A 72,089-nucleotide genomic window follows, 5' to 3' on the forward strand; every position below is an offset into this window, starting at 1 on the left:
TTCTTCTGTTTACTTTCCTAGAGGAGGGTTTTTCTTTTTCCCCCTTTGTAACTTCAACTAGTGGTTTAGCCATTACAGTGAGAAATTGGACTCCAGATACAGCAGAATTTTGCTGCCTTTAACTTTTAGTGTGACAATGGGTTCCTGGAAGCCTAATGAGAAGGTGCCTGGTCTGTCCTAGTTCTTATAGCTTTCAGCTGCTGCCAGCCCAATCAGATTAGTATTTGGTTTTCCCAAGGTTAGGCAGCTCTTGGCTGATGGCCTCTTTGTCTTGCGGCCGTGGCCATTTTCCTCATTGCCTTTTGAACATTTATTCTTTTTCTTTGCTCTTCTCCCAGCGCTGGTCCTTGGCCCCCTTTTTTTCTAGATAGAGCTGGGCTGGGGAGAGGGACTTAACCCTTGGCATGCCTAGCTGCCACACTTGTTGCTTTCGTTCTTTCCTGTTTTGTTCCCTGGTTACAGTTTAACATACCCCTGGGTGGCCACTTTTATAGACTGGGTGGTATTCATGCCTACAGCTTCCACTTGATGTTATCCTGGGCTTGCCTTACAAATAAGTATTCACCATAAGCTGATTTTCAGCAGCCTCAGAGTTAAATGGGGTGTAAAGCCAGAACACTTCACAGAGTCTCTTGTAAAACTGACTTAAGCTCTCGTCAGCTCCCTGAAGCACTTCTGAAATCTTCCTTATGTTAGTTGCTTTCCTTCTACCAGCGCTTAGCCTCTCAGAAGTGCCTCTTGGTACCTCTGCAAATGCTGAAGCTGGATTACATCTTCCGGGTCCCAGTTGGGATCTTGGTCTGGGAACTGACCCTGAGTGGATGCCTGAGCATTTACTGTTTGGGTGAGGGAGAAAGGACAAGATGGAGGAAGGTGAATAAGAAGGCACAATCCATGTTGCTTCCGGGTTCTTCCTCACCAACTTTCCCACCGCGGGGGAAAATGCAGCCGGTGCCCAGGAAGATGCAGATCAACCGAGCATGCGCCAGGTGACGTCAATCCGAAGAGATCGAAACTTACCTGGCCACGCCTATGGAGACGCCCCTATCATGACCTTATCCCGCCCACTGCCCTCCCCCTTCCAGTACCAATGCATAAAAGTCCGCTGCCGGCAGGAGCTGGTGTGACTTCCCTGGCCCCATACTTGAGGACCGGAGAACCTCGCCCATGAGTGTGTGCATATTTGCAATAAAAGACTGCCGCTTTCTTATGTACTTTGGCCTCATGTTTAATTATTTAGCTCTCCTAAATTAAGTATTAAATTAAGTATTAAATTAAGACTATTATTAAATTAAATTAAGACATTTACTACATCTGTTGGTACATGGGCTTCTAGCCAGTGGAGAGCTGCCTGTGTTATCCTCTGGCACTCCTCAGTGTTAAACAACATTAGGAAAAGCTGCCTGCAATCTGGTCAGGTTGGATCATGTGTCAGAAAGATGGATGGCATCAGATCTATAAGAGCTTGGGGCTTCTCTGTGTAGGAGGGCGTGTGGTGTTTCCAGTTTAGTAGATCAGGGGTTGAAAAGGGCTGATAGATGAAAGTCCGTAGCCCACCCTGGATGTGGCCCTGGCCATGATAATAGATAGGTCCTGGCATCTCCCTGAGAGGCATTTGCATAGCCTGAGCACGACCAGATCTGAGACTGCCTGCTTGATTATCTTGGCTTGCTTCCCTGGCCTCTCGAGGCTCCAATCCTCACCTTCGAGGTGAGACCTGGGGCATGTTACCTCTTGAATCTGGTTCCTGGGGGACTGTTTGCCTCAGTAAAGGGAGTAGGCTGGGACATATGAAGGAAGAATTTCTATTACCTCTGGCAGCTCCTGCAAAACTGGCTTCTCTTGCTCTCTTTGGGATTTGTTTTTTTAAACTCTGTACTTGCTGGCGAAGCTGCTCTTACTTTCACTTTTGGATTTTTGCAATAAGCCATTAAACAGGCTGGATTTACGCCGGTCTTGTTTGTGCTATGTTTAACTATGAGTTAATATAAAGGAATTTGATCTGGGTACACTGGCTGTCCTCCAACCTTGTCACCACCTTAAATACATGGCCAATTTCTCCCTGTCTATAGTTCCTTTGGTGGGCCATCCAACACCAAAAGAGAGCCATTCTAATTCACAGAGAGTTTTTACCTTCTGGGGCGGGTGGGCAGGGGGAGGGGGGCGGTTAACTTAACTTTATAATCCTTTGCAAAACTTTTCTTAAGGTTCTGTAACATGCACTCCAATAGAGTCAGTTGTGTTGTTTTGATGACTTTTCTCCTATTCCTCCCTTTACAACGCAGCACATTTACTCTTGCACACTCATTTTTCCTCTAGTTTCAGCCAACTACAACACCTCCTATTACGGGAGTTTTCAGACCTGCTTGGCTTTGGAGAGGTCCTTATTCCCCCTACAACTCTGAGCTGTAGGGCAACTCCTGTTAGCCATATGCAGATCGCCACTAGTCTTATCCCCACACTTTCTCGGAGCACACAGTCCACGCTAAGAGATCTGTAACTCCCCACTTCCCAGCTGATAAGCCTAATTAGACCCCTCCATTCACACACTTTCACACTCTTTCAGTTTCTGTGTTGGTAATTGGGATGGCACAGCACTCTCGCCACAAGAAGGGAAAGAAAAAGGGCAAAGGGTAAAAGGTCACTCACTCATCAAGCAATTCATATCAAACCAGAATCAAAACCAAAACCAACGTGTCAATAAAGGCACGCTCGTTTGTCAAGCAATTTAAACCAAGTCAAAATCAAAACCAAAACCAAAGTGCCAATAAAGGCATGCCACAGGTGATCACGCCACACTTCCACTCAAATGTAGTGGGAAAGTTCCCAAGACTGGTCTTACCGTGTTCCAGATGTCCGGACTCCAAGTTCCAGTTCCTTCCCGGTGTTCAGCCACTGCATTGATCCTCCATGGGGGCCTGCCATGCACTGCTCTGGTGAGGGGTTTTACCCAGGCAATTGCCTACCCTGGAGCACTCTCAGTATCCACGTCGCTAAAGCTGGCCGGAATTCCCCACAGGGATGCTCCACAGGGCAGGCCTAAGCCGCCTAAGGGACTACCTTGACCATTCGCTAATCACCTTGCTTTCCTAATCACCTGCTTCCTGGTCAGGAAATCAAGAAATGTAGCAGGACGAGCTGCAGACAATACTCCTCAGACACTGGGTTAAAGAAGGAAAGAGCTTTATTCAGCCAGGAGCTTCGGCAGACTTACATCTCAAAAGCTGAGCTTTCCAAGAGAGAAATTCCTGCCCCTTTTAAGGGCTTACAACCCTAAGGGGGAGTCCACGTGAAAGGGTCATGATTGATTGATTTAGCAAGCATGTGGATATGTAACTGGGGCTGCATGCATCGGTAATCAGGACAGAACAGAACAGTAAGTTTTACAATGCTTTCTTATACAATGTGTGGAATCTATAGATAATACAAGCGGTTAGGTAAGGGGTTGATTTTTAACTACCAGGCCTGGAATGTGGCACTGGGCTATTTGACTATCGATTTCATTTCTGCCTTTTCTTTAACTTCTACTTCCTGTTTCTTTTCTTGAGGCAGAAGACAATAAGAGAGGTGGTCTCCTACCTTACAGGCATTAGCCACCACACCTGGCCCCTTGTTTTTAATTTACAAATGTAGTTAATTTAGCTTTGTAAACCAAAAAGTAACTGAGGCAGATCTCAATCAATTCGGTGTTCATTTTGGCAAGGTTGAAAATATGCTGGGGGAAAAGAAACATAAGCTGCAATAGGACCTGTGACCTGTGCTTTTTCCAAGGAGGATTTTGGGACCTTCAACATTGAAAGGAGAGAGGGCAAGCAGGAAAGGAAAGGGAAAAAAAGGAAGGACAGGTAGGCAATGATACAAATGGTTCCATACTTGTGAGGCTGTGATTGGTCCTCAGCAAATCTACATTTTACATGTGAAAAGAAGGGAGGGGAGGAAGAAGTCAGTTATGTATTCACATCATGTTCAGTAAATCTATATTTTACATAAGCTAAAGTAAGCGTGTAAAATTACAGTTACATGTTTGGGAACAAAAGGAAGGCAAATTTTGCATGACTCAGTTTCCAAGCTTAATTTTCTTGCATAGCAGTTTGGGGTCCTGAGATTCTATTTTCTTTCACATTTCTCCCTTGTTATTCACAATCTTTCAGAGAAAGCATGGTAGAAGAAAATGGGTGTCTGCTCATGGGTTTAGTCTAACCTATTCTGCTAGAATGATTTATTCCTAGAAGATGAGATCCCACATTGCTAGGAAGGCTCGTTCTTAGGGGCTTGTAAAATCTCTTGTCCCATGCAGAAAAATGGAGGCAGGGAGAAAGAAAAAAGGGAAAAAGAGAAACAAAAGGAAGTGACCAAGGCCAGATTATAGAAACAAAAGGAATGCAATCCTGGAAAAGTAATTTAGGACATACTACTGAGAAGTCCATACTTCAGTAGGCAGGCACAAAGGTGGGGTGTGTGAGGCTCTGATTAGTGCTCAGTGAATCTACATTTTATAGGTGAAAAGAAGGAAGTAGAGAAAAAGTCTATTATGCATTTGTCTTGCACTTGGTAAATCTACATTGTATGTAAGATAAAGTAAGCTTGTGAAAATATAGTTATCTGCAAATGCTACTATTTCTGCTATTAGACTGCACAGTTTAAGTTTTCTAGCTTCAGTTTACAGGGCTGTGAGAAAAGCACAATTTTAATTTTAATTTCTTTCTTTCTTTTTTTTTGAGACGGAGTCTCACTCTGTTGCCCAGGCTAGAGTGCAGTGGTGCAATCTTGGCTCACTGCAAGCTCCGCCTCCTAGGTTCATGCTATTCTCCTGCCTCAGCCTCCCGAGTAGCTGAGACTACAGGCACCCGCCACCACACATGGCTAATTTTTTGTATTTTTAGTAGAGATGGGGTTTCACCATGTTAGCCAGGATTGTCTCAATCTCCTGACCTTGTGATCCACCTGCCTTGGTCTCCCAAAGTTTTGGGATTACAGGTGTGAGCCATTGCACCCAACCAGAAAAGCTGTAAATGTTCAAAAGAAAAGTTTTCTTTACTCTGAAAAGCAAAGCAAAAAGAATCAGCAATGTTTCCAACAAAAAAAGTTATAAAAAATTATTTCAGCCGGGCGTGGTGGCTCACACCTGTAATTCCAGCACTTTGGGAGGCCAAGGTGGGTGGATCACAAGGTCAGAGGTTTAAGACCAGTTTGGCTAATATGGTTAAACCTAATTTCTACTAAAAATACAAAAAATGAGGTGGGTGTGGTGGTGCGTGTCTGTAATCCCAGCTACTCCAGAGGCTGAGGCAGGAGAATCGCTTGAACCAGGGAGGCGGAGGTTGCAGTGAGCCGAGATCGCACCATTGCACTCCAGCCTGAGCAACAGAGCGAGACTCTGTCTCAGAAAAAAAAAAAAAAAGAAAAAGGTTATTTCAGTTTCTATTACTTCAGTTCCATGCAATTAACTTGTTTCCTTTGATACTGGGATTAGCAACCCTCATGAACACATCAACTCTCCAATGAGAGTCCTGGAAATTTTCTCTCTAGTCCAGTGACACAATCGTCAAAGTTATCAGAAACCTGTATTCTAGAGCACCCATGAGAATCCATCTCATGAACTTCTCTAGGGAAGCAAGTTTTGGATTGTAACTCATTGTATACAGCTTTTTGAGAAGAATAAAAATAAAACAATCATTGTGGATGACAAAGTCTTATAGTATCATCACTGGTTAAAGACACAATTGACAAGGAAATTTGGTCATTTCTGTGGCATACAACAATTTAACACAATAATATTAATTATTATTACTGGTTGCATATACTAAGACATGAGAATTATAGGAATCTCATACAATTATGGAATACTAGTAATACATTTCTATAAATATAACCCAGAGAAAGATAAACATTTTATATTTGGCAATGCTTCCTGTTTGATTTTAACATACCAAGTAAGCTGAGTATGTCTCTCTTGGACTTCTAAAAAAGTTATTTTGAGATCCAAAAACTGTATTTAGAACCCGAAATTTTTATTTTAGAAAGTTGGTCAAGTATCAATGGTTTAAAAACTTGATATCACAAAATAAGATCACAGGCACCCATAAAACAAGTCATTCATTTAGCCAAAAGGATAATTCAAAAGCTTTGAAAAGCAAAAATCTTTACTCTGATAGAGGGGAGACTCAGTTTCTCAAACAATAAGACCTAATAAAGATGACATGAGGCCAATGGAATCTTTCTTTCTTTCTCTCCCTTCTTTCTTTTGTAGTTTACTCAAAAGGTAAACAAAAATCTGTTATCATCTCTAATATTATACAAAAATCTTGCTCAAAAGAGAAAATCAAATATTACGTTTGCATAGTCAATTATTAATGCTAAAGCTAATTTTAATAAAATCTTACAAACAAATCCATCCAATCTCAGTTTGAACATAAGGTAAGATTTCCATAAACCTTTTATAATCTTTTATAATTTTTTCTACTTTCTTTATCCATTTAGTCTTATGTATCATTCTTTTCATGTTTTTTTTTTTTTTTTTTTTGGAGACAGGGTCTCACTGACTTACCCAGGCTGGAGTGCAGTGGCACAAGCTCAGCTCAAAGCAACCTCCACCTCCCAGGTTCAAGTGAGTCTTCTGCCTCAGCCTCCTAAGTAGCTGTGATTACAGGTGTGGGCCACCACACCTGGCTAATTTTTGTATTTTTTGGTAGAGACAGAGTTTCACTATGTTGACCAGGCTGGTCTTGAACTCTTGACCTCAAGTGATCCACTCACCTCAGCCTCCCAAAGTGCTGGGATTAGAAGCATGAGCCACCATGCCTGGTCTTCTTTAATTTAAAAAAAACTCCTCGGCTGGGCGCGGTGGCTCATGCCTGTAATCCCAGCACTTTGGGAGGCCAAGTCAGGCAGATTACGAGGTCAGGAGTTTGAGATCAGCCTGGCCAACAGAGTTAAACCCTGTCTGTACTAAAAATACAAAAATCAGCTGGGCATGGTGATGTGAACCTGTAGTTCCAGTTACTTGGGAGGCTGAGGCAGGAGAATCACTTGAACCCGGCAGGTGGAGGTTAATGGTGAGCTGAGATGGCACCACTGCACTCCAGCCTGGGTAACAGAGCAAGACTCTGTCCCCCACCTCAAAAAATAAAATAAAATAAAATCAACCCCTTTAACTAGGCAGAATTACTTTTCCTTTAACAAAAGCCCTATTTCCATACCTTCTTACGTTTTTACCAAAAACATATTCTACTTTTCTTTGCATGTTGCATGTAGAATTATTTATCTTATATCTAGTAATTTAAATTACATATATGAATTCTAATGTTAATTCTTAGTAACTCTTATTTTTAGTGAAAAACCTAGGAGGTAAGCAATTTTAGTTATTACCTCCTGCAGAATGCAAGACAAAGACAAATACCTGAATCTAGGCCTTTTCATGGTCCCTAAAAGGCTGAAATCTAAAAATAGAAATTTATAGACAAGTTAAACAAGTATCAAAAGTATTACAGAAGCAAAGTTTTATACCTTAAAATATCTAGGCTGGGCATGGTGGCTCACGCCTGTAATCCTAGCCCTTTGGGAGGGCGAGGAGGATGGATCACTTGAGGTCAGGAGTTTGAGACCAGCCTGACCAATGTGATGAAACCCCATCTCTACTACAAAAATACAAAATTAGCGGGCGTGATGGTGCACACCTGTAATCCCAGCTACTCGGGAGGCTGAGGCAGGAGAATCGCTTGAATCCAGGAGGCAGATGTTGCAGTGAGCCGGCATCGTACCATTGCACCCCAGCCTGGGCAACAAGAGAGAAACTCTTGTTTGTCTGGTGGGGGGTAGTGGGGGGTACATGGGAGAGACAATATCTGACCTAATTTAGACCAAATGTCTAAATTTTGAAGTCATTTCTATTGTATTTCACCAATAATTTTAAAATTATCTTTATATACTGAAGACTACTAAAGTCACATGAACTAAAAGGCATTTGAGTTAAAGTTTCTATTTTTCTGATAAAATATTTGATTTAAGCACTTTCATTTTCTTTTCTTTTCTTTTTTTTTTTGAGACAGAGTTTTGCTCTTGTTGCCCAGGTTGGAGTGCAATGGCGCAAACTCAACTCATTGCAACCTCCACCTGGGTTCAAGCAATTCTCCTGCTTCAGCCTCCAGAGTAGCTAGGATTACAGGCACCCGCCACCACGCCCAGCTAATTTTTTGGATTTTTAGAAGAGACAGGTTTCATCATGTCAGCCAGGCTAGTCTCGAATTCCTGACCTCAGGTGATCCACCTGCCTCAGTCTCCCAAAGTGCTGGGATTACAGGTATGAGCCACTGTGCCTGGCCTGCTTTTTCTTTAAGCCAATTTATTAGAGCTCTTCTGTATATTTCGGTAGTGGAACCATCACATATACAAATGACACATATAAATACTTAGACATACAGGCACACAGATAGAAGTAGATCTTATATGAGACTCTTCATTTGCCAGTTTTATTGTTATTTTTATTCTTATTTTTCTCAAGACAGGGTCATGCTCTGTCACTCATACTGGAGTGCAGTGGCACGATCCTAGCTCACTGTAACCTTGAACTCCTGGGCTCAAGCGATTTTCCTTCCTCAGCCTCCTGAGTAGCCAGTGTTGCAGAATTCTGTCCTTAGTTCAACTAAAACTGGGTTCTTGTCACATGACCAGGAAAGATAGGCTCATGGACACATTGAGGGGTGAGTAGAGCAGGATTTATTGGGTGAAAAGGAAAAAAGAAAGAAAAAAAAACTCTCAGAAAATTGAGAGGGAGTCCTGCTAACAGGCCCCCACCTCACAGATTGAATTCCAGGCCACCACACACAAGCTGAAGAGACCAGGCTCCTCCCCGCCTGCCGAAGGTGTAAATTTCTGGAGGCTCCACCCTATTCTCCCAGTGTGCAGGCGGGTTGGCGATTCTCTGGCGACCTTTTTTATCTGCATAGATATTTGGCTGTCTCACTAGGACTACAGGTGCACAATGCCATGCCCAGCTAATGTTTTTCTTTTTTCTTTTTCTTTTTCTTTTTTTTTTTGAGATGGAGTCTTGCTGTCTCCCAGGTTGGAGTGCAGTGGCGCCATCTCGGCTCACTGCAAACTCCGCCTCCTGGGTTCACGCCATTCTCCTGCCTCAGCCTCCCGAGTAGCTGGGACTACAGGCGCCCGCCACCACACCCGACTTATTTTTTGTATTTTTAGTAGAGACGGGGTTTCACCGTGTTAGCCAGGATGGTCTCGATCTCCTGACCTTGTGATCCACCCACCTCAGCCTCCCAAAGTGCTGGGATTACAGGCGTGAGCCACCGCGCCCGGCTGTTTTTATTTTTTCTATGTTACCAAGGCTGGTCTCCAATTACTGAAGCCAAGCGATCATCTCATTTTAGCTTCTCAAAGTGCTGAAATTACAGGCATGAGTCACCATGCCTGGCCTCATTTGCCAATTTTAAATAGTTTTTCTTCTTCTTTTCTTTTCTTTCTTTTTTTTTTTTTTTTGAGACAGAGTCTTGCTCTGTCACCCAGGCTGGAGCACAGTGATGCAATCTCGGCTCATTGCAACCTCTGCCTCCCAGGTTCAAGCGATTCTCCTGCCTCAACCTCCTGAGTAGCTGGCACTACAGTTGTCTGCCACTACGCCTGGCTAAGTTTTTTAATTTTTAGCAGAGATGGAGTTTCACTGTGTTATCCAGGACGATCTCAATCTCTTGACCTTGTGATCCACCTGCCTTGGCCTCTGAAAGTACTGGGATTACAGGCGTGAGCCACCGTGCCTGGTCTATCATAGGATCTGATAAGGAGATCAATTGCATTTAGATGGGAGTTTTTAATTTGGTCTGTATCTTTTAACTGGACCATTTAACTCAGGGTGGAGCCCACACTGATTTTTGGGTCCCCAAAAAGAGAGCAATGACATGGGAACCTGGCCATGCAATATGTTGAGTGTGTTTTGCTACAAAAACATTCTCTCACGGCTGGTGGGCAACCCAGTGCCAATCAGCCCACTCTCTGTGATCAGCCGTTTCCCAGCCATTATATACGCCAAAGTCAAGTTTTCTCACAATACGAAGTGATTTCTGATCCCCTTCAAAGCCAAAATCAGGTCAGGCAATGCAAAGGAACAGAGTTTTAGATCTGAGAGGATTTTGTTTTCTCTTGGATTCCCTCTTGGGATTCCCTGAGGAAAAAACAGCAGTTTTTCACAAAAATGAGTTGGTGGTGCCTTTTGTATTTTTCTTAAGGGATCCTAGGCTATTAGAATTTTGTTTTATTTTGTTTTTTCCTTGTGTAGCACCAAAGTTGGCAAAAGGAAGGAGGGGCTGATACAAATAAATAGGGGAGGCTGGGCGAGGTGGCTCATGCCTGTATTCCCAGTACTTTGGGAGGCTGAGGTGGGTGGATCACTAGGTCAGGAGTTCGAGACCATCCTCGCCAACGTAGTGAAACCCCCATCTCTACTAAAAATACAAAAATTAGCCGGGTGTGGTGGCAGGCGCCTGTAGTCCCAGCAACTTGGGAGGCTGAGGCAGGAGAATCGCTTGAACCTGGGAGGTGGAGGTTGCAGTGAGCTGAGACCACACCACTGTACTCCAGCCTGGGTGACAGAGTGAGACTCTCTCAAAAACAACAACCACAAACCAGAAAGAAATAGGGAAACAGAGGGAGTGCATGTGGCTAGCAGGGCTAGCAGGGGGTCGAAAAAGAGACATTCAGTTGACTGAGAAATGTTTACACAGGGAGAAAAGAGACCTTAAAGCAGTATGTACACACTGAAGTCTAAAATATCGGTTTTAATTAGTCAAAGTTTGACTATAGAGCTCTAAAAAAATCCTTTCAAATCTCTTATTACCAGATTTTAGCCAGGAGGAACAGTTGATATTCCTGGCTTTTCACCTTCTTTACCAAAAGGTATCCTCCCAAGTGCTTTAACCAAAGTTATGACTATTAGGCAACAAGGTGGGTGGCCCTTAGTTGTTCCCTGATGAGGTGGCAAACATGAGCCATGGCAGAAATGTTTAATTTTTTTTTTTTTTTTTTTTTTTTTTTTTTAGTCTTGCTCTGTTGCCCAGGCTGGAGCGCAGTGGTGTGATCTCGGCTCACTGCAACCTCCGCCTCCCAGGTGCAAGGGATTCTCCTGCCTCAGCCTCCTGAGTAGCTGGGACTACAGGTACCCACCACCACACCTGGCTAATTTTTGTATTTTTGGTAGAGATAGGGTTTCACCATGTTGGCCAGGATGGTCTCAATCTCTTGATCTCGTGATCCACCGGCCTCGGCCTCCCAAACTGCTGGGATAACAGGCGTGAGCCATCGCGCCTGGCTGAGAAGTGTTTAATTTTAACTACCAGAAGTGTTTGAAGTCAGATTTTTTTGCTCTTAATTTAGTCAAGGGAATTTTGGAAGGCTAGCCGTGACACTACTATGTGTCCTTTTAAGACTTGATGTTTTCATTAATTGTTTAGATTAAGAGATCTCTGAAATCTTTAAATGAATAGCACACAGAGAGAGGCTGGGAAGGTGTGCTTGTTATACAAATGAAACCTCCCAGGTAGTCAAATTTTATCTTTTTTAACCAGCTGGGGCTTTTACAGGTGCAACCTGACTTTCTGCAGCTGTGGGCTTTCCAGTATAGCTCCTGGGCCAGGGATCTCCATCTGCTCCCCAGAGGCTTGTACCTAGACACGGAGCTCCCTGGGCTTCTCAGTACAGGTGAGTCTAAACTAATGGGCTAGAAACAGAGAAAGGGAGGTAGACTTTCCCACTTACAGCCAGACCCTGCAGCACAGCTTTCCAGGGCCTCAGCCCCCCTGCCCTGGCTGATGCTCCCTCCCTGACTCCCCTTACCAGGGCCCTGGCCCCACCACACAGCTGAGCTGGCCCAAGCCAAAGAGTTGCTGGAGCAGCAGCTGGAGTGGATCAGGCCCTGCTGGAGGGGTTGGGAGGCCCAGGCCCTGGTGTTCAAGATCCAGAAGCTGAAGGAAGAGATGAGGAGGCACCAAGAGAGCCTGGAAGGAGACACCCAAGCTTCCCACCAGTGCCCATGGTACCCTCCATCCTTGGAAATCCTGTGCACCACCCCCCGGAACCCTGGGATCAGAAACATTCCAGCTGCTCCCAGGCCACGGGGAAAATGGAAGAGACGACAAAAGGCCAGAAGTTGGCAGTGTGATGGTTAATACTGAGTGTCAACTTGGTTGGATTGAAGGATGCAAAGTGTTGATTCTGGGTGTGTCTGTGAGGGTGTTGCCAAAAGAGATTAACATTTGAGTCAGTGGACTGGGAAAGGCAGATCCACCCTCAATCTGGGTGGGGAGCATCTAATCAGCTGCTAGTGTGGCCAGAATATAAAGCAGGGAGAAAAATGTGAAAAGGCTAGACCGGCCTCCCAGCCTACATCTTTCTCCCATGCTGGATGCTTCCTGCCCTCGAACATCGAACTCCAAGTTCTTTAGCTTTGGGACTCAGACTGGCTTCCCTGCTCCTCAGCTTGCAGCAACCTATTGTGGGACCATGTGATCATGTGAGTTAACACTACTTAATAAATCCCCCTTTATATATATGTTTATTCTGTTAGTTCTAGAGAACCCTGACTGATACAGGCAGGTAGTGGGGAGCCAGGGCTCTGCAGTCTCAGTCCCATCCCTCCTTTGACCTCACAGCAGTGCACCTCAGCCTTACAGGAATTTACCCTGGATCGTGTCCTACAATAACCTCTCCCCAAACACAGTAACAAGATGTAGCATGCAGATACCGCAGACACACATGTGTTCCATTTTTATTTAGGATTTTTTTTTTGTGAGATGGAATTTTGCTCTTGTTGCCCTGGCTGGAGTGCAATGGCACAATCTTTGCTCACTGCAACCTCTGCCTCCCGGGTTCAAGTGATTCTTGAGCCTCAGCCTCCCGAGTAGCTGGGATTAGAGGTGCCCGTCATCATGCCTGGTTATTTTTGTATTTGTAGTAGACACGGGGTTTCTCCGTATTGGTCAGGCTGGTCTTGAACTCCCGACTTCAGGTGATCCACCCGCCTCAGCCTCCCAAAGTGCAGGGATTATAGGCATGAGCCACTGCGCCCAGCTTAGTTAGGATTTTAAAAATTCTGACAATCAGGAATGGGGGTTCAGGAGTGATACTGATGCAGAAAAGGGAAGTCATGGGGTGGGGACTGTCGGGGTGGAGGCAGTAGCGTCTCCTTCACCCCCACCCTGGTGTCTTCTCCTGAAAGACAGATGATCACATCCTAGAATTGATGAGTCCTCTACTGTGTCTGTTCAACTGAAGAGAAAATATGGCACAGTCAGAATAAGGCATTAAAAGGGGGAAAGTGAGGCAGGAACACACGGCACACATGCAGATGCTAGTGTACTGCCTGGGTTCAGAGGATGGACTTGGGGGTGGGAGAAGCGATGTAATATGATGAGAGAAGAGAAAGACCCCACATAGAGGTCAGGAAAACATCCCAACACAGTATCAAAGACCAGAGGGCATAAACCTGTCGAGTGTCCATTATGCATCAGGTGCCCATGACCTGTGTGATGGGATTTAGGACAAACACACTAAGGAACAGGAAGGACCTAAAGGTTTTCATGAGATCAGCACTCACAGTGGAGGAGACGTCTGTCTCATCAGGCAGCTCCTAACACTGACCTCAAAGTGTTGCTGCCCATCACAGTGGATCCTTGCATCATTCTCATCTGACACAAATGTGATGGCCAAGCCCTGTTCTAAACCAGCCTGCTCTGGCCACCTGAAAGGAGACAGAGGGCAGAAACAGAAGACCCCAAAGAGGGAAGACACCCAGAGGGAGGGAAGAGGATGTAAGGTGTGAAAAGATACAAAAGATAGGGAATGGGAGAGTGGGCATCCTTCTGGGTGTGGGGCTCACCTGTCACTGATAAAGGCAATGTTAATCCACTGGATGTCTATGATGTGGCCCAGTAGGTTGGTAACCATAGAACTGGTCATTGAAAATCTTTTGGGGTCATTCTTGGACATGTGCAGAACAGCAAACAATTTTAGTCACCTGATGTGGTTCCTTGGCTTCCCATTCAGTTTTCCTTATGCCTCAGCTGCTACTATGACTGCCGGCTGCCCTCCACATTCCCCTAAATTCCAGATGGGTGTGAGGAGGTAAGAGCGGGAAGAAATAGTGGATTGTGGATGGAGGTGCAATGTCCCACCCCTGGAGGTGGCGAGCGGACAGATTCATACGCTGGCACTGAAGAGGCTCCTGCCCTTTGCACAGTGTGCTTGGTCACCCCAGTGCTCAGGCTGAACCCTGAGAAGAACGAAGAACTTGGACTGTCTGAAGGCCCTTGGGTGGTGTTTAAGTCGCCTGGCCACTGTGTCCTGGCTGAATGTATACATGCAAATGGAATCTTTTTTTTTTTTTTTTTTTTTTGAGACGGAGTCTGACTCTGTTGCCCAGGCTAGAGTGCAGTGGCTGCGATCTCGGCTCACTGCAAGGTCCTCCTCCCAGATTCACAACATTCTCCTGCCTCAGCCTTCCGAGTAGCTGGGACTACAGGCGCCCGCCACGACGCCCGGCTAATTTTTTGTACTTTTAGTAGAGATGGGGTTTCACCGTGTTAGCCAGGATGGTCTTGATCTCCTGATCTCGTGATTTGTCTGCCTCGGCCTCCCAAAGTGCTGGGATTACAGGCGTGAGCCACCACGCCCGGCCCACAGACGGCATCTCTAAATGACTTATACAAAGTGCTACTGCCACAGCATCCCCAGCAGTTTTTTATAGATTATGGAGCTTTCAGATCTCCGTGTGCTGGATACTGACTGTTTAGAATTTTCTTAGGATGTACTCACTGCTTCTGCCTTGTATTTCTCTTCAGTTGAATGACACAAAAGGTTTAAGAGTCTCAGTGGTGTGACAGAGAGAACTGTGTCAAGTGGATGATTCCATTTGCCATGGTTACAAGGGAGGCTGGGAGCTCAAAACTGAAGCCCTTTACAGAGGTTCCTGCTGAAGGTGCACACAGAGTACAGACCCACAGAAACAGCTTGTATTTGCTGGACCAAGCCCAAAGAGAGACATATTATCTGAACAAAACAGGATTTCTTTCCCCCGTTGAGATCCACACCCCTCGCCACAGAGCAGTAAAATGCATAGCAGAGGACAGGGAACACTGTGACCGCACCAGCATTCTCCACCAAAGACCGTTGTGTGGAAGGGGCTGCTCAGCTCTCTTCTGTCTACCGAGTAGCTGGGACTTCTATGAATGTTTGTTTTGTAAGTGGTGCTATGTCCATCCATTTTTAATAAAGTTAATGGCATCTTTGAGACAGCTGGTTTTATAAGCTATGTCTGGTAGCTTACTTAAGTTGGAAGTCAGCTTTCAGCGTGGCCATATCAAGGTCTCTTTTTTGACTTCATTCTCTTTGAAGTTCAAGTCTTTCAAGTCAATACATTTAAAAGAAGACTTTTGACATGAGCTTCAGGTGCAGTCTTGTCTGCTTCCTGAGGCCCCCCTGAGCTGGAAGTGAGGATTCCACTTGGCATTTCTCCCACCAGGTGCACATGTGTCTGCTCACGTAGGGCCATTGGCCATCGGTGGCAGGAGTGCTGAAGTCATTTCCACATTTAAGAGGATTCTTAGGTATAATTTCTTTTTCTTTTTATTCTTTTCTTTCTTTCTTTCTTTCTTTCTTTCTTTTTTTTTTTTTTTTTTTTTTTTTGAGACGGAGTCTCGCTGTGTCACCCAGGCTGGAGCGCAGTGGCGCGATCTCGGCTCACTGCAAGCTCCGCTTCCCGGGTTTACGCCATTCTCCTGCCTCAGCCTCCTGAGTAGCTGGGACTACAGGCGCCCACCACCACGCCCGACTAGTTTTTTGCATTTTTAGTAGAGACGGGGTTTCACCATGTTAGCCAGGATGGTGTCGATCTCCTGACCTCGTGATCCACCCGCCTCGGCCTCCCAAAGTGCTGGGATTACAGGCTTGAGCCACCGCGCCCGGCCTTCTTTCTTTCTTTCTTTCTTTCTTTCTTTCTTTCTTTCTTTCTTTCTTTCTTTCTTTCTTTCTTATTATTTTTTTTTTGAGACAGAGTCTCGTCTGTCACCAGGTTCTGGAGTGCAGTGGCATGATCTCTGTTCACTGCAATCTCCACCTCCCAGGTTCAAGTGATTCTTCTGCCTCAGTCTCCCAAGTAGCTGGGGTTACAGGTATGTGTCCCCACACCCAGCTAATTTTTGTATTTTTAGTAGAGACGGGGTTTCACCATATTGACCAGGATGGTCTCGATCTGATTTCATGATCTGCCCGTCTCGGCCTCCCAAAGTGTTGGGATTACAGGCATGACCCATCGCACCCAGCTTCAGTATAATTTCTTTCTTAGGCCTGGCTTAAAGTCATAAATAATGTGTAATCACTGTTATTTAATACTCTTTTCACCCTCACCCAAATCTTGTCATAAAGAACAAATGAATTTTTGTTTGGAGAACCTGTTAATGTAGTAGGCTAAAGCTGTGATTTTAAGAAGAAAACACATAGTAAAGTTCTATGTAGCTGAAAGCTGTGGTGTCAGTATGTGGTCTGTTCCCTGGCCATTGATGGTGCCACTGACTGCCTTACTAATGGTCACTGTCCACTTGAAGGCCTAATGTGTACAACTCGCATTATTATTATTATTATCATTATTATTATTATTTTGAGATGGTGTCTCGCTGTTACTCAGGGTGGAGTGCAGTGGTGCAATCTTGGCTCACTGCAACCTCCGCCTCCTGAGTTCAAGTGATTCTCCTGCCTTAGCTTCGGAGTAGCTGGGATTACAAGCATTGCATCATATTTCTTTGGGTATTATTGAGGCGGTGGCCTTACTGAGCCTTGTGTTTCATTCTAACAATGCTTCAGCATGTGTGGCTACATACAAGGAAGGTTGAATTGTTGCAGTAAACTGAGGAATGGAGAGACTAATATGCAGTACAGGAGGACTGTTTATTTTAGGTACACACTGGCTCAGTGGATTTGTATCTAAAAAGTTGAGCATTGAACAAAGACAGAGGGTTTTTTTTTTTAATTCTCCAATTTAAAACTTTTAATTAAAAAATAAACTTTAATGTCAAAAATGCAAACTTGGGGAAGACAGAATGATCACACACAAGGCTGTCACTTCACACTTGGAAGGCTGCACAGCGGCCGGGCAGAGGCCCTCCTCACTTCCCAGACAGGGCAGGGGCCGGGCAGAGGTGCTCCTCACTTCCCAGACAGGGCAGGGGCCAGGCAGAGGTGCTCCTCACTTCCCAGACAGGGCGGGGGCCGGGCAGAGGTGCTCCTCACTTCCCAGACAGGGCGGGGGCCGGGCAGAGGTGCTCCTCACTTCCCAGACAGGGCATCGGCCAGGCAGAGGCGCTCCTCACTTCCCAGATGGGGCAGCCAGGTAGACGGGCTCCTGACATCTCAGACAGCGGGCATCTAGGCAGAGGCGCTCCTCACATCCCAGACAGGGTGATGGCCGGGCAGAGGCGCTCCTCACCTGCCAGACGGTGGGGCAGCAGCTAGGCAGGGGCGCTCCTCACTTCCCAGATGGTGGGCAGCTGGGCAAAGGCGCTCCTCACCTGCCAGACAGTGGGCAGCTGGGCAGACGCGCTCCTCAGTTGATCATACAGTGACAGGTCATGTAATCTATAGCATAACGTAACTTGTGAACTTGCATAGCTGGTTGCCTTGTAGCTGCATTGAAAGAAAAATAAGAACTGGCTAAATACAGACATTTGTAAAACACAATAATGCTTTAGAAACCTGGGAAAAGAGTAACAGTAAAATAATCTGTTTTTCTTTTTTTTTTTCCTTCAACTTTGCTCTGGAAGTGGGGGGTGTCTGGAGCCTATTATTTTGGCCTTGGCTCTTCGGACAGTGTTATCTTATAACTGCCCTTGAAGTGAGCTTGCTAGGCAGAGGAAAACTTGTTCTTTTCTTTTTCTTTTTAACTTTGGCCTTGCCACATTCTGGGCCTTCACTTTTACTTTTCTTGGAGTGAATAAATGCAGTGCTTATTATTATTATTTTAAATTTCTGCCTCAGTTTCTTTTCTTTGATGCCTTTTATGAAAGAAGTTTTAGAATAGAAGGCATCACTATTACTGCTTGAAGTAATAGTGCCCCACATCGTCTGGGATGTGAGGAGCACCTCTGCCCGGCCGCCCTGTCTGAGATGTGAGGAGCACCTCTGCCTGGCCCCCGCCCTGTCTGGGAAGTGAGGAGCGCCTCTGCCCGGTGGCTGTGCAGCCTTCCAAGTGTGGGCATACTTCCCAGCTGCCCACCATCCGTAAAGTGAGGAGCGCCTCTGCCCAGCCACTGCCCTGTCTGGGAAGTGAGGAGCGCCTCTGCCCGGCCACCACACCATCTGAGATGTGAGGAGCACCTCTGCCCGGCCACTGCCCTGTCTGGGAAGTTCTGCTTGAAGAGACAAGTTTTCTTCTTTAGACAAAGGTTGATATTTCGCAGAGCCACTAGCTGAGTGGTAGTTTGCCTGGCTACTGTTGCTTCTACAGTTGATTGAATGCTTCTAACAAGGAGAAGTAAGAGACAAGGGAGTATTAGGCAACTTTTTAGTACGGCCAAAACTACTTCTATTAAAGTCTTGAACTTTCTGAAAAATGAAAACTAGCTTCTAAAGAGAGAACCTGGAGACTGCTTTTTCTAAGTTTGATCTGGAGCATGGGCTAATTTTCATATTCTTGCAGTTATTTCTATAATGGCCTTTCTGTTGTCATTGATTTCCAGGCAACAATTAGATTGAACTTTGTACATACGTCTTGGGCTAAGAGGTAGTCTAAAGCTGATCTGTTCTGATAAACAGTGTTTCTTATTTTTGTGGTTTGCTGGGCCAGTAAATCTAATGCATTTGCCGTTTCATTAGTGATTATTTCAAGCACTGACCACGACTGTATGATGCGGTTAAGCATGTAAACAGGAATGCTGCATTTGCATGACTTATCTAGTGCCTAGGGAGCCGGCCCTATAGTATTGAATTATTCTTTCAGGGGCTAATCTGTGTCTTTCTCATCTTCTATTTTTATGTCTTTTTTTATGTCTGCATCTCTTTTGTTTCTTCTTTTAACTTAATCGTAGACAGGATTCTACATTGGTGCTGCAGCGGGAGTAGGAAGAAAGACGGTCTAATTGTTCTAAGCACACAGGCCTCTGTCTATTTAACTGGCAACTGTTTCTATGCCTGTGGCCTACAGATCTAATAAAGACCAGGGGGTGCTTGCTAAGTATCTGGAGCTTTGAGCTGTTACTAAGTGTGGTTTAGAGAAAAGAAATGGGAGAACGGATTTGGATGAAGTGGTTTGTAGTCATCTTTGCCTTGCCACAAAGTTTTCTTTAATGTTTCATTATAATATTGCCATCTGAAGCAGGTTAGTTCTCATACTGGGTCTGTAAAAACTTTTCTTCAACAAGCAACAGTGTTTTTTGTTTTTTGTTTTTTTTTTAGATGGAGTCTCTCTCTGTCGCCTAGGCTAGAGTGCAGTGGCGCAATCTCGGCTCACTGCAAGCTCTGCCTCCCGGGTTCATGCCATTCTCCTGCCTCAGCCTCCCGAGTAGCTGGGACAACAGGTGCCCGCCACCATGCCTGGCTAATTTTTTGTGTTTTTAGTAGAAACGGGGTTTCACTGTGTTGGCCAGGATGGTCCTGATTTCCTGACCTCGTGATCCGCCCACCTCGGCCTCCCAAAGTGCTGGGATTACAGGCGTGAGCCACTGCGCCCGACCTTGATAATAGAAGTTTTTAAGAGCCAGACGCTTGAACTTGTGGGCATCAGTTTGGGGAAAGTGTCAGTTGGAGTAACATTGCTTTGAGGCATTAACTTTTTTGCTTCTTAAGGCCGTTGATCTTTTATGTTAGTCTTTCTACAAACATAACATGAGGAAACGCCTAGGCTGCCAGCAATGTTTTCAGTCAGCTGAGCAAATAGGTTTTTGACTAAAGGAGGAGGCTCTGGTAACCTCTGGTTTATATGCTCAAAGAATGACTTAAAGCCTCAGAATTGCTCCTGGGCTGACTGCTTGGTTTGAGTCTTCTTTATAATATACGAAGTTATTTTAGCTTTTTGATCATAGCTTTGTAATGCCATGGAGTAGCCTGTAGTCCACACAGGTAGATTTGGCCTTAAGATAGTAAGATTTACAGGATTGCAAGTGCTTGTCTTACAATCTGGTTTTGCTGGTGCTTTGATGAGCAAGATTGGCTTTGGCCTCGGTGATGATGGGTCAGTGAACTGCATTGTGCAGTTTCAGCAAGTTATTGCTAGGACTTTGGAGGGACAAACAGGTAGGGTGCACATACAATTTTATACTGGCAGTGTGTATAGTACTTTGTAGTACTAGAGATTGTGGGATAGGTTGGGTTTATGGATGTTACCTGACAAATATCAAAGTATATGGATATAGCCCCCGCCCTAGGGAAGAGAGGCTTGGGTTTGACTTGTAAGACTTCTGTTTTTTTACTCGTATGAATCTTAAATGAAGTCCTAGGTAAAGACTTAGGGTCATAGCATATATAAGGCTGGTCATTTCTTGGGGCACAAATTGAATAGGTGGTCTGATTATAAGTACGAGTTCTTAAGGGAGTCTTTGTACACTTATCAGTATAGTACAATAGGGTTCTAGTTATACTGTTATTTGACTAAGTAGTATGTGTACAGTGGGGACACTTTTTTGTAGGTGTTTCTTCTAGTATGATTAAGGGGGGTAACAACAGCAAAACAATGTACAGCGTATTTAAATCTAGCAAGGACAAAAGAGGTATTTACTTGGGGGAGGAGGTTGAGCAGTGACAGAACAATAGGAAAACAGTTAGTATTACAGAAAAACTACTAGTCTTAAGATTTTTTTTTTTTTTTTCTTTTTGAGACGGAGTCTCGCTCCGACCTCCAAGCTGGAGTGCAGTGACGTGATCTCAGCTCACTGCAAGCTCTGCCTCCCGGGTTCATGCCACTCTCCTGCCTCAGCCTCCCAAGTAGCTCGGACTACAGGCGCCTGCCACCACACCAGGCTAATTTTTTGTATTTTTAGTAGAGACGGGGTTTTACTGTGTTAGCCAGGATGGTCTCGATCTCCTGACCTTGTGATCCGCTTGCTTCGGCCTCCCAAAGTGCTGGGATTACAGGCATGAGCCACCACGCCTGGCCTAGTCTTAAGATTTCTGACTACATTTACTTGCTTGATGAGTCTTTAAGCTTTAGCCGTGTGTAGACTAGTCAGCTTCCGGAGTGACCAGAGCAGGGCTGTCGTCTTCAGCAGCAGCTTGGTCTTGTCTCAGGATCAGCCGGGTTGGATGATCTGGGTGTTGCTGGCTGGTTCATTTGTCCTGAGCTGCCGATTTTAGCTGACTGTGATGGACCTAAGGCACGATTCTTGCAATTTTAACAGCAGTGGGAGTGGACAAGATTGTATGGGGCTTATCTTACATGGGTCTTAGAGAAGTTGGGTTCTACTTTTTAACTTAAACAAAGCTACTAGGTTTAAAGGGTGTACTGGGTCTGTTAGACTTCTAGGCATTGTTTTATGTACTTAACTATGAACACTTTGCATGGCTATTTCTAAAGCCTGCCTTTGCTTTCTTAAGGTTAATTCTTTTAGTTCTTGGAGATCACTTTTGATTTGATGGTGGCTGACTGAACAAAATCTTGTAGGGTAAATACTTTATTTGGTGGGGGTGCACTTGACTCAGAGGAAGACTATAGGCAAGACTTGATTCTGTCTCAGATGAATTTCTTGGCAATATTTCTTCAGTAGCTGCTTGAGTGTCTGGTTCATGCATTCTACAGTAAAATAATCTATTTTTCTTTTTTTTTCTTTCAACTTTGCTGTAGAAAAAAGAAGTGTCTAAGGTCTATTTTTTTAGCCCTAGCTTATTCAGACAGCGTTGTCTTATAACTGTCCTTGGGCTGGGCAAGGTGGCTCACGCCCGTAATCCCAGCACTTTGGGAGGCTGAGGCAGGTGGATCACAAGGTCAGGAGATCGAGACCATCCTGGCTAACACAGTGAAACCCCGTCTTTACTAAAAATACAAAAAAATTAGGTGTGGTGGCGGACGCCTGTAGTCCCAGCTACTCAGGGGGCTGAGGCAGGAGAATGGTGTGAACCCAGGAGGTGGAGCTTGCAGTGAGTTGAGATCATGCCACTGGTCTCCAGCCTGGGTGACAGAGCAAGACACCATCTCAAAAAAAAAAAAAAAAAAAAAAAAAAAAATATATATATATATATATATATATATATAAACTGTCCTTGAGGTAAGCTTGCTAAGCAGAAAAAAAACTTGTTCTTTCCTTTTTCTTTTTAGCTTTTGCCTTGCCACATTCTAAGCCTTAGCTTCAACTTTTCTTAAAGTAAATAAATGCAATACTTATTATTATTTTTAAATTTCTGCCTCAGAATGAATAAATAACATTTTTTTTTTGAAGTCATGCCTTTGGATTAGGGTAAACTCTAGGATATTTAAGTGAATTCCCTGAGGAATTGTGGACACTGTAAACAGGTGAGGGCATTATTCTCTGCTTCTCTGTCCCCACAGAGTCGTCGTTCACCCTCCTCCATCTTGTCCCCTGCACTGGGAGGCAACCACGACAGGCATGGCCTGTGCTCCTTCAACATCAGGCTTCTGCCTGGGTTTGGATGAGAACAGGCACCTGCAGGAGATGGGGGTGTGGGAGGAGAAATAACTCAGGGTTTTCACTTCCCTCACTCCCTCTGGACAGCTCTGTGGTTCTGTAATCATTGCCGTCCTCTACCTACAGCCACAGGCATGCGGGGCTGCCCCTAGTGAAAGCTACAGATTTCCCTGGGTTCTGGAAACTGCTCCCTTCCTTGCTCTTTCAAGCTCAGAGATGAAAACAGTTTCCTGCCAGGAATCATCCCAGGGAGCTTCAGTGCCCTAGTGGCTTTCTTAGCCCTGCCAGCACCTGTGTAAAAGGTGCCATCTCAGGCCAGGCGCTGTGGATCACACTTGTAATCCCAGCACTTTGAGAGGCCGAGGCGGGAGGATCACCCGAGGTTGGGAGTTCGAGACCAGCCTGACCAACGTGGAGAAACCCCCATCTCTACTAAAAATACAAAATTATCTGGGTGTGGTGGCACATGCCTGTAATCCCAGCTACTTTGGAGGCTGAGGCAGGAGAATCGCTTGTACCCGGGATGTGGAGGTTGTGCTGAGCTGAGATCGCGCCATCACACTCCAGCCTGGGCAACAAGAGTGAAACTCCAACTCAAAAAACAAAAAAAGGTGCCATCTCTTTCCTGCCAGGTCCCTGACTGACCACAGGGTGCTCCCCCAAAAGGAGAAGTGACAAGAATGTATTTAAGACATTGCACTAACATGTCTATTCATGATGTTATTTCAAAAAATTGACTTACTACAATAAAAGGGAAAAATAAGAGTGTGTTGGAAACGGAGCAGGAAGAAAGACAAAGATGAAAACAATCAATCTGGGCATCTGAGAAGCCCCAAGTGCAGAGGCTGCCCTGAGTCTTTAGAGGACAAGAAACAGAACACACCACCCAAAAGTGAGAGACAGAACCTGGCCAGAGCACGATGATAATGGCTCTCCTACAGAGTACTATTCCTGTAACTCTGACGAGAGGGATGAGATCGACATGTAAAAATACATACACACACAAAGTGGAGCTGAGGGCAGGATGGAGGGCTGCCATTCTCAGCCCTTGACCTCCATGGACTTGGAGAAAGGCTCAGCCTGGAGATGTGTGAAGCCTCCGACCTGGAGCAGCACCCGCCCCTAAAGACCAGGCACAAATCCCAGCACAAGGAGGGATCCAGACAAATACACAAGAAATGATCACAGTAGGAGCTTTACTGAGCACAGAGCGAGGCTGCACACCACTCAGCACCTGCCCCTCCACCCACCCTTCTCTCCCCACCTGCCCCTGCCCCAGCATAGCAGGTCCTCAGAATCCAAAAAAAGAACCTAACCTCCATGTTCTCTCTCTGTCTCTCTCTCTCTCTCTTTGTTTTTTGAGACAGTTTATCTCTTGTTGCCAGGCTGGAGTGCAATGGTGTGATTTCGGCTCACTACAACCTCTACCTCCTGGTTCAAGCAATTCTCTTGCCTTAGCGTCCTGAGTAGCTGGGATTACAGGCAGCTGCCACCACACCCAGCTAATTTGTGTATTTTTAGAGATGGGGTTTCACCATGTTAGCCAGGCTGGTCTTGAACTCCTGACCACAGGTGATCCGCCTGTCTTGGCTTCCCAAAGTGCTGGGATTACAGGCATGAGCCACCACGCCTAGCCTCCATGTTCTCTTAATAGTTTGTAATATCTTAGCACAGTTTCAAAGAAAGGATATGAGAACAATAACTCATAGAGCAAGACATCTATCTAGAGTGAGTGAGTCACAGGGGAGATCAGGGAGGGAAACACTGTAACTCTTTCATTCCCAGAAAAGGAAGGTTGATCCAGGGAAGGGGACCCCAGGCCTGGATATTGGGATTATGTGGAAAGGGTTCTGGGGCATCGGGGAATGGGCCCCTCTCCCTATATCATCCCTGTGCTGTGCTTGGGAGTAGACACAGTTTATCAGCTGTGCAGCTCGGGGAAGAGAAGTCAGTGTCCAGAGACATGGGGAGCTGAGAACAATCTGTCTTACTCGTCTGCACAAGGCAGCTCTCAAACTGTGGAGAACATGGTAATGACCAGATTCAGCTCAGCCACTCTCAGCCTTGACACCCAGAGCATTGCGGACAGCCCATTGCCACCCCCTACCTTCAAATCCAAAGATCCCCTATAGCCCAAAGCTGCTCCCCGGCCTCAACTCCTGTTGGCATTGGGCCCCAAGGATCATACTTCGAGAAGCTGTTAGCACCACATCAGTGTCAGGAACCCTGTCACCACTTGGAAAATGATAACAAAGAGGACCCATCAGAGGCTGCAGGAAGAGACTGTATTTGAGGCGGGATGATGGGATGGGTGAGGCACAGGACTGTGGCTCCATCCTCTCTATTCTAGGGGTTAGAGTTGAGCTGCCTCTGCTGCTGGATTTTATAGAGTAGACCCCTCCTGAAGTTCTTATGAGGACAGAAGACCCTGTTAGGTGCCATGGCAGAGAGAGGCCCAAGGGTCATGAATACCTGGTTAATATTGCTCTCAGGTGAGATTAGAAAATTAAAGCATTAAACCCAGGACCCAAGAGAGATGGAAAAGACAATGCAGGACCCTGCAACCAGTCTCTTGGATGTCTGTTTGCAACGAAGGTCTTTCCTTCAGGGAAAGGCACCTGGTATCATGGTCCTGAGTGTTGCTATCCTACTGTTCTCATCTGTGAATGGGGCTGGACCTCTACCTTCCTCCAATATAAATAACTGGGAGGATCTGTCCACATACACTTGGTACCTACATATTAGTTAATACTGTACAACAGTTTGGTTTAATATTTTATATCTTGTAAGAAATAAACAAAATAGAAGGATGATATTTTTATTAAAGGTAATTCAGATTAGGTAAGAATCAGATTCCTGGGGCCCTGGGTACCTTATCTCCAAGTTTAGAATCCTCATGGAGGATCAGGGGAGTACAGAGCCCCCAAAATGGTCATGAGGCCTGAAGCTCCCTTGTGTAAAGGACCCTCCCCTGTACTTTGGGGCTCAGGGCGAACAGCACAGCTGACACCCAGGGTCTCCAGCCTCTGGCCTCTGCTGTTAGCCTGAACTTGCTCTGCCTTCCTGGCTGCCAAGCTTCTGGTTCCCAGCAGCCTCCTCTCTCACCCTTCACCTCTTCTGATTGGGGCCATTGGCCACTTGACAGGCAGTGCCCTCCTTGTCAGTCTGCCTGTCTGCCGGGTTCCCTCTCAGGGTTTGTGGCTTGACTGGGTTCATTATCCCCAGCCCCAGCGGGAACAGGGAGAAGTGACTCGGCAAGTCTCCCACTTACAGTGGCATCCCTACAGGTGAGATGGGGCAAAGCCATCTTTCCAGCCTCTTCCATACCTGAGAACTTCTTGCACATCACAGCTCCAAGGACCAGAGCAGGAAGTAATGTTAAGCCAGCAATGGTTCCCACGATGGTTAGGATGAGCTTGCAAGGTGGTTCTGAGAAGGGAATGAAAGGGGCCTGTACCTTCAGGTCAAAATCCTGATCCTGCCACAGGGCGTAGAGCAGCTTCCACCGTGCCATTTCTGTGAAGGGGTTTTCACCCCATCCCCGTCTTTATCTACCTCAGTGTAAGGGGCCTGAGTAGCCCCTCATGCTCCACACAGCACGGGGATCCCTGCTTCTCCCCAGAAGGCACCACCATAGCCACCCAGTCCTAGAAGATCCCATCCCCCAGGCCTGGGGCCCCCATGCTGTGCATCCTGGGTCTGGTCCTCCCCTTCCCACAGTCAAATCAGCATAATCTCTGCTGGGTAGAAGCCCCAGGCCCAGCATCTCAAGGTGACTTTCCCATTAAATCCTGAGTGAGGGGTCACAAGTGCTGTTGGCTGCTCTGAGGAGAGTCAGAGACTGGCCATATTGAGCCATAGACAGTAGGATTCTCATGGATAGAGAAAATTTAATGGGTGTCTTAGCTATCAGCCTCCTTGTAAGAGATCCAGCAATAATTTTCAAAGTTAAAAGTAGGTTCAGGATAAACAATTTTCCTAATCTCTAATCTGTCTTTCTAGAAATGTGTCTCATTGTCTGCAAAGCCACTCTTTTGCTTCTAATGTTGGTGATATTATTTTTCAGTTTTAAAATTTCTGTTTCTTTTCTAATTTGCACTCAGATTTTATAAACTTCTGATACTATCTGTTACAGTCTGATATTAGGACCTAGAAGTTGTTTGTAGGACTGCTTTCATTTGCTGTGTCTCTGCTGATTCTCTTTTTCTGGTGTTTTATCTTCTGGTTGGGTTAAAGAGCCCCCGGTGAAGGTGGACCCAAGTACATCACTGTTGATGATGGTAACTGCTGTCCTTTCCTATTTATCTCCCTGCACTCCTTCTCTCTGTCCTCCTTCCACACCCACCCTCAGGACAGCCTCAGGATCCTGGACAGAATCCTCAACCGCAAGAAGAAGAAAGAAGATAGAAAAAAGAAGAAAGAAGAAAGGGAAGGAAGAAGAAGAAAGAAAAAAGAGGAGAAATAGGAGGAGGAGGAGGAGCATGGTGCTGGGTTTGGCCCCTCTTCCCTCCCACAGGGACGCCTCCAGGGAACATAATTCCAACTCCAGGAGGTCCTGACATGCGTGCGGCCCTGAGGACCCTAGTACCTGCCCGAAGCCGCGTCTCCTTGGTAAACTCTAGGCTTCTGAGCAGCCACCTAGTGCAGTGACCCATCAGGGGTTCCCTTGTGGCCTCTGCAGTCCACAACCTCTTCCAGGTGCGATTCATCCTCTGAGATGTGGTTTGTGCCGCTGTCCAGGCCTGTAGGTCCTGAATCTGGGACGTGAAATCTCCCCTGTGGTAGGCGGACTGAAAGCGTTCCCAGAGGAAGCTCTCGTCCAGAGCCACACACAGCCCCTCATCCAGGCAGGGCTGGAGAGGGGAGGGAATTCACCTGGCCCCTCCTGCCTCACCCTGCCCACCCCAGCTCCTCCCTCCTTCTGTGATTGGTCACAGCAGAAATCAGTCATGATCTAGATTGAAGGAGAAACCTGGAGCAAAATGTTGCTTGCACTTTCCCACCTGTGAGGGGTCAGCTGAGACCCTGTCCCCCACACCTGGCAGACCCTGGCTCAGCAGGTCAGTGTGGGGTTGGGGGGACACCTGTGCTTGAAGCTTGATGTCACTCACCAGCTGGCCCAGGTGGTGGTGCCTGGAGCAGCATGCTTTGTACAAAGGGTGCTGCAAGACTCATGGCCTGCCTGCCACCTGGCTGGTTCATAGTGTTTATGATAGATGGGGCTGGCTAGTGGGGGAATGTAGGAGTCAAAGTGGTGGGAGAAACGAAAGGGAAAGGAACAGGCCTTCTGAAAGGTTAGAAGGCTCTGTGAAGCTCCAGGGGAGAATAGCTGAAGGCAGCTGTTCTATAACCCTGAGGCAGAGGGCAAGGAGTAGGTAAAAGGGAGTGTAGGGGAATTTATCTTAAACAGACTTGTTTACTTATGTTTACTGAGAACTGACTTTTTTTTTTTTTTTTTTTTTTGAGACAGAGTCTCGCTCTATCACCCAGGCTGGAGTGCAGTGGCCGGATCTCAGCTCACTGCAAGCTCTGCCTCCCGGGTTTACGCCATTCTCCTGCCTCAGACTCCCGAGCAGCTGGGACTACAGGAGCCCGCCACCTCACCCGGCTATTTTTTTGTATTTTTTAGTAGAGACGGGGTTTCACCGTATTAGCCAGGATAGTCTCGATCTCCTGACCTCGTGATCTGCCCATCTCAGCCTCCCAAAGTGCTGGGATTACAGGCTTGAGCCACCGCGCTCGGCCGAGAGCTGACCTTTGATCATCCCTGAGGTTCCTTGAAAGAGGAACAATAAATGTTAATTACCCACAGATTGTGTTTGCCTCAGGCTTTTGGTATTGTGCCTGCACTGAATAAAAACAAGCAGCTCCAGCTTCTCAGGGCTGCTGCACTTTGGCCATTTGATCCGGGCAGTCCCCTAGCTGCTGTTACACTGCATACCTGTGTCTGAGTACTCCTTTCATCCACCAGTCGGCCAGGGTCTGTGGGACAGACCCATCAGAGGAACATGTACTACCCCTAGCCAGGGTGCTATACTGCATAGAACAACATTAGGGTAACACTGCTGTGAGAGAGGTACCCGCCATGGCCTGTGCAACCATAACACGTGTCAGCACACCAAAGGTGTGGTGGAACAAGTGGCCCCACCAGAGTTGGGCCCTGATAGACTTTGTACCCTCTGGGAGTTTATGGGTCTGTGGGTACACAGGGTGGCCTTACCTGTCAGTGAACTGGACTGAATGTTTTTCCTGGGAGAGGCCTTTTGTATCTGCCACTGTCCTTCCCACATTACCCAGATGCCTGCATAACTGAGAGGCACTACCCTTCCAGTTTTCACAGGTGTGACAAGCTGCCTGGCCGTTCTATCCCTTGGCATTAACTGTCTCTGCAGCACGTGTTATGACTATAGAGGCACAAGTGACGGCTCTTGCAGAGCATACCACTCGGGTTCTGAATTACAGCCGAGTAGCCCTCCTCCTGTTAACAGATGAGGTTAATCAGATTAGAAAAGTAGTGTTGCAAGACTGGATGGCCTTAGACGTAGTACCTGCTGCCCAAGGAGGCACCTGTGTCCTTGTAGGAACACAGTGCTGTACATTTATCCCTGACAATTGGCAAAACATAATAGCATCCCTGCAAGGGGTCGCATGGGGAATAAAGGTGGTCGAGAGCCTTGCTGATGACCCCTGCAGAGGTGGTGGGCATCCCTAGGTTCTGGCCTATGCTGGACCTTGATAGTCATAAGTAGCATAGCTGGAATCTTAGTAGTGAGCTGTTGCTTTCTGTATTGCTGTTGTGGTTATAGGTTCAGGGCTCCACCCTATGGGCACATGTCCCTACCCAGAAGACACCCTCGGCCTAGGGAGTGGAATGTAAGAAAGATGACTGCACTTCAGTCAGGAGTAGGCTGAGGCAGCCTTCCGATGCAGCATGACACAGTGGGTTTGCAGCACAGGCATACAAACCCCTGCATCATGTAACCACACCATGTAAGGCTATTCACGTGAGTCGTGCTTGACTCGGAAGCATTATTGTCAGTAAAAAGTGTAACTGCTCTGCTAATGCTATGCATAGTGCTTGCTTGCTTGCTCGCACACCCAGAGAGAAATAAAGCTATGTCCCACCTGCCTACAATTCCTCGAGTGGTCTTTCAGCTACCCGCCACCTGTCCACTGACTCCCCTAGGACCCCAGCTTGGGCTGGAGCCTAACATATACGTACCACAACTAACAAATAAATCCAACAGAGAAAGAGATACTATGAACAGTAGCAAAATATTTCAAGATATTTGAAATAAATTTACTAAAAAATACACAAGTGTAAACAGCAATGCTTTATTTGAGGGTATTTAAGAAAGAAACATTCCACATTAATTATAAGTCTCGATGTGGCAAAATTTGTCAATGTTCTCCAAATCTGTTTACTGAACATAATCTCTATTAAAAATAAAATTTTAAAAAGAACTTGGAAATGTGCTTCTCAAACTTGAAAAGTTGCCAATGATAGAAAAAACACTTGTGAAGTCAAAATGCAAAATTTATGGATTTACTTCATTTTATAGAGAGATATATTCTAAAGTCATCATCTTGGGATGATGAAAATGTTCTAAAATTAGATATAGTGAGTTAAAAATCTGAATAGGTGAAAAACCATCAAATTGTATACTTTAAATGGATGAACGGTATGTGAATTATATCTTAATAAAGTTTAGTGAAAGAAATATAATGAGATGCCATGACAAATCCACTAGAATTTCTAAATTAAAATCAGTGACTATTCCAAATATTGGTGAGAAAACGGACCATCAAGAACTGCCACACACTGCTGGCCATAGTGCAAATTGATACTGTCACTTTGTCTAGCAGTGTGGCATCATCTCTCTGGGTAGGATATCATACACATACACCAGTAATTCCACTCCTAGGCATATAATGTTGAGAGATATATGCTCATTATACCAACATACATGTGCGAGAAGGCTTACAACAGCATTGTTTGTAATTTTTAAAATCTAAAAACAAAGTCACCACAAACAGAGAAGGATTAATTTAATGTGTGGTTTATTTGTTCAATGTAATTCGACAAATAGTAAAACATGAACACTTTAGAGACACCTATAACAACTTAGCAAACATACATTTGAGCTAAAATAAGGTCTCATAAGAGTTGCATAGCACGATTCCATTTGCATGATAATTTCAAAATTTATATGAAGTTTGAGATAAGCTTTATTGTTTTAGAGATGTATGCATCGGGGTAAAACTTTAAAGAAAGGCACCAACAGGATTACTATGAAATCAGGATGAGGGTGAACTCTAAGGACAGCTGGAGCCATGCCTCCAGCTTTTTTACTGGGAAGAGGATTTGCTCCCGGGGAAAAACCTCTCCTGCTTTGCAGGCTTATTTTCTTCATATTTGTAGAACAAAAATGTTGATGTAATAAAAAGAACGTATTTGTCCAAAGTGAAAACTGGGAGGGTAGTGCCTCTCAGTTATGCAGGCATCTGGATAATGTGGGGAGGATAGTGGCAGATACATAAGGCCACCTCCAGGAACAATGTCCAGTCCAGTTCACTGACAGGTAAGGCTACCTGTGTACCCACAGACCCATAATTTTTATATTTTTTATCCTTTATATTTTTACATTTTTATACCCTTATCAATACCCCATATTGTGATAAATACAATGGCTTCATTTTGTTGGGAGGGACATGACAATGGACCTTTTCAGCCAGAATTTCTCTGGGCCTTTCCATGGGATTCAGTCCCTGCCATGGTAGGTGAAGGGAGAGCTCTTGGTATAGGGTTTGGTCTTTATAATGAACCATACTGTTTGGGCAACAGGTTTATCTCTGGAAGCTTGAACGTTAGTCAGGAGTGTGATGCTCTTCCCCATTCAAAAGGTCAAGGTAAAGTAGGTTCTTGTTCACAGTGTAGTGAGTGAGAGAAGGGAAAGTGACAGAGAGTATTCTTTCACCTTTTTGTGGCATGCATGCATCCAAGTCTCTGGTGTTTTAAATAGTTGAAACTGAGACCTAGATCCACTTATCTGTAAAATAGAACTGTGGAGGAGGAAGCATGTCATCCCCGCCACTGGAGAGATCCCTGAAGAGAGATATGTGAGCCCCCATTTAATCAAAAATGACATACAATTTCATCAAAATAAAGTGAAATTGTGGCTATAGATGGAGCTTTATTTAGAGCTTTGACTCCCCACCTGCTTCCTAAGAGATGGTCCTTCCCCAGGATACTATAGAATCACAGGACTCACACTGGAGGGGTCAGGCGTGATGGTGTTCTTCCTTTCTGGAAAACAGGATGTTTTGGATTGCATGTATTTTCCAAAGACGGCTGCAAAAATATCTTCCATCACACTTGCTTTCTTTAGTTTGACCCACCATTCCCTCATCTAGAGGTAAGGTCTCTCCACTCCTTAAACATAAGCAGATCTGATATCTGCATTAGCCAATAAAATATGGCAGAAGTATGCTTGTGTCAGTTCTGGGCACTTCCATTAACCATCCTGCCTGCATCTGGTTCCTTCCACTTCGATCCCTGAACCATGTAACACTCCCAGGCCATCATCTGAACCCAGTCAACACATAGAATCCTATGAAGAGATCATAAAAAATTCTTAGTATTTTCATGAATATCCTTTTCTATCCTTCCAATTTCAACTTCTGTGTGTCGTTAGATCCAAAGTGAGAATCTTGTAGCCAGCATATGGTTAGATATTTTTTATTCTTTTTTTTTTTTGAGATGGAGTCTCACTCTGTTGCCCAGGCTGGAGTGCAGTGGTGTGATCGCGGCTCACTGAAACCTCTGCTTCCCTGGTTCCAGCAATTCTCCTGCCTTAGCTTCCCTTGTAACTGAGACTACAGGCACCTGCCACTACACCCGGCTAATTTTTTTGTATTTTTAGTAGAGACAGGGTTTCATCTTGTTGGCCAGGCTGGTCTCGAACTCCTGATCCGCCCGCCTTGGCCTCCCAAAGTGCTGGGATTACAAGTGCAAGCCACCGTGCCCAGGCAGATTCTTTTTATCCTATCCATTGTGATAATCTCTGAATTCTGATTGGGGAGTTTACATTTAAAGTAATTACTGATAAAGAAGGATTTAGTTTTGTAATTGTGATGTTGGTTTTATGCATGTCTTATAGCTGTTTTGTCCCTCATCTCCTTCATTCCAACCTTCCTTTGTTTTTAGTCGATTTTTTTCTAGTGATATGTTTTAATTGCCTTCTCATTTTCTTTTGTGTATATTTTATGTCTATTTCTTTGTGATTACCATGGTATTGCATATGACAATACAGTTATAACAATCTTGAATGGAAGCCAATACGAAACTCTGCTTCTTTACATCTTTTCCCACGCCTCATTTTACGTTATTGATGTCACAAGTTACACCTCGGCAGGCTGGCAGACTAGAAAGTCACAATGTTGCAGGCTTCTGTCTAAACTTTGTAGACCAGGCAGGCAGACTGGAAACGTAAACTGTAGTTGCTACTGTCATCTTCAGGCAGAATTTTTTCTCCTCTGGGCAACCTCATATTTTGCCCAAAGGCCTTCAACTGATTCAAAAAGTCCCACCCAGATTATTGAGGGTAATTTCCTTTCCATAAAATCAATTGATACCAGATTTTAATCCCAACTGCAAAACACTATCATAGCAACATATAAATTAGCGTTTGATTAAATAACTAGGTACTATGGTTTAGTAAAACTGACACATAAGACCCACCATCCCAGTCCATGCTGGTGAACTTGGCACCCATTAACATTTTCTTAAACCTTACTTTGTGTCCAAATAAAAACAAGTATAAAGTCATACTTTTGCCAAAGATGATACAATTAGCTTGCATCCAACTAAAAACACACTAACTCTTTCCTCAGAAAAAGATTCAAACTGAATGCATGATATGCACTCTTCTCTTTGATGTACTATAACCTAAATACCAAGCGTAATAAAAGTTACACCATCATTAATAAAAGGGAACTATTGTTAGCACGTCTTATGTTTTATTACAAGATGATCAGGAAAAGATGAAAAGGAAGGTATTTGCTCAAAACATGTATAGATACATACACACAGACAGAAATATCATTATAAAAACATAAGGAAGTAATGCTGATAACATTTACCGTCCTTACTTCAGTAAGTAGTCACATGGTTACAACTGGTTATTTATTTATTTATTTATTTATTTATTTATTTATTTACTGATTTATTTGAGACAGGGTCTTGTTCTGTTGCCCAGGCTGGAGTGCAGTGGCATTACCTCGGCTCACTGCGACCTCCACCTCCTGGGCACAAATGGTCCTCCACCTCAATCTCCTAAGTAGCTGGGACTACAAGCACACCACCAAGTCTGACTAATTTTTTGTATTTATTTTCAGTAGAGATGGAGTTTCAGCATTTTGCTCAGGTTGGTCTCACATTCCTAGACTTAAGCAATCCACCTGCCTCAGCCTCCCAAAATGCTGGGATTACAGGCATGAGCCACTGTGCCGGCCACAACTAGTATTTATAAATACTTTTGCTGTTTTTCAGTAATCATCCCATATTCCCATTGCTTTCAGCAAGTCCGTCAGCTGATCAGGTTTCTTTTCCTGCTTGAGTGACTCAAACCTTCATTTCTGAAGGGAATGGGTCATTAGAAGTCCTACCTGACTTGGGTTGTTGTAGTTTTTTACTGACTTTAATTATAGGGCAGAGTATTACTAAGAGATGCTCTAAAAGATCTCCTGTTCCAGACATAGTCCTATTACTGCCATTGTGTAGTAGCAGACCAATTCCCCGTGATGACCAGGGCCAATCACCCCAGACAGTGCAGTCACTCCTTCCTTTGTTGATTCAGAATCATGAGGAACTGAAAGGCCCGGGTGGCTGTCTTAGCTTCCAGCTCAATGGTTTATTTCTGTGTCTCCTGAGGGAGCTCAATGGCTCATTTTTGTGTCTCCTCCTTTTGTAAACATCTAGATCCTGATCCTGTTCCTCCTGACTGGGCAAGACCTCCCAACCAGGGTCTCCAGCATCTCCTAAAGGTGTTTTCAGTCTGGCAACAGGTCTGTACTTTCCTGGAGCAGACCTCCCAGAGGAAGGGGCAGACCTCCATCTTTGCTGTTACATAGCCTTCACTGGTGATACCTTCAGGTGTTGGAAACTCTGAGGCAACTAGGGACTGCAGCAGACCCTCAGCAAACTGTACAGCCCTACAGAAAAGTGGCCAGACTGTTAAAAGAGAAAACAAAAGAAGATAAAAGAAAACCCACTCAAAGGTCAGCAACCTCAAAGATTTAGGGTAGATAAGCCCACATAGGTGAGAAGAAATCAGCAAAAGAATCTGGTAACCAACCTGACAGAGCTGAAAAACACACTATAAGAATTTCACAGTGCACTCACAAGTATTAATAGCAGAATAGAGCAAGTAGAGAAAAGAATCTCAGTGCTTGAAGACTGGCTTTCTGAAATAAGACAAGAAGATGAGACTAGAAAAAAAAGAATGAAAAGGAATGAACAAAACATCTGAAAAACATGGGATTATGTAAAGAAACTGAATGTATGGATGATTGGTATACCTGAAAGAGATGGGGAGAATGGAACCAATTTGGAAAACATTTCAGGATATCATCCATGAAAACTTCCCCAACCTAGCTAGACAGGCCAACATTCAAATTCAGAAATGCAGAGGATCCCAGTAAGTTGCTCCATGAGAAGATCATCCATCATCCCCAAGACAAATAATCATCAGATGCTCCAAAGTTAAAATGAAAGAAAAAAATGTCAAGGGTAGCCAGAGAGAAAGGCCAGATCACCTACAAAGGGAAGCCCATCAGACTAACAGTGGATCTCTCAGTGGAAATCCTACAAGCCAGAAGAGATTGAGGGCCAATACTCAACACTCTTAAAGAAAAGAGTTTCCAACCCAAAATTTCATATCCAACCAAACTAAGCTTCATAAGCAAAGGAGAAATCAGATTATTTTCAGGCAAACAAATGCCAAAGGAATTCATTATTACCAGACCTGCATTACAGGAACTCCTGAAGGAAGCACTAAACAAGGAAAGACAGTTACCAGCCACTACAAAAACACAGTGAAGTACACAGACTAGTGACACAATAAAGCAACCACATAAGCAAGCCTGCAAAGTAACTAGCTAACATCATGATGATAGGATCAAATCCATACATACCAAGACTAACCTTAAATGTAAATGGGCTAAATGCCCCATTTAAAAGACAAAGAGTGGCAAGCTGGATAAAGAACCAAGGTCTATCAGTATGCTGTCTTCAATATACCCATTTCACATGCAATGACACACATAGGCTCAAAATAAAAAGACAGAAGAAAATTTACCAAGCAAATGGAAAGCAGAAAAAAAAGCCAGGGTTGCAACCCTTGTTTCTGACAAAACAGGTGTTAAACCAACAAAGATCAAAAAAGACAAAGAAGGGTATTACATAATGGTAAAGGGTTCAATTCAACAAGAAGATCTAACTGTCTGAAATATATATGCATCCAACAAAGGAACACCCAGATTCATAAAGTAGGTTCCTAGAGACCTTCAAAGAGACTTAGAATCTCACACAATAATAGGAAGAGATTTTAATACTCCACTGACAATATTAGGCAGATCACCAAGACAGAAAATTAACAAAGATATTCAGGACGTGAACTCAGTCCTGGATCAAATGGACCTGATAAATATCTACAGAAGTCTTCACCCCAAAGCAACAGAATGTACATTTTTCGCATTGCCACATGGCACTTACTCTAAAATTGATCACACAATTGGAGGTAAAACACTCCTCAGCAAATGCAAAAGAACTGAAATCACAACAAATAGTCTCTTGGACCACAGTGCAATCAAAATCAAAATAAAGACTAAGAAATTCACTTAAACCATACAATTACATAGAAATTGAATAATCTGTTCTTGAACGACTTTTGGGTCAATAATGAAATTAAGGCATAAATCAGGAAGTTCTTTGAAGATAATGAGAACAAAGATGCAATGTATCAGAATCTCTGGGAAACAGCTAAGGCAGTGTTAAGAGAGAAATTTATAGCATTAAATGCCCACATCAAAAAGTTAGAAAGATTTCAAGTTAACAACCTAAAATCACAGCCAAAAGAACTTGAGAACAAAGAGCAAACATATCCCAAAGCTAGCAGAAGACAAGACATAATGAAAAAAATTAACAAAGGCATTGTTTCCTGAAGGAGGCAGAGACACGAAAAACCACTCAAAAGATCAACGAATTCAGGAGTTTTTTTTTTTTTTTTTTTTTTGAGATGGAGTTTCACTCTTGTTACCCAGGCTGAAGTGCAGTAGCGTGATCTTGGCTCATTGCAACTGCCGCCTCCTGGGTTCAAGTGATTCTCCTGCCTCATCTTTCAAGTAGCTGGGATTATAGGCATATGTCACCATGCCTCATTAATTTTTTGTATTTTTAAGAGAGATGGGGTTTATCCATGTTGGTCAGGCTGGTCTTGAACTCCTGACCTCAGGAGATCTACCTGCTTCAGCCTCCCAAAGTGCTGGGATTACAGGGGTGAGGCCATCGCTCCTGGCCTAGGTTTTTTTTTTTTTAAATTAATAAAATCAATAGACCCCTAGCTAGGCTAGTAAAGAAGAAAAGAGAGAAGATTTCAATAAACACAATTAGAAACAATAAGAGGGACAATACCATTGACCACACAGAAATTCAAGCAACCACCAGAAAATATTATGAACACCTCTATGCAAATAAACTAGAAAATCTAGAAGACAAGGATCAATTTCCTAGACACATACACCTGCCCCCTCCAAGACTGAACCAGGAAGAAATTGAATCACTGAACAGACTAAAAATGAGTTCTGAAATTAAGGTAGTAATAAACAGCCTACCAACCAAAAAAACCCAGGACCAGATGATTGACAGGCAAAATCTATTAGATGTACAAAGAAGAGCTGGTACTATTACTACTGAAACTATTCCAAAAAAAAAATGAGGAGGAGAGACTTCTCCCTAACTCATTCTATTAGGCCAGCATCATCCTGATACCAAAATGTGGCAGAGATACAACAACAACAGAAAAGAAAACTTCAAGCCAATATTCTTGATGAACATCAATGCAAAAATCTTCGACAACATGCTGGCAAGCCGAATCCTGCAGCATATCAAAAAGCTTATCCACCACAATCAAGTAACTTCATCCCCAGTATGCAACATTTGCTCAACATATGTAAATTAATAAATGTGCCTCATTATATAAACAGAACTAAAGACAAAAAAACCACATGATTATCTCAGTAGATGCAGAAAGGGCTTTTGATAAAATTCAACATCTATTTATGCTTAAAACTCTCAATAATAGTTTACTGAAGGAATAGACTCCCAAAGTGCTGGCATTACAGGTGTGAGCCATGACGCCCGGCCACTACCACTGACATTCTTCACAGAACTAGAAAAAAACTATTTTAAAATTCACCTGGAACCAAAAAAGAGCCTGAATAGGCAAGGCAATCCTAAACACAAGGAACAAAGCTGGAGGCATTACACTACCTGATTTTTTTTTTTTTGAGACGGAGTCTCACCCTGTCATCCAGGCTGGGGTGCAATGGTGAGATCTAGGCTCACTGCAACCTCTGCCTCCTGAGTTCAAGTGATTCTCCTTTTCTCAGCCTCCTAAGTAGCTGGGATTACAGGCACATGCCACCATACCCAGCTAATTTTTTGTATCTTTAGTAGAGATGGGATTTCACCTTGTTGACCAGACTGGTCTCAAACTCCTGACCTCATGATCCACCTGCCTCTGCCTCCCAAAATGCTGGGATTACAGGTGTGAGCCACCATGTCCAGCATATGCTACCTGATTTCAACTACATTTCAAGTCTACAGTAACCGAAATAGCATAGTACTGGTACAAAAACAGACATAAAGACCAATGGACAGAATAAAGAACCTAGAAAGAAGACCACACACCTACAACTATGATCGCTGACAAACCTGACAAAAACAAGCAATGGGGAAAGGATTCCCTATTCATAAATGGTGCTGGGATAACTGGCTAGCCATATGCAGAAGATGAAAACTGAACCCCTTTCTTACACCATATACCAAAATCACCTCAAAATGGATTAAAGACTTAAATTTAAGATCCAAAACTGTAAAAACCCTAACACAACCTAGGCAATACCATTTAGGACATTGGCATGGGCAACGATTTCACTACAAAGATGCCAAAAGCAAGTGCAACAAAAGCAAAAATTGTCAAATGGGATCTAATTCAACTAAAGAGCTCTGCACAGCCAAAGAAACTATCAACAGAGTAAGCAACCTACAGAATGGGGGAAGATTTTTTGCAAACTTTGCATCTGACAAAAGTGTAATATCTATAAGGAAGTTAAACAACTTTACAAGAAAAAACAAAACAACCCCATTAAAAAGTGGGCAAAGCATATGAACAGACACTTCTCAAAAAAGGCATACATACAGCCAACAAACATGAAAAAATGCTCAACATCACTGATCATTAGAGAAATGCAAATCAAAACCACAGTGAGATTCCATTTCACACCAGTCAGAATGGCCATTATGAAAAAGTCAAAAAACAGATGCTGGCAAAGTTGTAGAGGAAAAGGAATACCTATACACTGTTGGTGGGAGTGCAAATTAGGTCAGCCATTGTGGAAGACAGTGTGATGATTTCTCGAAGACCTAAAGACAGAAATACCATTATACCCAAAGGAATATACATCATTCTATTCTAAAGACATAGGCACACATATGTTCATTGCAGCACTATTCACAATAGCAAAGACATGGAATCAACTTAAATGCCCATCAATTATAGACTGGATAAAAAAATGTCATACATAGATACCATGGAATACTATGCAGCCAGACAAAGGAACACGATCATGTCCTTTGCAGAGACATGGATGAAGCTGGAAGCCATTATCCTTAGCAAACTAATGCAAAAACAGAAAACCAAATACTGCATGTTCTCACTTCTAAGTGGGAGCTAAATGATGAGAATGCATAGAGACATAGAGGGGAATAGCACACACTGGGGCCTTTCAGAAAGTGGAGGCGGGAGGAAGAAGAGGATCAGGAAAAATAACTAATGGGTACTAGGCTTAAAATCTGGGTGATTAAATAATCTGTGCACCAAACTCCCACAACGCAAGTTTACCTGTAAAACAGCCTGCACTTGTACCCCTGAACTGAAAATAAAGTTAAAAAAAGGAACTGATCTGTGGATTTTGCCTGTTGCTGAATAGGTCTATTTCAATTATGCAAACCAGCACTGAGGAAATAATCACAGGGTGGTCAGGGGCCCACCGGACCTGCTGTGAGAATGGATCATGGATGTTAGGGCTTCAGGTTTTCTATTCTTCCTAATTTAATCTTGGTAGGTTGTTTGTTTCCAGGAATTTATCCATTTCCTCCAGATTTTCCAGTTTGTCAGTACAGAATTGTTCATAATAGTCTCTGATGGTCTTTTGTATTTTTGCAATATCAGTTGTAATGCTTCTCTTTTCTTTCCTGATTTTGTTTGAGTCTGTTAGAAATAAAGCTCGAAGTCACAAAGAAAATGAGCACTTGAACAAAGGATTTCTCAGCAAGGCAATTTTTACTTCTGCAGAAGGGTGCTACCCGTAAGCCTGATTGCCACGAGAGCACCCAGAACAAGGGAAGGCAGGGGTTTTTATTCCTAATGCAAGTTGTTTCTACTGTTGTGTCCTGTCCCCATTGGCTGGAGCTGGGCCACACTGTCTAAACTGATACCAGTTGGAAAAAATGTTAACGTTCCTAAATAAGGTAAAGGTGCAATGGGGAACAAAGGAATTGAGGGGGTCACTTATGGGAAACCAGGAAGACAATAATATTTCCAAATAAGGCAACAGCATAGGCTGCAAGTTGGGACATATCTGGGCATGTCTGCTCAGATCCAGGCAGACTAGGAGTTAGGCCTTGGTTCAAGTACAAGAACATAGAATGTGTTTGTTTCTTTACTGTATGTGACAATTACTTGGAGCGTAATAAAGAGTCATTAGTAAATTAGAAGATTTGTTACTATGAAGAGCGAGGGAAACTTAAAGAAAGCTTTTAAAGGGAACTATCTTCTTAACACTGATCATGCTAAACTAAAAAGGAAAACTTTGGAGAGGAACTTTTATTCTTTACAGTTTCCCCTTCTTGATTTTACAGTTCTTCCTCTTCAAATCTCCTGAACATATCTTGACTTTGTTGCTCTTCTTGATCAGTTAGAAGGAACAACTTATCTGAGTAAGGGGGAGGAGAATTGAAAGGGGTTTTGGTAAGAGCCTTTTCTATAAGCCTCTGCACTAATCCACGAATGCAAGGTATAATACAACATTCTACAAGGATAAGTACACTGATTATGAGAGCCAGTGAGGTGAGAATTGAGGACATGAGTCCTTTCCACTTACCAAACCACCTTTCCATTAAGCTAGTGAAAGGATCATTTATTCCAGAGTTTTTAACTAGTTCATTTGATAAAGCAGTAAGACTTTGTAGTGCTTTTGTTATAGTTCCATCAGGGGCAGTATTATTACAGATAAAAGTACAACATTGAGTTCCAATCATAACACAAACCCTGCCTTTTTCTGCTAGTATCCTGTCTAGTGCTACTCTATTTTCCCAAGTCATCTGACTGGTGGGTCCTAGTTGCACAGCTATTCACTCATAGTATCCCTTGTGCAATTAATGAATCATTGCTGATTGTAGTAAATATAATTTATCCAATCTACATTTTTTTTTCAAGATGGAGTCTCAGTCTGTCGCCCAGGCTGGAGTGCAGTGGTGTGATCTTGGCTCACTGCCACCTCTGCCTCCCAGGTTCAAGCAACTCTCTCCTGAGTAGCTGGGATTACAGGTGCATGCCATCGTGCCCAGCTAATTTTTGTATTTTTAGTAGAGGCAGGGTTTCACTATGTTGGTCAAGCTGGTCTCAAACTCCTGACCTCGTGATCCGCCTGCCTTGGCCTCCTAAAGTGCTGGGATTACAGACATGAGCCAATGCGCCCGGCTATCCGATCTACATTTAGATTGATAGTCACCTACCTGAATAATGACTTAAATCCTGCAGTTATTTGGTTTCAAGCTTTAAATTCCTCTGGTACTCCGGTAGCATATGTATAAATGTTGGGATCAAAAGACTCACAGGAACACTTTTTGTACTATGATGCCTTTTTAAAATTTTAACAAAAATGCCATTTTTGTTAATTTTTTTTTTGGTGAATGAAATGCCAGGGCAAAAGAGCTAGCCAATTGAATTACAGCACAAGTACCACTACTTTTATTTGGCAGAGTATCCCACAAAGGTCCACCACAATGCCACCATACATCTGCTTGGGGATGGATAAGGGTGGACTGATGGGTTAGCTCCTGGAAGTGCTTGACTTCACTGCATCCCGTCAGGTTTCCAAGAAAAGCCAGATTTTCTCCCTGTTGTGAGAGACACGAAGTAAATTTGGTCCTGGAAGATGGAGGCTGAATGCCCTTGGGGGGCTGACCTGCAGGGTGCTGGACCTCAGGGAATAGCAGAGAAAGTATTTAACATGATTTATTGCCCCAGGCTGTGGGGTCTTGGAGCGGAGCTACCATGCAGTCCATTTCTGGTCTATTACAAGACCATTTGAATGGAAAGGGGACAGTTTGGGCCTCTGGTCTGCCATGAGCCCAAGCATAACTATCATTCTTATTTTGACTGTGGATGGAATATTTAATCCATTCTAGCCAGGTATTTGCATCCTGAGACCCTGTTTCAATGGCTAGAATTTGCCTCAGGTCTTTTGCTTCTACTATCGCTACTTTGGTTTTGTCACTGGGTATAGGTGTGGTGATGGTTTGAGGAAGATGTGATAGAGAGGTGGAAGGGGCAATAAGGCAGATTTCAAAAATTCCCCTAGGATCCTTTCCTGAGATGTTGGCCTGTATGCCATAAATATGACTTAATGAAGGGGAAGAGTTTTGGGATGTTGCAATAGTAATAGTAAGCTGAGTAGGATTACATTGGTTATATGGACAATTAGAAGAGGCATTCCCTTTTGTAAAATGGATATATGGCTTTAAGGACTGGCAGACTGGTGGGAGCCGTCCAGCCTGGAGCTTTGGTGTTCCACAGGATATCAGATCAAGTATAGCATAGGGACTCTGTTTTAAGGGGACAAGAGTCCCATTCCCACAAGTTAATACAACTACTATTTTTGGGGTTATCATGATCTTTACAAGAATTTACTATATCTTTCCAATCTGAGGAAGTCCAAGAGGGACAAAGATATTTATCTGAGGCAGTAAGCTGTCTTTAGTCCTGTAAATTTCCACAAGACATGACTAGACAAGCATCAAAGGTAATAATTTTGGGCAAACTTGATCTAGTTATATTAATGATGAGATGGGGGCAGTTAAGGGAAAGAAAAGAAAAAGAGATATATAGATTACGTTTTTCTTTTTATCATTACTCTGGTGGGAGTCGAAGGAATAACAGTCCATGTATCCGGAGAAGGTGACGCCTTCTTGACTGGAGTATAATGGGTCCACCCTTTCTCAGTGGTCTGAACTGCGGTTTCAGTCGTTGTGAGCACCAGACAGGATCCTTCCCAGGTATGCTCAAGCTTTCCCTCTTTTCAGCCTTTGATAAGGACATGATCTCCGGGTTGATGCTCATGGGCCAGGAATTCAAGGGGTGGAGTCTGTGCTAGGAGACCTTGAGTCCTGAGGGAAGAAAGAGTGGAAGACAGACCAAATACATAATTTCTAAGGAACTGATCTTCTGTTTTGTTCATAGAAAGGTCAGTAGTAGCGTTTAGATAAGGTAACCCATAAAGCATTTCGTAAGGAGACCAAGACCATAAGAGGCCAAGATCCCTCTGAGGGGCAGTTTGGATTCTTAGTAAAGCAATGGGATGACATTTTTTCCATGGTAACTGAGTTTCTAAAATTAATTTGGTTAGATGATTCTTTAAAGTTTGATTCATTCTTTCTACTCTCCCTGATGAAGGTGGAGGCCAGGAAGTATGATATTCCCATTTTATCCCTAATATTTGGATTAGTCCTTTAATAATGTGAGTGGTAAAGTGGGTCCCATTATCTGAATCAATATTCTCTATTATTCCAAACCCGGGTATATGTTCTAACAGGGCTTTGACCACATTACTGGCTGTTGCACTTGGAAAAGGGATGGCTTCTATCCAGTGGGTGGATAGATGGGTGGGTAAGATGATCTACTATTACCAGTAAATACTTAAGGTGGCCTATTGGGGGCATTTTAGTATAGTCGACTTGGACACATTGAAATGGCCTTAACCCAGATTTCTCCCTCTGGAAAGTTGTCTTTTTAGCATCTGCTTATGAGATTTTCTGCACACTATACAACTTTCCACTATTTGCTTGGTGAGGGTATATATTCCTATGCACCCATAAACCCTAAGGACTACATCGCACATGGTTTGAGGACCCCAGTGAGATCCTCGATGAAGCTGTGACAATATTTCCCTCATAAGAGGTTTGGATAACATTTCTCTTCCATCTGGTAATAACCACTTTCCTTTTGAGTTTCCTCAGCTCCTAATTTTTAAAAGTTTTTTCTGATCTACTTGAGAGAAGATAGGGAGTGCAGCTGGAGATGGAAGACAAGGGGTTAGTCGAAAACTGGGTTCTGCTGGAGAAGAGGAAGCTTACTTAGCTATTTGGTCTGTGAGATTATTTCCCTGGCCTTCAAATGGAGGATTCCTTTGATGTCCTGGGACATGTTCAACAGCTATTGCTTTTGACAATTGTAAATTTTCCAGTGCTTGTATTATTTGGTCCCTGTGGAGTAAATTTTGACCTTTGCTGTTAATGAGGTCCTGCTCAGTCCAAATTTTTCCAGAAGTATGGACTACTCCAAAGGCATAGATGGAGTCTGTATAGATTGTTCCTTCTTGATTTACAGAAATTTTAAGGCCTGATTTGTTTTTTGTTTTTTGTTTTTGTTTTTTTTTTTTATTGAGATGGAGTTTTGCTCTGTTATTCAGGCTGGAGTGCAGTGTCACCATCTCAGCTCACTGCAAGCTCCACCTCCCAGGTTCACGCCATTCTCCTGCCTCAGCCTCTGGAGTAGCTGGGACTACAGGCGCCCGACACCACGCCCGGGTAATTGTTTTTTTTTGTATTTTTAGGAGAGACAGGGTTTCACCGTGTTAGCCAGGATGGTCTTGATCCCCTGACCTCGTGATCTGCCCACCTCGGCCTCCCAAAGTGCTGGGATTACAAGCGTGAGCCACCGTGCCCGACCTAAGGCCTGATTTAATGTGAACAACTCACATGTTTGTGCAGACCAGTCATTTGGTAACCTTTCAGACTCTGTTTCTGTGAGGGTATCTCCATCTATCATTGAATACTCGTTATGCCTTTTTCCTTTGATTACTTGGGAGAAACCATCTACAAACACGTGTTTCCCAGTCTGAAAGGGCATTTCATTTAGATCAGGTCGAACTTTTGTTTGTTAACGAATTAAATCTAAACATCTGTGTTCTGGGCAAAGCTCAGGGGTCTGTGGGTTGGGGTTTTGTGTTAAGAAAGCAGCTGGATTAATTGAGTCATCAGTGGTTAAGGTTAGAACATCTCTTTCTAACAAGGTGGCTTCATACTTAAAAAGTCTTGAATCAGTAAGCCACCTTCCCGCCTTCTGATTGGGAATTGTTCTCACTTGGTGAGGAGAACTAATGATAAGTTTCCCCAAAGGTTAATTTTCTGCTCTCATCTCTGAGCAAGGCTGTTGCTGCCACTGATTGGACACACTCGGGCCATCCATGGGCTACTGGGTCAAGAATTTTTGACAAGAAGGCTATGGATTGCCAATGGCCTCCATGTGTTTGAGTAAGTACCCCTAAGGCTACTTCATTACCTACATTAGCAAAAATATGAAAGGGCAATTCTAAAGAGGGTAAGGCTAGAACATGGGCTGTCACTAGTAACTCTTTTAATTTTTTTGTCTGCTGTTTTTCTGGTAAAAACCATATAAGGGGGTCCGATTCATCCTGTGTAAGTTTTTTTATATAGAGGGTTGGTTACTAAAGCATGAGTCTATCCATAAGCGACAATACCCTACTAAACCTAAAAACTTTCTAAGTTCCTTCTTCGTCTCAGGCAGAGGTAAGGATATGATGCCTTCAACCCATTCAAATCCAATTCTCCGTTTGCCCTACTGATTAAGTGCCCTAAATACTTGACTTCAGGTTCTACAAACCAAAGTTTGTTTTGACACTCGTAATCCCTCCAGTTGTAAATTATTTTAAAAACCAATTGGAAATCCTTCTACTTTTTGTCTATCCTCCCTTGAAATAAGGATATTATCCATGTATTGGAGCAGGCATATATATGGCAGTCTGTAAAACTTTTCTATGATCTGTTGTAGTATTTGACCAAATGAATTTGGAGATTCTGTAAATCCCTGGGGGAAAACTGGCAATCATACTGTTATTTTCTACTGGAGTGAGGGTCCTCCCATTCAAAGGCAAACAGGTCTCGGCTATCTTCTGCTAGTGGGCAAGCCCAGAAGGCATCCTTTAGATCTATTACTGTGAACCACTCATGGTTGTATGGAATTTTACTAACAATAGTGTAAGGATTAGGAACAACAGGGTGAGTTGTTTGAACTATTTGGTTAACAGCTCGAAGATCCTGCACTAGCGGATATGACCCATCTGGCTTTTTCACAGGCAGTATCTGAGTATTATAAGGAGACATACAGGGTTCAATTAGTCTCTCACGGAGGCTTTCTATTATGAGCTTTAAATTGATCTTAGCTCCTAAGGGAATTGGATATTGTTTTCTTTTTACCTCTTCCCCCGGGTTTTTCAATTTAACTTGGATTGGGGAAATTTGTAATTTTCTTCAGTTTCCTTCCTTTGACCATACATCTGGATGGATGTGTCGTCCCTCATTTAGAGTAGCGAGCAAATTTAAGGAGGGGAGGAGTTTTCCTTGATTAACATAAAGGCCTAGGTTTAATTTTAGCATTAAATCTCTTCCTAGTAGGTTTGTTCCTGCTTCTTGGATTAACAGAAGTTTAATATTTACTGAGTGGTTCTGATATTTAATTTTTGTTTCTTCTAAGACTTTTGCTTTAAACCCCTCCCCTTTTGCTCCCAAAATAAAAAGTTCTTCTTGTGACCAAGTTATACCAGGGGGAAGATAACAAACTGAGGAATGAGCAGCTCCTGAGTCAATTAAAAAGGTGATATTCTCAAGTTTGGGTCCCACCTCTAAATTTATCAGGGGCTTTTGGTGGGACTCGAAGTAAAAAGAGTAGAGCCCTGGCCCCCCATTCCTCCTCAAAGTTCGTAAATGGGGTGATTTCTTTTTCTTTTTTCCATTCAGGGCATTCTCTTATAAAGTGACCTTCCCACGCTTGAAGCATTTCTTTTTCCCTATTTCTCTTTTTATTCCCTTGTTCCCTGGTTTGATTCCTTTACCTCTGTTATAGGGTCTGGTAGTCGGGTACCTAAAAGATTTACCAGCGACATTTCTTTGAGCTGCCTGTTGTGGAGTTCCCTGCTGTAGGGACAGCAGAATCTTTGCTTTGTGCTTTTGCTTTTCTTCATCCCTTCGTACATACACCATTTGGGCCTCCCTTAAGAGTTCCCCTATGGGATGGTCCTTCCAATTTTCTATCTTTTGTAATTTCTTGGTAATGTCTGGCCAGCTATTTGTGACAAAGTGAAGCTTTAACATTCCTTGTCCAAGTGGGTCTCCTCCATCCAAACCAGCATATTTCCTGATGTGTTCCTTAAGCCTATTAAAACATTCCATAGGCCCCTCATCCTTTTCTTGTTGTATATTAAAAGCTTTGGTCATATTCTGGGTGCGGGGTACTGATTCTCTAATTCCTTTTATTATCATTTCTTGCAGGTCTCTCATATTCCTCCTATGAGCTATGTTGTTATTATCCCACTGGGGATCCTGAGCAAGAAATTTCTGTTTGGCTGCAGGGACGTTTTGACCAGGAGGATGCTCACACTCCCAAATGGTCATAGCGGCCCTATGCATCCTGCTCCTTTCTTCCCCTAAAAAAAGGATGCCCATGATGGACATTAACTCATCCCTAGTAGACAACTGGGGTCCTAAAAATTGATCAATTTTATCTGCTACTCCATAGGGATCGTCTAAGAGTGGCTTAAGTTCCCTCTTCAAGCTCCGGACTTCTGAACTGGTCAGGGGAGCATTTACAAAGCCAATGCCCCCTCCTCCTAGAGGCATTTCCCTCAGTGGGAAGAAGTTTGTAGCCAAATCCCTAGAGGAAAGGGGAAAAGGGAAGTTTTGGATATCCTTTTTACATTGTTCTAAGTCATGCTGAAGTCTTTCTGAGGGAGGGCATTGAAATTGGGGATTACCCCAAGAATCAAGTGTTATAAGGAGGGAAAAAAATCTGAGTAGGGAAAGGTCTGGGACTGTTACATCTACTGGAGGGGGAGGTGGGGGATGTTGGTCTACTGGGAGGGGATAAGAAGGTTTGGTTGGGGAAGATGATCTAAGGGGTCCCACGTGTTGGTGGGGTTCTTGGAGTAAGGGGTATTAATTTCATGAGAAGTAGTTTCTGGCTTGTCTCCTTTAGTTTTCAGATGACAAAGGAGGATTGGCCCTTGCCTCCAACACAGAACATATTGTATTTCCTCCTGGGAAACAGGACTCTTATCATTTACATATTCTATTAAAAGCTGGCAAGTCTAATCCTCTTTTCACCCGAATTTTGGCCAGAAACCTGAAGGCCTTAGAATAGGTTCCTTGGTCCAAATGAAACAATAATACTTTATCATCTGTTGCTTTTTCTTATGTTTAGTCCTCTTGTATCCTTCCAATATTTTATCATGAGTCCTAAAGGACTATCAGAGGTGATTTCACTGTCTTCCCTTTCCTTTTTACCTTCTGTCTTACTCAGGGTATTTCCCATGTTGAATACTGGTTAGGCTCAGTCCCTCGAACTAGAGATTTCTCACCTATCCTTCCCTGGAGGTTTAATCCCTACCCTGGAGGTTCCTTACACTCTTGTCCTTTTGCTTCCTCCACTCTGGCTGCTTTCCCAGAGGAAATTAGGCTCCCCTTAGCATCAATGGGACTGCATAAACCCCGACGTTAGTATCCCTACAAGAAGGCCATCATAAGCCGTATGAGATGACCACAGAACCGCAGATTGGACTCACTCACTCTGCACAGCAGTAGTGCTTGTTACCTTTCACACCCTTTAACCTCCAGAATATCCCCACCACCAAGGAAATACTGTTGTCCTTGCGACTTTTTTACCTTGGTCTCTGCACAGAGTTACCTGGTCATTGCGGTACTTGCAGGTCTTCTCCTTCCACAATGCTGAGAGCCTGGATTTGTTTGTCACGATGGGTAGTCTCAATCTCCCATCCCTGGGGCCACCGCTGTGGGGCAGTGAGGTGTGCCTCCCCTAGATGAGGTGACCAAAGACCCCTTCCCAGAGGAGAATGGGAATCCTGGATGAGCCCCCAGAAAATTGTGAGAAATAAAGCTTGGAGTCACAGAGAAAACGAACACTTGAACAAAGGATTTCTCAGCAAGGCAATTTTTACTTCTGCAGAAAGGTGCCACCCATAAGCCTGATTGCCAGGAGAGCACCCAGAACAAAGGTAAGCAGGGTTTTTATTCCTAACACAAGTTGTTTCTACTATTGTGTCCTGTCTCCATTGGCTGGAACTGGACCACACAATATAAACTGATCCCAATTGGCTAAAAACTTAAACTTTCCCAAATAAGGTAAAGGTGCAATGGGGAACAAAGGGAAGAAGTGGGTTGCTTATGGGAAACTAGGAAGACGATAATATTTCCAAATAAGGAAAGAGCATAGACTTCAAACTGGAACATGTCTCGGCATGTCTAGGTAGATCCAGGCAGACTAGAGAACAAAGGAGTTAAACATTGGTTCAAGTACAAGAACATAAAATGTGTTTATTTCCTTACTGTATGTAACAACTACTTGAGGGCACAGTAAGGAGTCATTGGTAAAATAGAAGATTTGTTAGTATGACGAGCAAGGGAGACTTAAAGGAAGCTTTTAAGAGGAACTATCTTCTTAACACTTATCATTCTAAACCAAAAAGGAAAACTTTGTAAAGGAACTTTTATTCTTAACAAATTTTCTCTCTTTTTTTCTAGGTTTGTTTAGCTAGTGGTTTTTCAATTTTGTTTATGTTTTTGAAGAACAAATTTTTCACTTTGTTGATCATTTACATGGTTTTTAAAGTTTTTATTTTGTTCTACTATGATCTTTATTATTTCTTTTCTGCTAATTTTGGATGAGTTTTTTTCTTGCTTTTCTAGTTCCTTGAGGTTCAGTATTATATTGTTAATTTGTAACGTTTCTATTTTTCTTAGGTAGGTATTTATTGCTATAAACCTCCCTTTTAGCCCTGTCTAACTGTATCCCACAGGTTTTGGTATGTTGTGTTTCCATTTTCATTTGTTTCAAGAAACTTTTTGATTTACATCTTAATATCTCTGTTTACTCAATGGTAATTCAGGAGCATGTTGTTTAATTTCCATGTATCAGTCTAGTTGCCAACATTTCTCATGGTGTATAATTCTAGTTTTATTCCACTGTGGCCGGAGAAGATACTTAATATGATTTCAATTTTTGAAAATGTGTTGAGACTTGTTTTGTGACTTAACATAGGCTCTCTCCCAGAAAATGATCCATGTGTTCCTGAAAAGAGTATACATTCTGTACTGTTAGACAGAATGCTGTGTAAATATGTTAGCTTTATTTGGTTTAAAATTCAGTTTAAATCCACTATTTCTTTCTTGATCTTCTATGTAGATGATCTGTCTCACGCTGAGGTTGGGATGTTGAAACTCCCCTCTCTTATTGTTTGGAGTCTATCTCTCTTGTTAGATGTAGTAATATTTGTTTGATTAATCTAGATGCTCCAGTATTTAGTGCATATATATTTAGAATTGTTCTATTCTCTTCTTGGATGGATCTCTTTATGATTATGGATGGCCTTCCTTGTCTTTTAGAAAAAGTGTTCTTGACTTACAGTTTATTTTATCTGCTATAAGTATAGCTACACTTGCTCACTTTTGGTTTTCATTTGCATAGATAACCTCTTGCCATTCTTTTACCTTCTGTCTCTATGGATTCTGGTGAGGTGGTGTTACTGGTGAATTTTTTTGTAAGCAGAATATAGTTAGATCATGTTTTCTACCCATTCAGTCATTCTAAATCTTGTAAGTGGAGAATTTAATCTGTTTACATTCCAGATTTTTATTAATATGTGAGGCTTTCTGCCGAGACCAGCTCAGTCGGGGAGAACCTAACCCAGTGGCACTAGAGGAATTAAAGACACACACAGAGAAATATAGAGGTGTGAAGTGGGAAATCAGGGGTCTCACAGCCTTCAGAGCAGACAGCCTCGAACACAGATTTACCCACATATTTATTAACTCAAGCCAGTGATAAGCATTGTTTCTATAGATTATAGATTAACTAAAAATATTCTGATTTGATTCTGGGTATAGTACATAGTAGAGTGCTATGATCTCTGTGTAATTTCTTTGGCTGTAGACAATGTTAATGGTATCTGTGATTTCTTCTGTGCATTAGGGTGTGGTTATTAGTGAGGCTGTGGTGAAGATGTGCTGGGGACTGGGATGCCACATGAGACAGTCTTCAGGCTCCAGTGGTGGCAGTGGTGTGCTGAGTGTTCCTATCTTCATGCCCCAAGGTGGTGTATACTGGCATTTGTGTTGGTGGTTACTGGTGGGCTGATTCCTGGGCCTCTGGGTGGCTTGCTTGGATGCCAGTAGTGGCAGTGGTTGACTGGGTGGGTAGGTGGGTGGGGTCTTTGGCTCCTGGGCAGCTAGCTTGGCAGTGGTGATGGTGGGCTGATTCTCTGGGTCCCAAGCAGTGCGCGTTGTTAGCAGCAGCTGTGATAGGTTGGGTGGGATGCCCATAGGTGGTGTTTGTAGGTAGGTGACAGCTAAGGTGATTGCACCCAACCTCAGGTACCCAAGAGGAGTGCGCAGGTGCCCAAGGTGGTGGATTGGGTTAAGGAATTCCCAGGCCCTGGTACTGCGTTCTCTGTCTCAGTGAGAGGGGTCAATAAAGCTATCTCTTCATCTGTGCCAACTAGTCCCTTAATTTTGTTTTTGCCTAGAGGACTGAAACATTTATTATAGTTTAGGTCTGCTGGTTATTTTTTCACTCCCTATGTGTCTAAAATCCCTTCATTTGTTTGTTTGTTTGTTTTATTTTGAGATAGAGTCTCACTCTGTTGCCCAGGCTGGAGTGCAATGGTGTGATCTTGGCTCTCTGCAACCTCTACCTCCCGTGTTCAAGTGATTCTCCTGCTTCAGCCTCCTCAGTAGCTGGGATTACAGGTGCATGCTACCATGCCTAGCTAATTTTTGTATTTTTAGTAGAGACGAGGTTTCACCATGTTGAACAGGCTGGTCTTGAACTCCTGACTTTGTGATCTGCCCACCTCGGCCTCCCAAAGTGTTGGGATGACAGGCGTGAGCCACAGTGCCTGGCCTAAAATCCCTTTATTTTTTGATGGCTATATTGAAGGTGTGTTACCTTAATTTAATAATTACAAATGGTATACATATATCAATACATCAAGCAATATCTCCCAGATGTATTATAATTTGTCAATTAAAATTATACATATCTATTTGAAAAAGGTATTGTTTTCTGGGAATAGAATCTCGTTTCATAGCATTTTCCTTTTAGGACCTTAAGATGTTGCTCATCTGTCTCCTTATTTGCATTGTTTCCAATGAAATACCTGCTGTCATATTTATTATTATTATTATTATTATTATTGTTATTTTCACTACAGAATGGGAGAAAATTTTTACAATCTACTCATCTGACAAAGGACTAATATCCGGAATCTACAAAGAAACAAATTTACAAGAAAAAATCAAACAAAAAGTGGGCAAAGGATATGAACAGACACTTCTCAAAAGAAAACATTTATGTAGTAAACAGACACATGAAAAAATGCTCATCATCGCTGGCCATCAGAGAAATGCAAATCAAAATCACAATGAGATAGCATCTTACACCAGTTAGAATGGCGATCATTAAAAAGTCAGGAAGCAACAGGTGCTGGAGAGGATGTGGAGAAATAGGAACACTTTTACACTGTTGGTGGGACTGTAAACTAGTTCAACCATTGTGGAAGACAGTGTGGTGATTCCTCAAGGATCTAGAACTAGAAATACCATTTGACCCAGCCATCCCATTACTGGGCATATACCCAAAGGATTATAAATCATGCTGCTATAAAGACACATGCACGAGTATGTTTATTGTGGCAGTATTCACAATAGCAATGACTTGGAAGCAACCCAAATGTCCTTTGTAGGGACATGGATGAAGCTGGAAACCATCATTCTGAGCAAACTGTCGCAAGGACAGAAAACCAAACATCACATGTTCTCACTCATAGGTGGGAATTGAACAATGAGAACACTTGGACACAGGGTGGGGAACATCACACACTGGGGCCTGTTATGAGGTGGGGGCAGTGGGGAGGGATAGCATTAGGAGATATGCCTAATGTAAATGACTAGTTAACAGATGCAGCTAACCAACATGGCACATGTACACATAAGTAACAAACCTGCACGTTGTGCACGTGTACCCTAGAACTTAAAGTATAATAATAATAATAAAAAAAATTGGTCATCTTGACTAAAGCATGGTGCCTAGATAGGTGGTCATGCGTTATTCTGGATGATTTGTGAGGATGTTTGTTGGATGAGATTAACATATAAATACTAGACTTTGAATAAAGTAGATTGATGTCTATCATGTGGGTGGGCTTCATTCAATTCATTGAAGGTGTAAATTAAAGAAAACACTGACCTTCCTTGAGCAAAATGGAACTCTGTAGCAGACAGCGCTGGGATTTCAACTGCAGTATCAGTCACCTGACTCAGAAACAGCTGGTTGGTTTGTGTACAGCATTTGCAAGATGAATGGATAATATCCTGTTTGGAAGTCCACCTCTTTTATCACAGAAGGTAAAAACAGAAGAGCTCTTGTGGACTTAATTGCATGGTGTTTTCTTAGCAGTGGTGGAAGAATTGAACAATGATAAAGCTCCTATGTTTTAGTTTTTACTGACTTACAGGGAGTGACTAATGGCCTGTCTGTATAATTAATCAGGAGAGCAATGGGAAAGTTACCTATGAAAGAATGCCTATATGAAGCAAGTCCTATGGAAATCGCTATAGTAATTTGAGGGGTTCATTAATGTAAGATCTGTTGGTTCCTGATAAAGATTGGATGTTGTTCTTGTGCAGATCTCATGTCGAGATGAGATCCCAGCATTATAGGTGGGGCCTGGAGGGAGGGAGGTGGTTGGACCATGAGGTCAGTTTCTCATGAATCATTTAGTATTGTCCCCTCAGTGCTGTTCAGGGCCCCTCAGAAGAACTCCCTTCCAGGTTTGGAAGGTGACTGAAATCAACAAGAATTTGTCTCCAAGTGTTTGCCAGGTGCACCTGAAATTCCAGCTATGAGAGTGGCGGAGGCAGAACGATATCTTGAGTCCAGGAGTTAGATTTTAGCCTGAGCAACATTTGAGACCAGTCAGGGAAACATATCAAGACCACATCTCAAAAGCAACAACAACAAAAAATCCATGTTTGCTTGTGGTGATCACCTGAGTCCATGAAATAAGTAGACATTAGGGCCTTAGCAATGCAGAGATAGGTGGAATTAAGACATATTCCTCTTGCATTCCACACATCACAGGCAGAAACTACACATAAGAAGTGCTTTCTTTAACAAAAAAGAGAGAGATAGCATATGGCTATGTAGCAGATTCTTTTATAGGAAGGCCTTGAAAATACATAGCTGGCAAGTTAGACTGATACCATTAGCCCCAGGAAGCAGAAAATGGGTCTTGGTAGGAATAGATTCTCACCCTGGAGTGGGCTTTGTTCAGCTGGTGGTAGGTGTGTTACCAAACTAAACTGGGGTCCACTCACCTGGGGCAGTAAAAGCAAACATCCACACTGAGATTGTAGTGGGAGAAAGGAGGGCATTTATGTGCAGGGCGCCAAACAAGGAGAATCTGGCAGCTCACGCTTAAGACCCACCCTTTTGATGGCTCACAAGCAAGGATTTTTAAAGGCAGGGGCAAATTTCGGGAAAGCAGAGTTACAGGCAACATCATAAATCAATGCCTAGAAGTGATACACTGCTTCGGCCTTAAAAGGTGGAAAATCCTGATGAGGGAGCTTACAGGTCTGATTTGTGATAGATAAAGAAGTAAAGCTTCCTTACGCAGCTTCCTTCACAGCTGGGGGGGAGTAGAGAGGAGTGTTCCAGTTTGGCCTGTGGCTTTGACTCTCTCCAGTCCCCTCAGGTAGAAATTTAGAACAAAGAACAGTGGTCAGAGTTCAGTCGTCAGTTTCCCCTTTATAAGGTCTCCCTGTCAGTGGGTCCATTAGGTGAGATTCTATGTTTCTGAAAAAGAACTCAGGGACATATGTTAAGATGTTATTTTTAGTTTCTGTAGAGAATCAAAGATATTGTGACTATAACTTCCTTGGCTATTGTTTTAAGCTATCATTACCTTCTTGCTTATAAGGTCACTCACTTACTTTTTAGGGCTGACCAGGTGCCTGGAGTTTCTCTTGAAGGAACTGAAGGCTTTTCTTTATTTCCAGGTTGGGAGGCCCTGGCAGGCTTCTAAGAGACGTTCCTCCTTTATCTCAGATGCAAATGCTCGGAGTGCTACAAAGAACTTGAATGGGAGGTACTGAAACCATGTGGACCGCTGAGTCACATTTCTTTACACCGGAAAATGCACGGGCTCAAAATGTCCAGCAATGGTCAGAGAGACATCCTCCTCAAAGGAAGAGTTCCATAGAAAATTACAATAGCCAATTGAAACATTGGGTGTATAAAGCAAGAGTGGGGAAACAAGCATGAAGGGTGGGCTTATACAGCTTCATGAGTGTGCTCACACTTGACATGAGAGTATCCTCTCTTTTCCTGGTGGATCAGGGGAAGGTGCCGGTGTGATCTACATATATTCCTTCCCATGGTGGGAGGACACTGGAATAATGACTGTAATTCACCTCAACTTGCTTTTCTCATCCCTGATGCAGTGGTCCCAGGACTAAGGATGCAAATAGAGTCCAGAAACAGGAATTATTCCTAAGCAATGAACTGTAAAAATATTTTATGTCCTTTATGTAATAATTCCTAGGGGCCTGTAGAGGAAGGTTGTGCCTTCACTGCATCTGGCAAAGTTGGGGCTAACACTGAATACAGCTGTATTGCCTGGGGTCAGATAGCCACCCAGTTCTCTACCTGCATAACCCTCCCCTCTATGAACTGGAATGGATGACGGGAGACACTTGCTAGAACAGTATTGGTTCCTTCAGTCTAAGCCAGCACAGCAGCAGAACCTAGTGTTCCTTCCAAAATGGTAAATGTTTAGTATAAATGAAGAGAAGGAGAAATAGTAGCTGAGGGTAAATGAATGAACACATGGGTTATGTAGTGAGGAAAATCCAATGTTATATGAACTACTCGAAAGAGGTATAAACAAGAGATGGTATTGTCTCTTAGATCGATTTCTCCAGATGCCTGAAAGGGTGCAGCCATGTGTTGCTGAGACTATTCCTATTTTTGGACTGCACTGGGAAAATTGTTAATGACCAAAGAGGATTCTGGTAATGTGCCAGGATCTTTTCACTGTTATCATTCTTCTGGTATAGGAGATCTGTGATTGGCCAGGCACAGTGGCTCATGCTTGTAATTCCGTCAGTTTGGGAGGCAATGGTAGGAATATTGTTTAAGGCCAGGAGTTTGAGACCAGCCTGGGCAAAATAGTGAGACCCATTCCTATAAAATATTTAAAAATTAGTTGGACGCGGTGGTGTGCACCTGTAACGCTATCTACTCAGGAGGCCGAGGCAGAAGGATCACTTGAGTCCAGGAATTTGAGGTTACAGTGAGCTATGATTGTGCCACTGCATTCTACCCTGGGCAACAGAGCAAGAGATTATCTCTAAAATAAAATAATAAATATTATAAAAAGAGATAATGTGGTCAAAACCAGGGTGTGATCTCTGGTCCAATAAAAATATTTGGTCTTTGTCCCTGTTTCCTGACAACCATGTTCTAAAACATTTGCAATCTCCTCAGTGATAAACATGACTTCAATATGGCAATGAGTTGACTATGGGGTGAGGGGCTCCTAGATAGCTTCAGAATGGGGGCTGGCTGCCAGAAACATGAAGTCGTGATTAGAGGATTGGAACTTTTAGCCCCATCCCTAAAGTCTGGGAAGGAAACAGTGACTTGAGGTTGAGTTCAGTCACACAATGGCCGATGATTTAATTAATCTTGCCTACACAATGAAATTTACATAGAAACCTCTAGAGATTGGGTTTTGGAGAGCTTCCAATTGGTGAGCACATCCGTGTGTCCACGTGCTGGGAAGGTGGTGAACTCCATCTCCATGGGGACAGAGGCTCCTGTGCTCAGAACCCTTCCAGACCTTACCCTGTGCACCTCTTCATCTGGCTGCTCATTTGTATCCTTTATAAGTGCTATGGTTTGAATGTTTCCCCAAAAGAGCATCTGTTGGATATTTCATCCCGAATGCAACATTTTTAAGAAATGGTACCTTTGAGAGGTGATTGGACCATCAGAGCTCTGCCTTCATTAGTGGATTAAGGCTCATCATAAAAGGACCTGAGGCTGTCACTTTGACCTCCTTTTCCCCCTACGTCTCACCCTCTCTTGCCCTTTTGTTTTCTATCAGATACAATCTCTTGATCTGGGAATTCCCATCCTCCACACCATGAATGAAACAAATTTCTGTTTGTTATAAGTTATCCAGTCTCAGGTGTTCTGCTATAGTGGCACAATTTAAACCAGGGGTCCCTAGCCCCCGGGCTGCAGACTGGTACAAGTTTCTGGCCTGGCAGGAACCAGATCGCACAGCAGGAGGTGATCGATGGGGGAGAGAGTATGAGCATGACCACCGGAGTTCCGTCTCCTGTGAGGTCAGTGGCGGAATTAGATTCTCATAGAAGCACGAACCCTATTGTGAGCTCTGCATGTGAGAGATGTAGGTTGCATGCTCCTTATGAAACACTAATGCCTGATCATCTGAGGTGCAACAGTGTCATCCAAAACCATTTCCCTCTGCCTTCTGCCACCTCCACTGGTCCATGGAAAAACTGTCTTCCGTGAAACTGGTCCCGGGTGCCAAAAAGGTGGGGATTTAAGCTATAACAATAAAAAAACTGCAATACTGAGTGTGAAAGGAAAATAAAATTTCAGGACTCCAAATTCACTATACCAAAGGGAAAAGTTAAGTTTGGAGACTGAGTGATGGAAAAACTGCCTTTCTTTTGTTCCTAAACAAATAACTGCAAAGATAGAAGACCCCGTATCTCCCCAGGTGGCCTCCCTCACAAACTGCTCACAAGACAATTCCTTGTGGGCCCCAACATGTTTACTCTAAAATGGAGTTTTTTTGAATTTCCCCCAACAATGTAAATTAACAGTTTATCTTCACAGGTACAAGACAAAGACAAGACTAGACATCATCCCTTCACCACCCGGTGACTTTTCTACCCAACATTTACTTCATCTTATGTAAAATGCAGATTTACTGAGCACGAGATGAATGCACAGTTGACTGTTTTTTCCCTCTTCTGGCTGCTCGTTCCCCTATAAATATTGAAGTCCTCAAAACCCTGTTAGGGAAAAGCATGGGCCACAGATGCTACAATGATTTGTGTCTGTTTCCAAGGTGCATCTTCAGCTCGGCAAAAGCAACTTCTAAACTGACTGAGACCTGTCTCAGATGCTTTTTGGCTTTTTTTTTTTTTTTTTTTTTTTTTTTAGCTTTACATGGCTAAAGCAACTTCCTGAGTCCTTTGAGTTAGTTTAAGAACTATCAGTCCTTGGGAGGTGAGAGACCCCTGACTTTGCAGCCATGATAGACAGAAGTGCAGGTGACCTGGTACCCAATACTTGTGACTTGCATCTGAAGTGAGGACAGTCTTGTGGGACTGAGCCCTTAAACCTGTGGAGCCTGAGGTGAACTCCAGGTAGTTAGTGTCAGAATTGAGTCGAATTGTAGGACTCCCAGCTGCTATTAGAAAATCAGAAAGTTATTTGGTTGGAGAAAAACCCCATCACCATCCCACAGAGAGAAGTTTACAGTAAGAGTAAGCAAGTACACCTGTATCTTTTTGGTCCCAGAGGAAAAGATAAACAAAATGTAAGCATTTATTTCATGTCCCTAATCTACTAAACACAGTTTACTACCAGCTGTTCATTGTCCAGACGTGGAGTGGCCCTACCTCTAACCTAGAAGTTAGGATTTTTTAGGCCTTTGTGCGTGTCACATAAAAAATAATAAATGCTAGAGATTCTCTCCCCAGAAATATTTCCACACACAAGAAAATATAGATATTAATATAAAACATCGGTGTGGACCCAGATCCTCGGAGGTCTTACAAACCTGGGTGTTTTACTCCTAGTAAGAGACAAAGTCAAGGGAAGCTGTTTGAATAATCATTTCACCATCACAGAATGCCACTCCAATAATCTAGAGTATGAAGTGGGATAGACAAAAACTAGATGTAATAATCTATCCTCAAGGGAATCGGTGGAAATATGTTATTTATTAGTCACTGGTTCATTCAGCCACTCTGCGTGCCTACCAGGTACCAGATAAGGTTCTCGTCCTGGATCACTGCTCCAAGAATTAACATTTGTCACTTTTTCCCACCTCTCACACTCCAGCACTTGAACCCTCTTACTGCACCAGAATTCCACACTGTCGGTGAAAAGAGTCAAACTCAGTAACATATTTGAAGAGATTTATTCTGAGCCAAAAACGAGTGACCACAGCCCATGACACAGTCCTCAGGAGAACATGTGCTCAAGGTGGTTGTGGCACAGGTTGGTTTTATACATTTTAGGAACATATGTGGCATCAATCAAATACATTTAAGCTATACATTGGTTCGGTCCAAAACATTGGAACAATTTGAAGCAAGCAAGGGTTCCAGGGTAGTGCTTCTGGGTTATAAGTAGATTTTTAATTTTTCTGATTGGCAATTGGTTGAGTTATCAATAGAAAGGAATGTCTGGGTTATGATAAGAGGTTGTGGAGTCCAAAATTTTCTCATGCAGATCAAGCCTCCAGGTGCCAGGCTTCAGAGAGAATAGATTGTAAATGTTTCTGATCAGACTTAAGGTCTCTGTTGATGGTAAATCCTGGTCAACTTTTCCTGAATTCCAAAAGGGAAGAGAGCATAATGAGGCATGTTCAACACTTGCTTTCCATGACGGCTTGAGCCAGTCTTTCATGTTAACTTTTGAGCACAGTGGCTGAGGGTGTCCTTTAAAATGATTGGGAGGGAGTGGTTTTGATTTTTATTTTTGGTTTACAACATGTAAAATATTGAGAGGAGACAGACACCACCTCCGTCCCTGGATGAGGACAACATTCCAGTCACCCCTGCCTTTGATCATGGACATGAGCCTTAAGCTCCACCAGTCCGATGACCACCTGCTGAAGAGGTGTCATTGTCTCAGGTAAATACTAAGGATTTGTCATCTCAAGCCAAGAAGATTAAGGACACTGACACACGAGAAGTGAGTTTAGGAGCAAAGGGTTCAATAGGCAAAAGAAAGACAAAGGGGAACAACTCTCTTCTTGTGAGAGAGAGGGGCACCCAAAAGGGAATTCTGGTCTGGAATGGGAGTGCATCAGATTTTACAGGCAGGCTTGAGGAGATGGTGTCTGATTTATGTAGGGCCCACAGGTTGGTTGGACCAGGTGTGATATTTCCATAGTGCAATTGGAAGGCTGTTCACCCCACCCTCATCCTATTATGCAAATGGACTTTCCACTTGGCCAGTGCCATGTTGTCTGCTCCTTACTGTAACGAAGGAGCCTGGCAAAGACAAGGGAAGATGGAGTTGCCATTGTGAACATGCCCAGTCCCAGGTGTCCTGTTCCTATTGGCACAGCTGCCAGCATTCACCCGTGCAAGCTTCCAGCTTACTTGTCTGTGTCTGAAGCTTGATATTACAGGCTACACCTTGTTAGAAAAGAAAATAATTTGAAGCCTGCTTTTCATTAAAAGCCTTCCGTACCCTCACTACCTGTCTAAATAATTTCTTCTTATCTCCTATGTCACTACCAGACTCTGGCCAGAATGAGGTGACAGAGAGGCTGGGACTGTACAGAAAACATTTTAGTAAAGATGGCTGAGTGACAGTAGTGATGTCCAGTTTCCAGGTGCAGCAGTGACATCTGTCCTGGCCTCAGGGTCCAGTGTCCAGCACCAGGTGTCAGAGGTGTGAGCAGTGGCGTCTGTGCTCAGCAGTAGGGGCAGTTGTTCCTAGGAGGGACCTGATCCAGGGTGGCCTGTGGATTCTGTTCCTGGATGTGTAGGTTCCAGCCTGCTTCTGTGGCCTTCCCCACAATAAAACTAGCCCCCAATACCAGATATACGACTTTATGTGTACATTACAGAAATTTGTTTTCCATAGTTTGCTCCAAGAAGTGAGTGAGAAATGAGTCTGTGGGCGGGTGTCAGAGAGCGGCATTCACAGGTGTTCCTTGTGTGAGAGCCACATCCTGAATTGTCTACCTGGCCTCTACTCCATGGTGGAGAGAACAACAGGGAATGTCACATTTCATAACTGATGATACACATCCTCCCTTTTCTTTCTGTGAGGAAAATCCTCTTTTAAACAGGGTTTGAAAATCCACCACACCCACCCACCCTGTCCACTCTCTGATCTCAGTGGTTCCTGATCTGGCTGAGCAACAGGATTGCTGGCAGGGGCTTAGAAAATAGGCCACTCCCCAGAACCCCAGTCTCAGAATATTATGCACAAGACCAAGGAATCGTTTATATAACAAGCCCTAGAGGTGAGGCTGATGCTCAGACATGTGGGATCCTGGTGTTCTTGATACTCCAAGTGTGATCTGGAGAACAGCAACATGAACTCCAGCCTTGTCATAAATACAGAATCTGTAGCTCCACTCCAGACTTCCTGGATCTCAGCACCATGTCCGGGTGATCCCTGTACACACGGAAGTTCCTTGTTTAAGTGTCCTCTAGACTTGGGATCAGAACAGTGCAGTCTGCTCTGGGTGTGGTCTGATCACATCCCTTAGAACTGGAGGTCCAGGGTTCAGTCTTTGCCCTCATTCTTTTCCACAGTCAATCACTCCCTTGGTGCCCTCATCCATGCTTGAGGTTTTAAGTATCGTTTATATGCTGTGACCTCCTAAATCTATTTCTCCTGCCCAGTCTATTTCTCCTTTCCTCTAAACTCTGGAGTTGTCTGTCCAAATTCCACCCCAGCTCCCCAACCTACATTCCTAGTAGACATCTCCACTGAGTGCCTGTGATGCCCCTCCTCAGTATGCTCCTGCCAGAGTCTCCCCATCTCCACTGACAGCAGCTCCACCCTTCCTTCTACTCACTCATTTTACAACTATGGGTGTCCTTGATTCGTCTTTCTCACACCACAGATACAATCCATTGGCAAATGCTGTGAGTTCATCTTCAAATGCATCCAGAATCCCCTCACTTCCCACTCCTTCCCCTTCTCACTTCCTAGTCAAGGTCACCGACATCTCCAGCCTGGAATACTGCACTCGCTTTCTACTGTTTTCCTTCTGCCTCCCTCGTCCCTCACCTCTCAATTCTGTTGTCAGCACAGCAGTCAGAGATCCTTTTAAAAAAGAAGTTATATCATGGCCCTCTTCTGCTCAAAACTGTCCTCTGACTCTTCATCCCACTCAGAGCAAAGGTCAGATCCAACCCCATTCCCCTCAAGCCCACCTGCTCTGGCCGCACCTCTGACCTCACCTCAGTTTCTCTCTGTCCAGCCCTCCTGGCCTCTTTGTTCTTCTGGGAACACAGACACCTTCCTGCTATAGCGCATTTGGACTGGAGGATCCTCTGCCTGGAAAGAACTTCCCCAGACATCCTCATGTCCCTCAAATCCTTCCTCAAGTCACCTTTGCAACAAGGTACACACTGGCCACCCAGTACAACAGCCACCTTCCCTGTCCCCACTGCCTACATCCTGGATCACCTGCCTCACAGCACTTACCACCTTCTAGCACTTTCCTTCCTTACTCTGGTTGTAGTGTATCTATCATCTCCCTCTTTCCACTGGAACATTTGCCACAAAAGGCCAGAGATTTTTCTGATTTTAGTTAAATGGTGTTCCCCAGATGCAGAACCATTCTGTCCTATGTCTGGCCAATGACAAAGGTCAGTTGAATGAATGATCACTGTAGAGCACCTCCCTATTCTAAAGGCAGTATCTTTATTAACATAGCCTCAGGCCAAGTGCTGTTTTGTGGCAGCTTCGGCACAAGGTCCCCTCACACTGAGATAGAGGCCGCCTATGTTTTTCTCAGCAGTGCTGGTTGTGCGCCCTCCCTCCCCCATCCCTCTTTCCACAGCAACGCCCCCCGCACCCCCAACCCCAGCACATTGCAACTCACAACCAGGTTCTCTCTTCAGGAAAGAACAGTCCTTGATGATGGGTCCAATTTCACAAACATAAGTCTAAATTAGACTCTGCTTTATAGATTCATGAGTTGGGATTGGATTCAGCACCAAGATCACTAGAACAAGGGCAGGGAGAGAGGGCAGGAGAGCAGAGCAGAAGAGAAGGTCTAGAAGAAGGGCAGGAGGTGAATGGCTCTGAACATTTGTCTCAGAATGCACAGAAAACCCCATGTGCAGGGGCCACCCTGGGCGATGTCTGAGCCTCTGTGGTCACAGCTCCCGCTGGACAAGTTTCCACTGAAGGGACAAGGACGATGGGGCAGTGGTGACCCAGCTGAGGACTGACCACATAAAGCCCATGAAGAACTGAACAGCAACTAGGCACAGGCCCAGTCCACACTGGGCTCCTCACAGCCTTCTCCACCCCCACCTGCAACAGACTCAGCACAGGGAACATGCGGATTGTGGAAGGTTCTCAGGTCTTTATTTGCTCTCTCAAATTCTAGGAATTGACTTATTCAATTAATCCATCAACCTCTCATAGCAAATATTTGAGAAAACAAATTTATATTCAGATTCTTATTTTCTCTAGGGAAGTAAGAAGTTGCAGCTCAGCGCACATGAAGTTGAGACTGAGATGGAGACATCCAGCCCCACCTCTCTGGAACAGGAAAGATGAGTGGGGAGGAAACACTGGTCAGCGTGGGAACAGGGGTCACGGTGGACACGGGGGTGGGCTGTCCCTCCACCTCCTCACATTATGCTAACAGAGACGCAGACACATTCAGATGCCTTTGCAGAAAGAGATGCCAGAGTCTCCTGAAGTCACAAAAGGGAGGTGTGAAGAAATCTTGCATCTCAGCCCCACACAAGACAGTTGTCTCAGGCTACAGAAAACAATAGTCATGAACAAATTCAAGTCAGTCATGGTAAGTGATGACACTCTGAACAGCCACCACACACCTGAAACATCCCAATCAAAGAATCTCTATTACCCAGACCTTTTCCCTCTGTCCCCCCGCCCCCCACTCTAGACCCCAAGAATCTTACCTTTTCAAGCCGTGAGAGACACATCAGAGCCCTGGGCACTGTCGCTGGCTGGAGTAGAACAAAAACAGGAGCTGGTCAGAGCCCGCAGGAGACATGGGACAGGAGGAATTATGGGGTGGGTGAGCTCCTCCACACTCCCACTCCCACCACTTACACGCAGCCTGAGAGTAGCTCCCTCCTTTTCCACCTGTGGGAAGAAAATATCCTGTGAGGGGACTGGGAGGAAGTAGGGCCATAAGATCTTAGCGGAACCTCCTAGTCTTGAACCCAAGAGAAATTTCCAGAACTATGACTGCAGACCCAGGGCAGGATCAGGAAACAGGAGGAAAGCAGCTGTGTGTCCTGGACCAACTGTCCTCCTAAGGTCCGTCCTTAGCAGGGACCTTCCCCTGACTCATGAATGCTGGAATCAGGACCCCAATACCATAATCATCAAGGTGATACATCCGTCCTTCACTGTCACATGTGCTACACAAAAGAGTAAGTCCTGGCACACAGGGTCCCAGGCTGGGTTAGCCTCTGTGTGGATGCTGCTTCCCAGGAATGAGGCAGGGAACATTTCTACCTAGGGCTTGAAACCCCCAGAGGAACAAGAAAACCCAGACCCCACCCCACACCCCTTCCCTACCTGAGCTCTTCCTCCTCCACATCCCAGCAGCGACCACAGCTCCGGTGACCACAACTGCTAGGACAGCCAGGCCAGCAACAATGCCCACGATGGGGATGGTGGACTGGGAAGATGGCTCTGGGAAAGGAGGGAAAGGTGAGGGGCCCTGACCCTGCTGAAGGGCTCCAGAAGGGCTCCTGCTTTCCCTGAGAAGAGACATGACCCCTTATTCCCATTCTTACCCCATCTCAGGGTGAGGGGCTCCGGCAGCCCCTCATGCTGCACATGGCACGTGTATCTCTGCTCTTCTCCAGAAGGCACCACCACAGCTCCCCACTTCTGGAAGGTTCCATCTCCTGCTGGCCTGGTCTCCACAAGCTCGGTGTCCTGAATTTGCTCCTCCCCATCCCGCTGCCAGGTCAGTGTGATCTCCGCAGGGTAGAAGCCCAGGGCCCAGCACCTCAGGGTGGCCTCATGGTCAGAGATGGGGTGGTGGGTCACGTGTGTCTTTGGGGGATCTGATGGGAAGAGTCAGAAAATTCACGCGCTTTGCATCTCTCATGTGACACTCCAGCAGCACCCATGTGACCATCCTGAGAATGAACAGGACACCTGGGGTGGGGAAGGGAGCACAGAACCCAGACACCAGCCTGGACACAGGCATCTGGGATAATCTCCTATTCCTTACAGAGTTCTAGTCTCTGAGGGAGGAACAGCGACTTCTGGTCCTGACCTGAGTGGAGGCCGAGGGACTCAGAAAAGCTGGAATCAGACCTTCAAACGCATTTAGTATGAGGCAGAGAACAAGGCCTGAGAGAAAAATTCATGGTGCCCAAGGCTGCTGCAGGAGTCAAAGGGGACCCCTGATCAGTATTCTAGGGACTGTCTTCCCCTCCATGTCCTCAGAGACGTCATCCCTTAATTGTCCTAGAGAGCAGAGGGGGCCCTCAGAGGAAATCAGGGAAACTCATGCCATTCTCCATTCAAGGGAGGGCGACATTCTAGCGCTGATCCCATTTTCCTCCCCTCCTCGTGGGAGGCCATCCCCGGTGATCTAGAGGTGATGGGGAAGGCTCCCCACTGCTCCTGGTACCCGCGCGCTGCAGCATCTCCTTCCCGTTCTCCAGGTGTCTGCGGAGCCACTCCACGCACGTCCCCTCCAGGTGGGCTCTTATCTGTTCCGCCCAACCGGCCGCCTCCCACTTGCGCTGGGTGTTCTGAGCCGCCTCATCCGCAGCGGTCCAGGAGCGCAGGTCCTCATTCAGGGCGATGTAATCCCTGCCGTCGTAGGCGTACTGTAGATACCCGCGGAGGAGGCGCCCGTCGAGCCCCAGGTCGCAGCCGCACATACTCTGGAGGGTGTGAGACCCTGGCCCCGCCCCCGCGGTCAGCCGGTCCCCGGAGCCCCGCCCCGCCCCGACCACCCCGCAGGGATTTTGGCCTCAACTGAAAATGAAACCGGGTAAAGACGCCTGGGGCTCTCCCCGGTCGAGGGTCTGGGCGGGTCCCGCGGCCTCGGGGCGGATCTCGGACCCGGAGACTCGGGGAGACCCGGGCCGTCCGTCGGGGATGGGGAGGGGTCGTGACCTGCGCCCCGGGCCGGGGTCACTCACCGGCCTCGCTCTGGTTGTAGTAGCCGCGCAGGTTCCGCAGGGTCCCTCGGTCAGTCTGTGCGACGTCCTTGGCTATCCGTGTCTGCTCTTCCCAATACTCCGGCCCCTCCTGCTCCGCCCACGGCGCCCGCGGCTCCATCCTCGGACTCTCGGCGTCGCTGTCGAACCGCACGAACTGCGTGTCGTCCACGTAGCCCACGGCGATGAAGTGGGGCTCCCCGCGGCCGGGCCGGGACACGGCGGTGCTGAAATACCTCAAGGAGTGCGAGCCTGGGGGCGAGGAGAGGCTGAGACCCGCCCGACCCTCCTCCCCGCGCGGGCTCCCCGGGTCCTGCGCCCCCGCCTGCGGTCCCCTCGCTCCTCCCCGCAGAGGCCATTTCCCTCCCGACCCCGCACTCACCGGCCCAGGTCTCGGTCAGGGCCAGGACCCCTGAGAGCAGCAGGAGGAGGGTTCGGGGCGCCATGACCCGCATCGCGGCGTCTGAGACTCTGAGTCCGGTTGGTCGCGTGGGGTCTTTAGAACTGAGACCGCGGCGACGCTGATTGGCTTCTCTAGACATCGGACACCCAGTGAAAGTGGGAACTGGGGACGCGTGACGAGTATCCTGGAAGAAGGACCCGACACTGTTGGGAGAAGTGAAACTAGGGGAGTGGGGAATCCCCAACTCTGCGCCTCCCCAATGCAGATAAGGCCTGAGACCCTGAGAGCCACGCCCGAGACCTGGGATATCGTCCTGATCCCTCTTCTCCTACACCAAGCCTCTTTGTCACACTGTCTGCCTGAGTCCTGGACACGTATCTGTCTGTGGAAACCAGGGAGAGACCCCGAGGCTGCACCCAGCCCCTTCCCCTTCCCTACTCGTCCTAGAATCCCCGACCCTGAACTGGACTCCCTGCCTCCGACTGCATACCTCTCCCCTTGGACCTTTGTGCAGGGGAACTCACCACGGGGAACTTCATGCCAGAGAGTGAGCTCGCCCTGGGAATGGGGGTGTAGAGACAGGGATTTTCTCTCTAAACCAGGTGAAGTTTTGTCTGAAGGCACCACGTAGAGATTCTCATAGAGACCAGTTTCCTTTTTGTTTATTAATACCGTAGGTAGCACAATATTGGTAATCCCTGAATGATTAGAAATGCAATTTGTAACAGACCTGTGTCAAAACAGCATTACAAAGCTCCTAAGTTTTACTTTCCCAGACTATGGATCTGTGCCTCTGGGTTGTTGCCTTTAAAATTACCTTCATTCCCTAGCCCGAGTTTCTCTGAGTCCAGAACATCTCCTGAATACAAAGAAGCAGAGTTTGTTACTGTCTATTGCAACCCGGAGCCTATAGTCATGACCTCAAAGTTGCAAGTGCTCCATGCAGTCCCAATGCTCTTCACGGACGCTCAAGCACTGCCTGTTTTCCTGAACTATGAGCATCTAAGCAGTGTTGCATATTTTATCTGGACACTTGATATTTTTGTAACTCTTTTTTTTAATCATAAGGAGCCAGTTAGCTTTTAGGAAGTCCAACAAAATGTATTGAATACCGAATGCAAAGAACCCCCTGCTAGGCTCTTCCACTGCTTTAGAATTCTTTCCTCTCTCCTTTTCCTCACCTCCTGCTTCTCCAGCCCTTCTCTCTGCCCCTCTCATCCTCACACCTCCCCCTACTTAGTCCCGGCCACCCTGTCACTCCTGAATTGTGGCACTAACACTGTCCCTCACCTCCTGCCCATGTGTGTTCTCCCCACAGTGCTCAGCAGTTCAGCTAATGTGAGCAAAGTCCTGTCATTTCTTTCCTTACTATGGCGGGATTTTGGTCTACAATTTGCTATTTGTTTTCAATTTGTCTCATATCTTTTTGTTTCTGTTCCTCCTTTGCTACTTTCTTATGTGTCAAATAAACAGTTTTTAGTTTATGGTTTTAATTCTCCTAGTGGCTTTTAGCTATGTTTCTTTACACTAGTTTTTTATTGTTGTAAGAATGGAAACCCGATTCCTTGACTTTTCACAGTGAAGTTCATGTTCTATTAAACTATATCCGGCAAAATAAAGGATACTTGTAACAGTGTAGTTTCATTTAACCTACCATTATGCTATTATTGTTTTATATATTATATCAATCTATATTATAAACTCAGTGATACAGTGTAATACTTTTTGTTTTAGACAAGCAGCCATATGTCTTCAGGAAATTAAGAAAATGAGTGTGAATGTGAAACGTGTGTGCATCATTTCTGTTGTTAATTGTTCCTTTCTGTGTATCTGGGTCACCATCTAGTATCATTTCCCTTCAGCCTGAAGAATTTCCTTTAAAATTAAATGTAGTACAGGAGCCCTAGGAAATGAATTTTATGGTTTTGATGATCTAAAAATGTCTTTATTTTTGCCCCCCCCGCCCCTTTTTTTTTTTTTTGCTTATTAGGGCATTTACGTGTAATAAAATTCACCAGTTTTAGCTGCGCTTTTTGGTGAATATTGGTAATTATTTATAGTCGTGTAACTACCACACTGCCCAGTAGAGAAACACCGAATGCACGGAATCCCCTGCTAGGCTCCTCCACTGCTTTGGAGTCCTTTCCCCTGCTCCTTGTCCTCACCTCCTGCTTCCCCAGCCCTTCTCTCTGCCCTCATCCCTCACATCCTCCTCTCCCCTTAGTTCCCACCACCCAGTTACTCCTGAACTGTGGCACTGTAGAGAACAGTTTCTTTTCCTTAAGAACTTTCTTTATGCCCCTTTCTATTTAATCGTTGCCTCCCTCCCTCACCCCTTCCCTTCACTCAACCACCGCTCTGTGTTCTGTCATTGCAATAGTGAAATTTCTAGAATTTAATGGAATCGTATGTTGTGTAGTCCTTTGTTTGGTCTCTCACTTAGCATAACGATGTTTGAGATGATGCCCTTCACTCATTTTTGTTATTGAGCAGCTGCTGAGTATTGCTGGAATCCCAGTTTATTCATTGGTTTCTCTATTCTCTAGTTGATTGACATGTGGATTCCTCCAGCTAGGGTTTGTTATTAATGAAGCCACTAGAAATAACTGCTTACAAGTGTGGGCTTACATTTTTATTTCTTTTGGATAAATACATATTTGTGGAATTGCTGGGTCATGTGGTAATGGACGGGTAACTGTATAAGAAATTGCCATACCGCTTTACAAATTGGCTGCCACATTTTTTGCATTCCTACCAGCAGTATCAGACATTCTTATTTTTTCCATATTCTGACAGTATTTAGACTTATATGTCTTTTTAACTTTACCTATTCTAGGTGATGGGTGATGGTTTCTCGTTGTGGTTTTAATTTGCACTTCTTAGATGACTAGTATTGTTGGCTCTCTTTTCATGTTCATCGAAGTGACTTATTACATATATTTTATGAATTATTTTGCAAATTCAATGATTAATTCCAGATACTTTTTCAGAATCTCCTAGTGTTTTCTACATATGCAGTGAAGCTGGTGACAAAGAAAGACTGTTGTTTCTTCCTTTCCTATCTATTGATCTTTTTTCTTTTGAAATTATTTTTATTTGGTAGACATGAGGTCTCACTATCAGGCTGGTCTCAAACTCCTGAACTCAAGAGATAATCCCATTCAGCCTCCCAAAATGCAGGGATTACAGGCATGAGCCACCATGCCCGGTCCTTCTATTGGTCTCATTTCATTTCATTTCATTCCATGTAAAAGTGTTCAACCATTGTGGAGGATGGTGTGACCATTCCTCAAAGATCTACAACCAGAAATACTGTTTGACCTAGCAATCCCGTTACTGGGTATACACCCAAAGGAATATGATTCATTCTACTATAAAGACACATGCACATGTATGTTTATTGAAGCACTATATTCAATAGCAAAGACATGAAACCAACCCACATGGCCATCAATGATAGTCTAGGTAAAGAAAATGTGGTAGATACACACCATGGAATACTACACAGCCATAAAAAAGAATGGGTTCATGTCCTTTGCAGAACCATGGATGAACCTGGAAGTCATCATCCTCAGCAAATTAACATGGGAACAGAAAATCTAATGCCGCATTTTCTCACTCCTAAGTGGGAGTTGAACAATGAGAACACATGGACACAGTGAGAGGAACAACACACACCAAAGCCTGTTGGGGAGTCGAGGTTAGGGGAGGAAACTTAGAGGACGAGTGAATAGGTGCAGCAAACCACCGTGGCAAACTACACATATGTAACAAACCTGCACGTTCTGCACATGTATCCCGGAACTTAAAGTACAATAAAACAAATTAAATTTAAAAAAGTGCATATCTTATATGTACACATATGTTTATTGAAGCACTATTCACAATAGCAAAGACTTGGAATCAACCTAAATGCCCATAATGGTAGACTGGATAAAGAAAATGTGGCACATATACACTGTAGAATACTATACAGCCATAAAAAAAATGAGATTATGTTCTTTGCAGGAACATGGATGGAGTTGGAGGCCATTATTCTTAGCAAACTAACGCAGGAAGAGAAAACTATATATCACATGTTCTCACTTATAAATGGGAGCTAAATGATGAGAATACATGGGCACATAGAGGGGAACAACACACACTGGGGTCCACTTGAGGGTGGAGGGTGGGAGGAGGGAGAGAATCAGGAAAAATAGCTAATGGGTACTAAGGCTTAATACTTGGGTGAGTACTAATGGGTATAGAAATAATCTGTACAACAAAACCCTATGACACAAGTTTACCTATATAACAAACCTGCACATGTGCCCCTTAACTAAAAATAAAAGTTAAATTAAAACAGACAAACAAACAAAGTGCATGTCTGGAAAGAGCATATGGTTGGGTTCTGTGTTTTTTTAAACCAAGTCACACAATCTTTGCCCTTCATTAGAGTGGTAATTCATACAGGTTTTTGTCATTATTGATATGACAAGTTTTAGGTCTACCATGTTATTTTCCCAGTTCTGGTTTCTCTGTTCCTCTTGTCCTGACCCATGTCTTCTTATTAGAAACCACAGAAACAAAAGAAAGTAGAATAACATCTTTAAAGTGCTGGAGGACAAAAAGGTTAACTAAGAATTCTATATCCAGCATAGATGTCCTTCAAGGATAGGCAAATAAGGAGATATTTCAGGTAAAAGAAAATTAAGAGAATTTCTCATGAGCAGATCTGTACAATAACAACTGATAAAGAAAATTCTTCAGACTAGAGACAAATGATACCAGGTGGAAAATGAGATTATCAGAAAAGATGAAGATGATCAAAAATGGTAAATACTGAGCAAAAGGCTATCTTGCTCCCCTCATTCATTCTTACTTTACGTGCATAGAACTGTTTAAAGATAAGAAAAAGTTTTTTATCGTGGGACTTACAACCTATATATATTCCATATAATATCTATACCATAAAAGATGGACATTTTGCAGAGGATAAATGATTATAATATTTCTATATTTATGGGTACTAGTACATTATTAACTGAAAGTAGACTGTGAAATGTTAAGAATGAGTTAAGTTCTGAAGGAAATTGCAACACTAAAAACCATTCAAAAGATCAACAAATCTTGGAAATGGTTTTTCGAAAACAAATCCCAGCCAGTCTTGAGTCTCATCATCCTACGATTTCAGAACTATTGTGAATACAAAAGTAATCACAGAACA

General features: G+C 44.1%; 1 protein-coding gene and 1 long non-coding RNA gene across 3 annotated transcripts; one reads left to right on the top strand and one right to left on the bottom strand.

Moving 5' to 3' along the window:
- Nucleotides 1–17,582: 17,582 nt before the first annotated feature.
- Nucleotides 17,583–30,080, top strand: LOC140708858 (uncharacterized). Of its 2 annotated transcripts, XR_012089100.1 has the most exons (4): nucleotides 17,583–18,523; nucleotides 22,416–22,489; nucleotides 26,974–27,682; nucleotides 28,089–30,080. It is a non-coding gene; the product is annotated as an uncharacterized lncRNA (long non-coding RNA). The 2 variants fall into 2 exon arrangements; XR_012089099.1 differs by lacking the exon at nucleotides 28,089–30,080 and having other exon boundaries at nucleotides 26,974–28,079.
- Nucleotides 30,081–63,654: 33,574 nt separating this feature from the next.
- Nucleotides 63,655–66,988, bottom strand: LOC103221779 (patr class I histocompatibility antigen, B-2 alpha chain). Its single transcript, XM_073005827.1, is given in 10 exon segments — nucleotides 63,655–64,027; nucleotides 64,030–64,079; nucleotides 64,243–64,262; nucleotides 64,265–64,290; nucleotides 64,397–64,429; nucleotides 64,871–64,987; nucleotides 65,092–65,367; nucleotides 65,943–66,218; nucleotides 66,463–66,732; nucleotides 66,863–66,988. Coding segments are annotated over 10 exon segments (1,218 nt in total). The 5' UTR covers nucleotides 66,936–66,988; the 3' UTR covers nucleotides 63,655–63,950.
- Nucleotides 66,989–72,089: the final 5,101 nt, after the last annotated feature.

Source organism: Chlorocebus sabaeus, chromosome 17 (genome assembly GCF_047675955.1).
Source record: "Chlorocebus sabaeus isolate Y175 chromosome 17, mChlSab1.0.hap1, whole genome shotgun sequence".
Lineage (NCBI taxonomy): Eukaryota > Metazoa > Chordata > Mammalia > Primates > Cercopithecidae > Chlorocebus > Chlorocebus sabaeus.